This window comes from Miniopterus natalensis, chromosome 17 (genome assembly GCF_054644295.1).
Source record: "Miniopterus natalensis isolate mMinNat1 chromosome 17, mMinNat1.hap1, whole genome shotgun sequence".
NCBI classification, from domain to species: Eukaryota; Metazoa; Chordata; class Mammalia; order Chiroptera; family Miniopteridae; genus Miniopterus; species Miniopterus natalensis.
In genome coordinates, this window is record NC_142097.1 from 9,136,023 (window position 1) to 9,207,139 (window position 71,117).

Here is a 71,117-nt window from a genome sequence, read left to right on the forward strand (position 1 = left end):
CTGAGGCAAGGAGCAGAAATGTGGGTTAGAGGGGAAGTGATGAGCTAGGTGGTACACCCCAAGGTGGACGTGCCTGAGGGCCCTCTGGGTGACAGTGCCCAAGGCGGGGCTGCCTGGTGTGTTTGGAGCCCGGGGGAGAGGTCAGGGCTCCCTGCATCACTGCCCAGTGGGCAGCAGGGGGACCCTATCGAGGTGCCTACTTCCCGCCCAGTCGGAATAAAGAAGCTCTGGCGACCAGGGCTGACCACAGAGCAACCTCGCAGCAGGATGCGTTCTGGGAGGAGCTTTGAGGCCTGTGGGGAAGGGGAAGGAAGGGGAGGGGACAGAGCCCGGCCTCTTCAACACTGGGCTTTTCTCTACAGATCTGTAGACTGCAGCTGAGACTGAAAACACCAGTCTGGGCTCCTCTAAGACATCAGGTTCCCTGGGGCTGGCTGCCTCCCTGGGCCGGACTGTGGAAAGTCAATCAGCTGAAAGAATTTGGGGAGCTGAGCTGCAGCAGCTGAGCCGAGGTAGGTGCTGGCTGGGGTGGGGTCTCCAAGGAGGGAGCAGAAGAGGCAGAGCGGAGCAGAGCAGGGGTGCCTGGAGGAGGGATGCTGGAAGGGGATTCTGTGAAGGGCTGAGACACCCCTGCTCTAGTGAACACCAGGCCCAGCCTTTGTGAGAGGGTTACTCAGATCTGGTGGCTACTAGGACCATGCAACCAAATTAAGATTGTTCGGCTCATTTTCCCAAGAAGAAAGGACACAGGACCCTGTGAGAAGACCTCTGCTTTCTTCTCCAAATCTTGCAAATGCCAATAATAATTTAAGACTAATTCTACATGCTCTGTGCTGTAGAGCACACTCAGCATCCCACTGAATTTTCATGAGCAATTGGAGGTAGACTGGACATGTGTTTTAATGCCCATTTTATAGGTCAGGAGACTAAGGCTTAGAGAGATGAAGCAACTTGCCAAAGATTACAGAATAGGTAAGCAACTCAGAATGGACCTTCTGGGTCCCCCTCTGTACCCCTTCTGGGACCCTTTGTGCCCTTCCCTCTTCTGGGGAATTTGGAGCCAGTGAGGCCAGTGTGGCCTTTCTCTTCACACTCATGGATCGAGCATCTTCTCCATGTGCAGCCAATGCCAGAGTCCAACCAAGGTCGGGTCTCCTTCCTGGAGAAGCTGAGTGGCTGGTGTGGGGGATTGAGACACGGCTCCGAATGACTAACAGAGAAAGTCAAATGCGCCAGAGCCCTGGGGGGTGGGGTGCGAAGGCAGGAAGAGATGCTGGGGGTGGGATCAACAAGGGCTCGGCAGAAAGTGCACCTGACTCTTGAGGGAGGCAGACGGTTTGGGTGCAAACGCGAGGCAAAGTGTGCAAACCCATGGAGCAGGAAAGTGGGCATGAAAGTTGGTATTCAAGGAAAGAACAGCTAGAGATTTGATTTGGCCACTAAGGTGTAGAATTTATGGAAGGCTTATATGCTTGAGCCCATTGGTTTCTTTATTTGGCTCTAAGTGGTTTTTGAATATAAGTAGGTGTTACTAGGTCTCCTTTAAAGTTAGGGAAACTGAGGCACAAAGGTTTTAAACAACTAGGCCAAGCGGCCATAGCAACAAAGAGGGTCGAATGGAGGCAGCCCAGCACCAATGCTACCTGCCAGGGCACTTGCCACACAGCCTGCACGCACCCCCGTTATCTCCTAGAGATGTGTGTCCTGGACTGACACGGTGAACGGGAATGCCAGGCTGCCATCATCACCGTCTCGTCCCATCCCCGAGGCTTCCCGGTCTGCGTGCAAGGCTCCCTACCCTTGGGAACAATGCTCTCCCCTCACCCCCAGACTGCCTTTCCAACATCCAGGTGTTTCCTTCCCAGCTATTGGCAGACACGGAGCAGGAAATGGGCTGCCCCATCCACAGGGGACAGCCACAAGGAGCAGGGCAGTCCCCTCCCTGCCCCCTCAGGATCTGAAAGCCCAAGCTGGCTTCTTGGGGTGAGTGGTGAGGGGCAATGAAACCCTCTCACAGCTCCAAGATCTGCATTTCTGCTTCCTTCTCCCCTGCTGCGAGTCAACTAATCACACTCTCTAAACCAGAGAGCAGGGTGTGTTGTCTGGCGAGCATGCCTGTCTCCACAGGGACAAAGGGCAGAGTTCTGGAAATAGCCTCTGCCCTGAACCCCTGCGGGTGTGGAGCAGCAGCGGTGGGAGGAGAGGAAAGTGGACTGGCATGGGCAGCAGGGAAGTGGCAGGCTCAGGAGGTCGCTTCTCTCTGTGCCAAGAGTGGTGGGCAGAGGACATGGGGAGGCCCAGGGGCAGTCCTGGGAAATGCATGTCTTTTTTCCCAGATTTTAATCCAGAAGGGGTGGCCACAGGGAGGCCTGGGTGGTGGTTCCTCTGTCTGAACAGCCTGCCCTAGGAGCTAGCAATGAGGGTTTGGGGCGCTGGGGTATGCGGGGGACCGTCAGAACCTGGGACCGTCCTTGTGAAGCACTGACCCCAAGCCAGGCCTCTTCACCCTGAACCCGGCTGCTTCAGTCCTTCCTCTAGTCCAGCTGGAAGCCTTCCCATGTTCCCTTGCATGCACTGTGGACAGAGACAGCTGCGAATGCACTGCGGTCGGCTTCTCACTGCTGCGTCCCACAGCCCCGCCTCTGTGGTTCTGTGGACAGTCCTGGGGCCTACTTTACCCTAAGGCACGGACCAGCTGTGTGTTTGCACCTGCCCCGAGGACTGTTCCTTGTGAATGGTCTGTATTTAAGGAGATGTGCCCTCTAAATCTCAGTTCATTCCTTCACTCATTCATTCACTCATTCTCTTGGTCTCTGGTCCCATCCCTCTGTCAAGAACAATGAAGGGTCTAAGATTTTTACCTTACTTGTAACTAACAAGTTAGCTTGCCACAGTTTTAAAGACATTGGCAGAAAACACAAAACTCCAGGGTCAGAGACAAAGGACTTTATTACTCACGGCAGAACCAGAAGCTCGAGTGTCATGTTTTTTGGTTCCCTTGCTTGCCAAGCCCCACAGGGACAGCACGGAGGTGGAGCCAGTGGATGCTGTGTGACAACCAAAGAACCCTGAGCTTAGGAAACCCAGTTTTCACAATGGGCTGCCAGCAAATCTTTGTCTCCGTTACACTGAATGGCAAATAAAGCTGCCTTTTGCCCTGGGGGGAGACACTGTCTCTCTCTTTCCAAAGCTTTTCATGTCACCAACTTTCTTGAAGAGATGATCTGAAACAAAGCTCACAAGATGTGCGGAAACCCTTGGAGAATCATCTGTCAAAACCCCCCTACCGCCCCCTCGCTGTTGCCCCCAGCTGCACCGTCCCTTGAAGACCTCAGGAACCTCCCACCTTAGTGCTTGACTGGCTACTCCTTTCGCCTGGGACATGTTTCCTGCAGCTAGCACCTGGCTTGCTCTCTTCCTCCTGCAGCTTTCTACTCAGATGTCACCTCTTCAGTGAGACCTCCTTGATTGCCCTTTTAAAAACCACACCCCAACTGTGGAACCCCACATTCTCCTTCCCAGTCTCATTCTTACAGCACATTCACCATCTAATATTCAATTTAATTACTGAGCTGTCTGAACCCTCCATTGTCACTATATACCCACTAGAGTACAACCTTTATGAGAACAATTATCTTTGTCTATTTTAAGGTATTGCCATATCCCCAGGGCATAGAACAGTGTCTGAGCTATAGAAAGGGCTCAGTAAATATTCAATGAATGAATGAATCTATCCCTCTATTCATTGATTTGATCTTCAATTGAAGAAAAGTTTTCCTACCTTGTGTCTGTAGGACAGTGTCCATCACATAGTAAGGCTCAATAATTATTGAACAAATGAAACAATGAATGAATGCTGTGGGCAGTGTAGAGCGAGAGGCCACAGTACAGTGACCATGGGGCTTCTCCCAGGTGGCTGGGATTCGCCCCTTGGCCACTTCCCCTGTGCCTATGCCAGGTGCTGGAATCTTCCCGACTGCTGGCAGAGGCTGGTGTGTTTCTTTCCTGTGATGTCACATTCTGGCTGTGACTGGGGGGACAGGGAGACGGCAGGGCCTGTGAGCTGAGCTCTGACGTGCTATTTATTTGGTCAGTGGCCCTAAAGCAGCAGTCGGACGTTGCAGCCAGGTTGTCCAAGATGGGGCCTGAGAGAGATCCCCAAGCGCGGGTGGCAGAGGTGCCCACCATGTGAGTGTGGCAGAGCACAATGTCCTCGCTACTGTGTCTGAGTCTGGGTCCCCTCCTGTGGGACCGCTGGCTCCTTTGCCAGTGTTCTGAGTGTCAACATACTCTCTGTTTCCTGTGCCACCTGTCCTACCAGCCGTGCCCAACAGACTTGGTTCTGCTCCCTAGCCTGAGAGTAGCTTGGGGACAGTGACACTGTCTTGTCTTCATATGAGTGCCTGACAGTTGTTCATTCAACAATGTTTATCAAGGGCCTTCTATGTGGTATAAACCATGTGGGGTAATGGGCACACAGCAGTGGACCTAACAGAGTCCTGCCCTCGTGGAGCTTGCATTTTAGCGGGGCAACCAGACAATTAACAGACTCAACACCACGTGTCAGGCGCTATGGAGAAGTGGAGAGTGCCCCATAATGTATGTCAGATGGCTTGATGGGCACCATGGCACCTGAGCCCAGTTCACATCGGGCATGCTGTAACGAACTCTTGTCTCTGAGAACTAGGGCTTGAGCCACACACAGTATGGCTCGTGGGTTTCAGGCTTGTCTGCCTCCCAGAGCCCAGCAGGGATGGTGGGAAAGGCTACAGGCAAGGTGACAGTGGTGGAGGCAGTGCAAAGGCCCTGGGGGCACGTGGCCCTGCTACAGGGGCAGCAGCAGTTCAGTGCTCGGGATGGTTGCCCTGAGCCTGCTGTTGCCAGATCTTTCAGCAACTCCTTTTAAGTAAAATCTGGGAATCCTGATTTTTATGTGAAATATAATTTTTAAATGGGGAAGGGACTGGCGGACCAGAGGAGGGGTGAGAAGGACACTTGCTTCTCGCTGTAAGTCACTTCTACCTTTTAGATGTCTACCACAGGCATGGGTTTTAATGCAAAAAGTGAATTTTAACAATATACTAAGCAGAGCGCTCTGTGGTTTCCAGGTGTGAATCTGAGAAATGGGTATGTTACCACATGGTGTCTGTGAGAGCCAATGTGCATGTCATGTGCTGGGAGTGTGACTTCGGTCATTAAGAAGTCACAGGCTGATAGCATCCCACCTCCTAAGGGCAAGGACTGTGTCTCAATTATTTATCTCCACACTCTCGGGCCCTGCACAATTTCCGCCATATGGATGGTGTTCCAGGGATGCTCTTTGATTGACTCAGCAACCTCGGTCACTCAAAACTCCACCAGGAACTTGGAAGGGACCCAGAGGGCCTCTGAGCAGCCCAATACATGTTCCAAGTCTGTGGATGGAAGTTGCATGCTCTTTGCATAGATCAGTTTCTCGGGCTTTGTTTTGCACAAGACAAGCCCCTGTGCTCCTCTGGCTTCCCAGCCTCCCACAAATGGGTGACTGGGGGGAATAGCCGACGACTCAGGCAGGGCTGTGGCCAACACAGAGGGGCCTGTGTGCAAATTAGGAAGGAGCATCCCCTCCGAGCAGACAAATTACAGCAAGCACCTCTTTGGACAGATGAATTACAAAACCTCGCCCTTCCTGACTGGGCGAGTTACCAAAAGGCCAGTGAGGGGGCTGGACAGCAGCCCCATTTACAGTGAGGTGAAGGCGCAGCTGAAACAGGGATCATACATGAGACGTCAGAAAGTCGGAGCCACAGTGTAGGATGGAGGCTTCCTTTACCCACCAGCAGCTCCTGAGGCCTTCTCCGTGGTACCCGGTGTTGCCTGCAATCGGCTCCTATAAGCTTCATTGACAGGCACCGTTTGGGTGCGTAAACGGGCAGGCTTTGTTTCCTAAGCACCTCATGTCATGCTGGAGTGAAGACAAATGAGATATTGATGCATTTTGAGAATGACCTGGGTTCTGCTTGTCCCCATTTCCTGCCTGGGTGCAAGCTTGTCCTCGGAGGGCCCTGCCCCACACGGGTGTGTCAGCAGCCCCAAAGGACAGGAAACAGAGGTGCCCTGGGGGGAGCAAAGGGGCTCAACAAAGTATCCCCAGCAGCTGCACAAATATATAAACACTGAATAAATGCTTGGCAAATGGATGAGTGAGCCACAGAATGAAGAGAAGAATGAATAAGGAGTCTTTCCGACAGTGATTATTTAAACTTCTTAAAGTTTTACTTTCAGTGAAAAATCAGCCCAGACAACCCCCAAATTTACACAGTAAATCCAGAAAGTACACTCCCCTTTCAATCTATATCTTTGTGATTTCTTTTCCTTCTAGGCTGTCTGATGTTCATGATTAGCCTATTCTATCTGGACAGCAGTTCGCCGGTGTGTTCATTTTATTTCACTAGGGCAGAGGGTGATCGGAGAGGTTGTGGGGAAGGGGTGCAGACGGCAGGGGAGGTGGCCCTGATTGCACACCCCGGGTTGAGCTCTAGCCCTGGATTCATCATTCATTGGGCATGTGACTTTTGGCAAGACACTTCATGTTCATTCATTCATCACACATTTCTCTAAAATGTATATTTATCATCTACTGGATGTCAACAGTGCCCTCGGTGCAGGGAAGAAGACACGTCAGGACCCAGTGTTTGTGGCGCTCACATTCTAATGAGCAGCCAAGAAAACGGAAACACAGGAAAATTTCTGATGCTGATGCCCGCTATGAATAAACTTGAAGAGCATGCTAGAGTAAGACTGGGAGGGCTGCTTTAGGCAGCTTGTCAGGAAAGTCCTCTCTAAAGGAGTGGCATTAAAAATAAGACCTGCCCGGCCAGGTGTGGCTCAGCGGTTGAGCATCAACCTAGGATCCAGGAGATCGGGGTTCGATTTCCGGTCAGGGCACATGCCCAGGTTGCGGTCTAGGTAGCCGATCAATGACTCTCTCATCATTGATGTTTCTATCTCTCTCCCCCTCCTTTCCTCTCTCTGAAGTCAATAAAGGTATGTTTAAAAAAATAAAAATAAGACCTGAATGTTGAGAAGGAGACAGCTGTGGGGAAGCTGGGGAAAGCTGTTCCAGGCAGAGGTGTGCAAAGGCCCTGAGGTAGGATGGAGCTTGAGAAGTTGGAGCAGCACAAAGAGCCATGAGGTGAGACCCTGGTGAGCCAGAGGGAGAGGGGGGTGGGATGAGGCTGGAGAGGTGCCCTGGGCGAGGCAAGATGTAGGCAGGATGAGGAGTGTGGCGTTTACTATAAGATCTAAGAGAAGCCATTGGAGGGCTTTAATCAGGGCCTGGGTTGTAGGGGGCAGGAGTGGAAGCTGGGAGACGCAGTTGGGACAGTGCCACAGTCTGAGCAAGAGATGACAGTGGCTTGGACCCAGTGGGGGCAGAGGAGTTGGAGCACAGGTTATTAAGATGATTCTTCACAACCACACGGCTAGTAGACGGGACCTGAGAACCGACTTCTGGGTCACACTTGGGAAGGTTCCCTTGGCCTCCCTCCAGCACTGGATTTAGAGTCAGGACCCCGATCTGTCCTGTCACCACTGCCTGGCCCCCTGGGTGCTGGCTCTGACCACACCGTGTTGCCATTTCCCAGCTCCTCTCCCCAGGCTGGGAACACCCCAAGACCAGCCATAATCTTTCACTCACAGTCGAATTTTTATGTTTGAATTTTCATAGTTCATTCAGATTTCAATGTCTACTCTCACCACAAAAACATGCCACAGAGCATTTTTAGAGGAAACAAAAGGCATGAATGTTTGCACATCCCTCTTTAGAGCAGGGCTTGGGGTCCCTGATCTCCGTGCCAAGCCCTTTACCAAACACTGTCATGAAGTAGTCTGACATTCTCTCTGGCGCCTGTGGGCGTCCAGCTCACAAACAAGGCAGAGGCTGCCGCTCAAAGAGGCAAGCGACGGGCCCCACAGCTGAGGGTGGACGAGCCGGACTTGAACCCGGTTCTTCAGACCCCAGTAGGTCAGGGTCAGCCTCACAGCTCAGCATCCCAGGTGCCCAGCAAGGGAGAGAAGAGCATTTATTTTAATGGTTTTATCCGTTTTTCTTTTTTTCATTTTAAATCCTCACCCGAGGACATGTTTTATTGATTTTAGAGACAGAGGAAGGGGGGGCGAGAGAGAGAGAGAGAGAGAGAGAGAAACATGGATCAGTTGCCTCCCACACACACCCCAACCGGGGATCAAACCTGCAACCCAGGTATGTGTCCTGACTAGGAATCGAACCCACAGCCTTTTGGTGCCCGGGACGACACTCCAACCAGCTGAGCCACCGGCCGGGGCAGTGTTATCGGCTTTCCGCCTGATGCTAAGTTACACAGAGCTCAGTGCAACGGCCGAGTTCTTAGGCTGGACAGTGGGCTCCCAGGTGTCCAATTCATTGTTATGTTTCGCAGCTTAATAGGTCAGCTCCCTCTTTTCCCTGCCATCTGTTACATAATAAAACTAAAGTCAAACCTACTTCATATTAAGAAATCAGAAGATGTAGAAATGTATTAAAACAAAAATTACTTGTAACCCCAGTCCCTACAAATAAGTGATGTCACATTTTTTTTTTTTTTTAGTAGTTTAGTGTGTATCACTAAACAATTAGGGACTCTTACACACACACAGATAAGTAGGAGTAAACCTGGGGAAATCGGAATGAAACTGTATTGGTGTCAATATTTTGGTTATGATGATGATTTTTTTACCAGAGTTTCATAAGATGTCACCACTGAGGGGCAGGGCGGAAAGGATACCAGGATCTCTCTGTTGTAGTTCTTATAACTGCCTATGAATCTATAATTATCTCAAAATTTAAAGTTTAATTTTAAAAGATAGCAGCTCTTTTTAAAAAAACGTAACCGCAATACTATGCCCTTCCTTCCCCCACTCCCAAATTTCGGTAGTGTCCGGATTCTCAGTTGCCTCTAATGTAGTAGTTTTTTGCAACGGTTTGAATTGAGATCCAGACAAAGTTCACATTTTCACTCGGTTGGTAATGTCTCTGGTCAGTCCCTGTTCACCTACAGGCCCCTCCTCGATTTTTCTTCCTGTGTCCCCTCACCTCCAACCCCCCATCTTCCTTGCCATTTACGTGGTAAAGAAAACAGGGTGTGTGTGTAGTTTCTGAGACTCTGGATCACACCCTGGTAGTCTGCGTCACCCTGTTCTGTATTTCCTACAAACCGGTCCTTGGGTACAGAGGCTTAAAATGGCAATAAAGGGTGCATGTTGAACTACCAGCCACCCGCCTGCCCTGGCCTCGGGCGTCTTCCCAGAGGCGGCTAGCGCCCTGTGTGTATTTGGTTGTCCAAAGCTTAGAGACCACCATGGAATGAGCTCCCCTTTGTTTCTTTCTTTTCTTTTATCTTTTCGGTAAATTCTAGAGTCTGGTAAAAACTGAACATATAAGCATGTGATGCCATTTACAAAGTAAGGTGTGGGCTTCTCTTTTTAAAAAACACTTTACTTTTTAAATTTTTTAACTCACATACAGTAAAATTGACTACTTTTGTTGTACAGTTCCATGAGTTTAGGCAGATTTCACCACGAGCAGGATACGGAGCAGCCCCATCACCCCAAAAGCTCCCTCTTGCCCCTCTGTAGTCAGCCCCTCTCCTTACCCCAACCCCTTACGACCACTGGTCTATTTCCTGACCCTATAATTTTTCGTTTTCTAGACTGTCATATAAATGGGAACATATAGCAGGGAGACTTTTGAGTCTGGCTTTTTTTACAGTGTCACTGAGACTCACACCTGGCTGCGTGTCCACAGTTCATCTCCTTTTACTGCGAGGGCTGCACCGCGTGGATGTGTCCTGGGTCGCGCACCCACTCGCCCGCTGTTTCCGCGTGGGCAGCTCTGAGTAGAGCTGCTGCACCTACCCGTGAACAGGATCTTGTGCGAACATAAGCTTTTATTTCTCTAGAGGAAACAGTGAAGAGCGGGATTGCAGGATCGTATAGTAAGTGACGTTTAAGTTCAGGAGAAACTGCCAAACTGTTTCCCAGAGTGGCTGTGGCCTCTGGCACTGTCGCCGGCATGTCCAGGAGGTGGAGCCCCCTCCCCGAGCTCTGCCTTGTCTGCTTTTGGTCTCGGTCATTCCATTGGGTGTATTGTGGTATCTCGTGGCTTTAATCTGCGTTTCCCTAATGGCTATTAACATGCATTCATTTTCTTGTGCTTCTTTGCCATTCACATATCGCCTTGCTGTTGTTAATCATCACCTGAGGACATTTTTTCCATTGCTTTTCAGAGAGAGTGGGAGGGAGGGAGGTGGGGGAGAGAAAGAGAGAGAGGGAAACATCAATGTGAGAGACCCATCGACTGGTTGCCTCCAGCACGTGCCCTGACCAGGGGTGTGGGAGTGAACCCACAACCCAGGTACATATCTTTGACCAGGAATTGACCTTGCGACCCTTTGGTCCTCAAGCCGACAGTCTAACCACTTAGCAACACTGCCCAGGGCCACATATCTTTTTTGATGAACAATCTGTTTAAATATTTTGCCATTGGGGGTATTGTTAGCATTCTTACTCTTGGGTTTTCAGAGTTTTTTTAATATATTTTGGATACAAGTTCTTTGTCAGATATGTGATTGGAAAAGATTTTTTTCCAAGTCTGTACTTTTTCTTTTCATTTTCTTAAAGATATCTTTCACAAAGCCAGAGGTTTTCATTTTGGTGCAGTCCAATTTATCAATTTCTCTTTTATGGATCATGTTTTTGGTATTGTATCTAAGAACTCTTTTCCTTACCCAAGGTCACAAAGACTTTTTCCTGTGGTTTCCTCTTCAAGTTTATGGTTTTACATTTTACATTCATCTTCTTGGACATTTACACCATGGAATACTATGGAGCTATAAAAAACAAACAAACAAAGCATCCCCTACTCTTTGGGACAACACGGTGGGACCTGGAGAGGATTATGCTAAGAGAAATAAGCCAGTCAGAGAAAGACAAATATCACATGATCTCACTCATATGCGGAATCTAATAAACAAAATAAACCAATGAACAAAATATATCCAAGGACATAGAAGCATGGGTCAGACTGAGGGATCTCAGAGGGAAGGCGGGGGTGAGGGAGGGGGTGGGAGATTAACCTAAGAAATTATATACATATATGCATAACCCATGGACACAAACAATAGTGTGATGAAGGCCTGGAGAGGAGGGAGGGTGCGGGGTGGAGGGGATCAATGGGGAAAAGGGGGAACACTGGTAATACTTTAAAAAATAAAGATAAATTAAAACTTTTTTTTTAAAGTGTGCAATTCGGTGACATTAAGAACATTCACAGTGTTGTGCAAACATCACCACTATCCATTTCTAGAACGCTTTCATCACAAGCAGAAACTACTCATTCAACAGTAACTGCCCATTTCTCCCTCCCCCAAGGCCCCAGTCACCTCTATTATACTTTCTGTCTCTGTGAGCTGACCTATTCAAGTGCAGTCATATAATATTCGTCACTTCGTGTCTGACCTATTTCACTTACTTTATCTCAAGGTTGCTTTACATTGTAGCCTGATATCAGGATTTCTTCTTTTTTAAGGCCGAATGATTCCTCACTGTGTACATATTCGCACTTTGCTCATTCACTCATCTGTTGACGCGTATTTGCAGTGTTTCCATCCTTTGGCTGTTGTGAATCCTGCTGCTGCGAACATTGGGCACTGACCCGGGAGTGGCATTGCCCGGCCGCGTGCTAACCCGCGCGCAGTTCTTGGAGGCACTGCCAGCCTCGGTCCCAACTGTCCCACCCGCCGGCGCGCCAGGGCTCTAATCTCCCCGCTTCCTCCCAATACTGGCTGTTTCTTACTGCTTTTCTTTTTAAAATAGCTATCCCGAGGGGTATGGAGTGCTTCATCTATTTTGAAAACTATCTTTATTAGATTTGGGTGCCAAGGATGAGCTGGCTTTTTCAGAGAACCTTTCCTTCCTTCTCGATGCTCTGGGACCTGTGTGATACACAACACAGGACATTTCTTCCCTTTGCAGGTGTGAGAGTCTGTACCGGAGGGACTCTGGGGGCCAGACGCCACATCTTAGGAGCTGCCTCCTTGGCACCGCCTGCTGTCTCCTCGGTGGTTACTAACACAAGCGGTCTTCTAACTCTTCCAGAGACTTTTGAATCATATTTATTTTCCTAGAAAACTGTGTGTGATATTGAAGGCTCAGATTTTCTCTTTTTTTTTTTGCTAATATATATATATTAATACTCCTAATATTGTCTCTTTATTTTCTCCCTCTAGATTGGCTTTCCCAGTTGTGTGTGTATATGTTTAAAAATATGTTTTCTTCAAAGAACAAGCTCTGGAATCCATTCAGAGTTCCTCTGCTTCTCAGCTGCAGAGTTTGTTGCTCTCTCTGGGAAGCAGAACTTGGGAGCCCCTCCCACCAGGTCACAGCCGAGCAGCCCGGGTCATGATTGAGGGTCTGGGCCCTAGAGCCAGATGCTCTGAGTTCAAAAGCTCACTCATTTACTTACTAGCTATTTGACCTTGACAAGTTATTTAAGCTCTCTGTGCTTCAATTTCCCCATCTGTAGATAGAGGGAAAACAGTACTTACCACATGAGGTTAATATTAATATTAAAGAGCTGACAGTTCTTAAGTGCTTGGAGGAGTGCCTGGCACAGAGCAAGCACTGCAGACGCGTTTCTTAACTAAATCTCGACTTCCCTCCTGTGTGCTAGAAGCCCAGGTCCCCTGGGAGCCTCTGCGTTCCCCAAATACATGTTCTGCGCCTTCCTACCACTTAACACTCGCTGCCTCTTGTTTTGCAGAATCACCTCTGTGCAGAAAACCCCCACTTTACTTTCCATTCTGCTGCCTGAGACAACCACATCCTCACACACCCGGCCCCCATGGAGAGTTCAGGTCAGTGCGGTCGGGGGACAGGGGTCTGGTGCACCTGCTGCATCATGGGAAAGACCCCCTGGTAGGTGAGACTGCCCAGGGCTGGCAGGACCACCTCCGCCCAGCCGGGCTGTGAGACCCCAACTCAGCTGCCCAAACATGAGAACGTGTTGAGAGACGGACATCCACATGCTTGTAGGAGCCTCAGCTGTTTGCAGGTCACTGAGTTGGACATTGGGAATGATGACAATATTAGCCAAGACTTATTACCAAAAACTTGCATTTATTTAACAAAAACCCCTATAGAGTTTATAGTATGTCAAGTAGTAGTGAAAGCACAACAAATATTAACTCAGTCGTTTTAAAGATAGATATTATCCTTACTCCCATTTTACAGAAGGGGAAAGTGAGACACAGGGAGGACAGGTATTGTTCCCAAGGTGACATAGATACTGTGTGGTTAAACCAGGATTTGAACCCAGAGACCTGGCTCCAGCATCCTGCTCTTAGTGGTTTCACGGTGGATGGCCTCATGCAAACGTCAGAAGGATTCTGTGAGGTAGGGATATCAGTGAGATTTTCCTTATTTTACTGAAAGGGAAACTGATGCTCAAGAGAGGTCAGGTAATTTGATCAAAGCCACATAGCTAGTAAGTGGCAGAGTCAGGACTGGAACCCAGATCTGGCTGATTCCAAAACCCAGACTCTTTTCCTATAACAACCTGGGACAAGGGGAGATGACTCTTCCCCTAAGATATCTATTAACCAGTGGTCACCCAGCAACTCTGAGTATTCCTCAGGTCACCAGGCATGGACTCCAGTGCCCTTGAGGATCCCTGTCTTGGGGAAGGTGAGGGGACACCCCAAGGCAGGCACAGCGACCAAGTTATTATCACCTAAGAAACACACACTTTCCACACCCGCTCACCGCCAGGGAGCATGGCACAGTCACAAGATCCCGCTGAGTCAGGCCAGCCCAGTGAGCCCCGGTGGGCAATATTCTGCATCACCTTCGACCAGAACGGGGTTCGCTAGGAAGGTAGTGGTGGGCCAGCCCTGTGTAAATCTAAATGTTTTAAAACCAGCTTACTTTGTACCCACTTTAATCATAACAGAGAACACATGCTGTGCTGATTTAGGAAGAGAGGTATACCAAAAAGGTTCTTTGGATACAGGCAATAGAAACCCGAGGGTCCCTGTAACCCTTCCATCTGAGGGGACATGCCCCCCCCCTCCACTCCTCAGCTGGAGAAAGCTGGGAAATATGAAGTTCATGATTCCACCGCCTCCCCATCCCGATGCATGGTCCTTTGTGGGTGTGCCAGCGTCCTTCACAGAGACAGAACCGGTAGGATGTGTGCACATACACAGAATGAGATCCATTATAAGGCATTGGCTCGCGTGATTCTGGAGGCTGACGATTCCTAGGATCTGCAGTTGGCAAGCTGGAGGCCCCGGGGGGGAGGGGTGTGGTATAGATCCGTCCAAAGGCCGACAGGCTCGGGACTGAGGAAGAGCCAGTGTTTCGGCTCAAGTCCAAATGCAGGGAAAGTTCTGCGGATAGGTTCTTTGCACACAGGCAATAGAAACCTGAGGGTCCCTGTAACCCTCAGGGACCCTCAGGGGGGCCCCAGCTGGAATGCAGTCGAGCAGAGGGAATTTCCTCAGGCAGCCTTTTGTTCTAGTCTGTCCTTCAACTGATTGGATGAGGCCCACCCACTTGGGGGGGTTCTCAGCTTTGTTCAGCCTGTTGATTAAAATGTTAAACTCATCTGAAACACCCTCACAGACACTCCCACAATGTCTGACCAAATGCCTGAGCATCCTGTGGCCCGATCAAGTGAACACATAAAAATTAACCATCACAAGCGGGTATGGGGTAACTTCCAAACCACAAAAACTAGCCTGGGCTTGAAAAAAATCTTAGATTTTATTAATGTCATGGCTGGGCCCAAGGAGAGTTAGAGCACTGGTGTCTATAAGGGTTACATTTCTGAACAAAGGTTGGATCTTTAGCAAAACAAGCTAATGAGCAACACAAACAAATGAACAAATAAAACAGACTTTCTCCCATCGTATTTTTTATTTATTTTATTTTATTTTTTTGAATTGCTTACTTTTGTCTTTTTTTTTTTTAATTTTGTTTTTGTTTAAAATATTGCAGGGATGGAGGAGGGCGGGTAGGAGGAGGGGGAGAGAGTAACCAAAGAATTTATATGCATATATACACAATCCCATTGTATTTTTTAAAATCACCACCACCGCTGCCACAATAACCAGGAGCATTGCCAGGGAGAAGCTACCCTGGCTCTCTGACATCATTCCTAATTTGGGAACAATTATCCTCCTTGAACTCTGAGCATCTTGTCACCTGATTCCTTCCTTGGCTAACAGATCAGTTATCCAGAACTCCAAGCTTATCACCTAATGCAGTAATTCTCACTTAGCTGTACATTAGCTTCTCCTGGGGAGTTATTTTATTTTATTTTTATTTACTTATGTGTGTTAATCCACACTCAAGGATCTGTTTCTATTGATTTTTTTTTTTTTTTTTTAGAGAGAGTGGAAGGAAGGGAGGAAGGGAGAAAGAGAGAAACATTGATGTGAGAGAGACACATCGATCGGTTCCCTCCCTCATGCAGCCCGCCTGGGGCCAGATATCAAACCTGCAACCCAGGTAATGCCCTTGACTGGGAATCAAACCCATGACACTTTGGTGCTCGGGCTGAAGTTCTAACCACTGAACCACACCAGCCAGGACACCTGGAGAGTTATTTTGAAAGTTGCTTATCAGGCCCCACCCTCAGGGAAGTGATTTAATTAGTTTGGGGCGGGCTGTGCATTGGTATTTTCTTTGAAAGCTTCCCAGGAGATTCTAACAGTGCAGCCAAGGTTTGGAACTAGGAGTGTGGGAAGAGATTTGACCCTGTCTGGGATCGCAAGGCAATGGAGAGCTGGCATTGGCAAGTCCTAGGACAGCTGTGAATGACATGAAATTGAGGACCAGACCCTGAACTATGGGGGTCCTAGCGTGTTTAGGATCCTGTCAGCCTCTCTTCTCCTTCTCTCCCTACTGTCTCTTCAGCAATAATAACACCTACCTTGGTCTGAGAGCTAGGAACTTTTATTCAGGCAACTTTATTGGGGCATTTATTTCTGCGTTCAAACTCCATGCACACATAGATAGACACATGTTCATAGTCTCACCTAGGCACACTTCTCTCTTTCCCCAGCAAGCGGGTGGATGGTCACATGCAAGAGCGCAGCATTAGAGGAAGAGCATTTGACCAAGAAAAAGCTCTGTGGCCTTGTGTAAAATCCCCTCTCCCCTCGGAGCCTCACTTCCCCATTTGTAACATGGGAGGAGAGCCTCCAAGGTCCCCCTGGGTCTGACCCGTGATGGGAGAGGCAGTAAGGGGCTCTCGGCCTGGAATCTACAAAACAGGGAGAGCAGTGTTTGTCCTGCAGAATTCAGAGGGCTCTGCTCGGAATTTAATGAGATAATAGATTAGAAAACACTTTTAAACCATGAGTCAGCCAGAGTGCTAGTTGCTGTAACAAATGACTCCACGTCGGTGGATTAACACAAATGCTTCTTTCTCCCATTGTCATCCAACCTGGGCTCCGAACAGTCTTGCAGGGACTAAGGCTTCTTCCCTCTTGTGGTGCCATCATTTTGAGATTTTTTTTTTTAAATATACCTTTATTGATTTCAGAGAGAAGAAAGGAGAGGGAGAGAGAGAGAGAGATAGAAACAGCAATGATGAGAGAGTCATTGATCGAGCCCGCAACCCGGGCATGTGCCCTGACAGGGAATCGAACCCCGATCGCCTGGATCCCAGGTTGATGCTCAGCCGCTGAGCCATGCCCGGCCGGGTGGTGCCATCATTTTGAACGTGTGTCTTCCAAGGTCACCATGGAATGGGAGAGAGAGCCAGGATAGTGCAGAGGGTTTTATGACCGGGGCTGAAAGTGGCATATGTCACTTTCACCACATTCCCTTGGCCAGAACTCAGTCACATGGCTCCTGTCTAACTCCAGGTCAGTCTATGAAATGCAGTCTTTCCAGCTCCTTGCAACAAAAATAAGATTGGTTTGATGAACCATAACATGGTCTTACCACACCCATGTAAGACTCTGGGTGTATGCTTTTCAAGTGTGATTAAAATATCAGATATTAGTAGTAATATGGACACCTAATAGCAATATCCCACATGCCTGAACGGAGTGGAGACTAATAATCATGTATTTATTGGCAGTTCAGAGTCAAAAACGTCAGACATGTATATCATATATGAACAACTCTAAGGCACTCGAAGTACAAGAAATATCTCGTTTCTTTCTTTTACTTAATCAAATCTAATCCAGCTTAAAGCTCTCATATTCCAAGAGCAGTACAAATTCCAATGTCATTTACTTGAGGGGCCTCCCCTGAACTTAAGATCTTGTGAAAAGACCAGAGCTTACAACGTCTGGGAGGTGGGGGAAGTCTGTGGTCTTTATTTCGCTGTGGCTGCAGGTCCCAGGACAGGTTGGCCAGGTTTGCATGGTCCAGGGGGAGGGAGGGAGGGGGTTCCTTTGGGGACATTCCTATGCTCCCAGGGCAAAGGTGACGCAGGAGAGCATAGCAATGTCATTCAAGGGCACAGAGTTTAGTGCTTTGCTGCCCTCGTCAGAGACCTTTGCCACCACCAGTAAGCTATGTCCCAGCGAGCCCTGCTCTCCTCCATCACCCTGGGTCCCCATCGCCCTTGTGCCCCTTGGGGAGTCCAACCCCACACTCTGGGTTGCCCCTTTCCTCTTTAACTAAAGGCTGCCGGCTTCCTCCCAAACCCTAAGACAATCTGGCTTGACAGTCTCAGTCACATGGCCAGGGCGCTCAGACTCCTGGGCTGGGGGAGGGTGTAGGTGAGTGAACCCAAGAGGGTGGGAACCAGGAGGAACCAGAGAGCCTGCGCCCCCTCACGGAGCAGCTGCTCCCAGCCTGTTGGTTGTCGATTGTCGCATGTGAGAGGAATGCATGCCCGGTGTCCGCAGACTTTCAAGAGATGCCAAAAACTCCAACCGTAATGCAAAGCCTCCTGATTTGTAAATGTTGGCAGCTCATTGAATTTTTTTAAGGCACTCCACGAGCCCAAACAAAACAGGTCTGCAAGCCAGATGTGGACCTAAGCCTACGAGTTTGTTCTGGCTGCCCAGAGACTTTTGAAAACAAAGTTTATTTGGGGCTGTCTCCCAGGGCTACTGGCAACTTCTCTATTTTTCTCTGGAAAAAAAAAAAAAACGAAACAAAAACTTAACTCCCTTTGCAAAGCCTGGGAAACTAAAGCTCTGAAGACAAAGGCTTCTCTGCCCTTCTAGTGAGGGGGCAGGGGGGGAATCACAGGAATCACAGCTGCGAGCTGGGGGGGGGAGGGAGGAAGGGCGGAAGGAGGGAGGGTTAACACCAATTAATTTTTTAATAACTCACCCTGCATAAATCTTCATGCAAGGTAGAGAAGGGTGGATGAAAGGACAGCCTGTGACCAGCCTCGCGCCAGGCTAAACTTCCTTGCCAGTTTGGGGAGACGCTACAGGGCCCGGCAGAGTGACCAGGTGGGCAACTGTGGCTGTGACAGTTGCCTGCTCGCTGCCGGCCCTCAGCCTGAAGGAGACTTAGGATCAGGCCGCGACATGATCTGGGGGACAAGTGAGAGGCAGGAACAAAGTGGAGGTTTCAGAGTTGCCCGGTGGCCCCCGAAGACTTTGCCCAAGCCCCTGCCACGCCGTGGAGGAGCCAGTCTGTGAGCACCAGGGCACAGGTGTCTTGGCCTAAACACATTTTGATTCCTGGACGGAACCTGCTGATTTTTACATTTGTAATCTCTCCTATCTGCTGCCAAGGCCCCCGAGGTATCTTAGGTAATTCATATACTATGCTTTAAGTAGGACATAAAGCAGGCACACCGAAGGGGAGCAAGGAAGAGGGGTTCCTGCCACTTGGGATGAGCTGATTTTTGAGGCTGGGCCCAGGTTGGCTGTGAGTTTCCTGACAGCTAAGGCAAAAGGGGAAGCCCTGAGGCGTTCGGTTTGTATTGTCTGACAACCAGAGACAACACATTAGCCTATGGAGACAAGCTCTTGGTTGGCATTAACCATGAAGGGAAATTTACGTGCAGGGAGTGTCTCCCATCCTTCCTGTGCTGGTGGGATCCTCCAAGAAAGAGACACCAAGGCAGGATTACATACGCAAGGATTTCTGTGGGGACACACCAGTGGGACGGAAAACAGAGGGAGCTGGTGAAGGCTGGGGGAGCAGACTGCCCTGAAGGCAGGGAATGGAGAAAGGCTCAGCAGGCGGCTGGGGAACCCAGCCATCAGTGGAGGCTCGCATCTCCCAGGACCAGCCGCTTTAGAGTCCCTGCTGCTCTCAGCGTGGGCTGGGGACACGGCCTTGGCACAAGACAGTGGATTTCCCAGCAGAGCAGCACAGAGCTCTCCCGCCCTGGTCAGTCAAGCTTCTCGAAGTGGGAGACCAGCAAAGTACACTCTCGCGGCTACCGGACCTCCCAAACGTCAGTTATTTATTCTCCTGCCACCTCCACAGCTTGGCCATGTCAGCAGCGTAGGACTGTTAGAAAACACTATTCTGACACTTGGTAAAACACTAAGGAAGACTTTATTCTAGACTATTGCAATAGGGGAGAGACATCGGCTCAACCCTGAATGAGGTAAAGATAGCTGGGGATTGACAGCCAGCAAACAGAGCGGGGGCCAGTGGCTGGAGCATTACTAAGGAGAGGTGTCAAGGCTGGCGGATTCTTATTAACTGACCTCACAGGATTCGTGCTAGAGGTAGGTATATGTCAAAAGTGGGGGTGTAAAGAAGCTTGGTCAGATATCAAGTGGGGGATTCTCTATAAACCGACAGCAGGATTCTTGCTAAAACAGTGCTAGGCAGGCCACAGACAGGACAGGGCCCAAGGTCAGGGCCTAGTGGAGAGAGGGCTCCGAGGAGCCTGAGTAAAGTTTGGTCAGGGAGGGAGTCTTGGTCACTTCCTGGTATTATCTGGTATGTTTTCTTTAAATTGACTTTAATTTTGGTTTCATGCATTTGTTGAGGAACTAGTTATATCTATTTTTCTAACATAGATTAAATAGAGTACATCATTATTCAAATATTAGCATCCCTTGTGTACCATCTTAAATGTCTTGTGTACCACCAGTGGTACACACACCACATTTTGGGAAATGTTGGTCTTACAAAAACACAGAAACTCTGTTGGAAAGTCTGTATCACAGCCCCAGCCTGGATGCTGGCCACCCGCTCTAGTTGATTGCTTTGCACACCTCCTGAGGTTCATAGAAGGGGCTAAAGTCATTTTCAGGGAGAGTGGAGGTGGGGCAAGGGTAAGACCAGGGAGGCTGAGCTGCAAAGCTCCTGACCTCAAAGCTTCCCCACCCTGTTGCCCAGATGTGGAGCTGGACCTCCAGCGGAGCGTGCAGGCTGTGCTCCGGGAGCTCGGTGCCCAGGCCCCGGCCCTGCGGAGCAACCGAGGTAAGAGCCAGCAGGCATTGCCCCTCTGCTCTCCCCCACCCCACCCCAGCCTGCTCTCCACACATTCTCAACAAACTCTCTCGGGGCCTGGAGCTCTCAGTGCAAGGGGTTTCCCGCAGATCCCTCATCCTGCTGGAAATCCCTGGAGCAAGAGCCCAGAGACTTTTCTGCTTTCTGCTCACCCTGCCAGCGACTGTGGCAGCTCACCTTGAGGATCTGCAGCCTTCTTTCCTAACCACCTGCCCCAACTTCCCTGGCAAATAAAATCCCCAGGCCCTCCACGCCCACATGACTCCCAGGAACATAGCTGGAGGCGAAGATCTGTAATCCTTGCTACTCCATAAGCCACACACACCCCCCACACACTAATGTCCCACCTCCCCCTTCCTGCCCTGGGAGTTCACTGTCCACCAAGGGCAGCAGATCAGAACTCCCCCACATGTGAGAAGCCCACACATGTGCACCTGGAGTCAAGTGCACGGAGTCAGCTCTGTGGCTGGTCAAAGTCATGGCCCTGGGCTCTGGGACTCTGGGTCCTGCTCAGAGGGGTCTCCTCTGAGAGCTGCCGGCCCGCCTGACTGGGCGGGACTCCCCTTTTTCCTGGCCTAGGCATGTGGAGATGGTCCCTGCACAAGAAGATAGACCGAGATCCTGGTAAGAGTCCGGTGCTGGTCCGCATTCTGCTCAGAGAACTGGAAAAGGTGGGTTCCCGAGCTCCAGGGAGGCCAGTAGCTAGGGACTCAGTGCCATCAGCGCTGCGTCCCCCAAACGGTGGTCATTTGTGAACCGGCTACATTTTTGCCACACGTCTCCCTCCTGTACCTTCCTATAAGCAATATTTTCTTTACATTGACTCCCACTGGTTAACATGACTTAACATATTTCAAAAAGAAGCCATAACACGAGCATCAGTGGGAAACCATATTGCTCGGCAGCAGAAAGCACCTGTAGACATAAATGCCTAACTATTTACGTGTTCAAAAATTATCCGTGTCCCACTTACCGTTTTCCCGCACACCACCCAGTGCTCTGGGTGCGACTGCTTGGGAAGTGCTGCACGCGAGGGAGCCTCCAAGTGGGGGACCTTGTTGCCGCTTTGCTGCCAGCTCCTACGCTGAGTCAGTGTGGTCCCTCTCCCACGGAGTTCCCCGCTCGCTTCCCCCAACACCCTCCCGCGTGGACTGCCACACCTGTGGGCTCCCCACCCCCTCCTCCACCAGGGCACACTGTGGCCCCTTTTTCACCGCATCTCCTGCCCAGCCCCCTTCCCCCCAAGCTGCCTCCTGCTAGGATGTAGGGAGCCCCCCTTCAGCGCCAGCCCAATAAATGTTTTCCAGGCAGAGCACGAGGACGGCCGGCGGGTCATCATTCCCCTGCTGCACACGCTAATGTACGTGCTCACCAAGGTGAGCCGGGGCTGAGGGCCGGGGGTTGTGGTCACCCACTTCGACTGGGCACGAGCCTAGAACTCTTGGATTGCCAGCCCCAAACCGGCTTCTTCTCACTGTCTGTGCCCTTTCCCTAGCAGACAAGAGAGGAAACTGGGGAGGCTGGGGGGGAGCGGTGGCCCCACAAGGCACAGGGGTTGGGAGGGGAGATGACTTACTGGGGGAACAGGGTGGGATGAATTTCCCTCTGGGGACATTTGAGTGGAGTGTCACAGCGGCGATGTCCACAGACGCTGGGAGGAGAGGCTGAAGGTATGAGCCCAGGTCCTGCTTTCAGGCCCCGCTGTCCTCTCCCACCCCACCCAGGACCCTCTGTGACCTCGGGTTCCAGGCACCCCAACCCCTCCCTCTGTCCCAGGCCACAGGCATCTCCGAGGAGCTCTACCAGAGGACCTACACCTTCTGCATGCGGCTGCTGACCCTGCCCGCCCCCTACTGCACAGTCGCCCTGGACTGCGCCATAAAGCTGAAAACGGAGACGGCTGCCCCAGGTAGGAGCTGCAGGCTCTGTCTCCCACGCTGTGACTCCGGCTCCACCCAAGGTCTTGCCCTTGTCTCCAGGGCTCTGGGGAGCTCAAAAATCCCAGCACCTTCCATGGGAAGGTGGGCATGGGGTCAGGGACTCGCAGGCTTGCTGAAGTGCCTGCTTTGCAGGGACGCTGTACCAGAGGCTGGTCATTGCCGAGCAGAACTTGAGGAGTGAACTGTATCCCTACCAGGAGAGGTGAGTGGCTCGCACAGGGCGCTGCAGTCCACCCCTCCAGATCTTGGGCCCGTGTGACTGTCGCTGACAGAAGGACAAAGGAGGAGGCTGGATTGAGAGGAGCCCCAGCAGGGCTCCCATCCATGACATTTGTCCAGCAGTGGGTGCGTTGTCAAGGCGTATGTCCCTCTCTGGAGACCCCTATGGGCAGGATAGGTCTTCCTTCTTGGGCCTGAATCAGAGGATCCTGCTCACATGCGAGGGCCGACAAGACCACCGGCTACCCTGGAGTCCTGTGGTTTCACCTCCACCCTGCCCTTGGCCGTAATGCAGCATCAACTCCAGCCCGAGGCAGCTCCAGAACGCCCATGGTGGAGGGGTTCGGGCCACAGTCACACCACGGATCTGCGGGCTTTCATGTGTGTGTGCCTAGCCCTTTAGATAAAGTTGAGGAAATGTCCACTGTTATTGCTGGGGGGAGGAACGGATGGCGTTGGGGGTATGTTGCTTCCTCCCCTGCAGGTACCTCTGCTGAAAGGCGTAGCTTGAGGCTCTGTGTTCTTGGAGGGTACAGGAAGGCGAAGGGCTCCAGAGGGATAAGCACTGGGCAGGCTGGGAGGACATGGCTGGGTGAGGTTGTTTCCTGGTGCAATAGGAATGGTAAGAGAAGGTGGTTCAGAGCCCCAGTTTCAGCAGCAAGGGTTTAGTATCCCTCCTAGAGGGCACGGTGGACACTGGGCCATGATGCTGAAAGGGGAAGCAGGATTTAGGCTAGAACTTATCTAGATATGAGAAACTAGAGAGACCAGCTGCCTCTCTGAAGGGCTGTGCATGCTCCTGCCACAATACCCACCACTCCTTATTGTCGCCCCCGTAGACCTGAATTTAAGGCTCCTGTTTTTGAAAGAGCTAAATAACTTGGGGGGGGGGCTGCAAGATTCTGAGGGCACCCCTCCAGTGGCTCTTCCTCCAGTAGCCATTCTCATCAGCACCACGCCTTCCACCTCTGCCCTTAGAGTGTTCCTCTTCGTGGATCCTGAGCTGGTGTCTCCCTCCGTGTGCAGTGCCCTGCTGCTGGAGATCCAGGCAGCCCAGACACAGCAGACACCCGAGGCCTGCATGCGCCACGTGGTCGCCCACACCCTGCAGGCAGCTCTGGGTGGGGCGTGCCGAGCCGACACCCTGCAGAGGAAGCTGCAGGTAATCGCCCTGCCCCAGCCCTTGTGGGTTCCAGTCCAGGGCCCACACCAGTTGCTTACTGTGCTCATCTTCCCCCATCCTGTTGCCATATTATCTTTTTTCATGAATCAAAAATTAATACACAGGACATATTGGCAATTAACATTCTGGTATGTTTCCTTAATGATAATGACCATGATTGTCCTAACAGCTACTGTTTATTGGATGTTCGTGGTGCTCCAGGCACTGTGTTAAGCACTTCACATGTATCACATTCTAAAACTCTCACCACAACACCGTGAAATGGATATAATTTTCAAAACTAAGGGACAGAAAAGATGATAACCTACTCTTGGTCACACACGCAAAGTGACTGAGTCTGAATTTGAACCCAGATCTGTCTTCAAGCCTGTGTTCAGTCATCTCCAGCCACACGCCCCCACCGCTCCCTTTTACAAACCGAGATATCAAACTCTGTATACTGCCAGAGACCCCATGTATATGTGCTCATATGTAACCTTTATTTTCCCATCCCATTGGGAATATGCCATATGAAAATATTTTCCTTGGGAAATATGTACTTCTAACGGTTGCACAATATTCTCTCTGGTGAATGTGTTGTTATTCTTGTAACTAGTTGCCTGCTGCTGTTGTGAGTATTTAGTTTGTTTCCAACACTTACCCACTCATTTACTGGTTTCTCTCTGACTCAGTCTGGACCCCCCTCCACAGCCGGACTCCAGTAGGTTGGAGATCGTCTGGCCAAAGGCTGCACGAGGGGCCGGATTTCTTGGGTGGGAGAGGATGCTGCCTGGGGCAGTGAGTCCAGCACTGTGGGGACGATCTCTTTTTGGGGAAGGGTTTCGGCCCTCCCAGAAGGCTGGATTGGTTAATGGCAAAGGTTCCCAACTGCCTTCACTCAGGGTTGCGGTGCTGCTGCTGCAAAAGGGGGCAGGTGGAGGGTGCCTGCGAGGGCTCAGCTATCTCCTGCTTTCCTGCCCCAGGAAGTGGGTATCAGTCCTCTTGCCAGGCCATGTTTCAGACCCTGCTTTGCCCATAAATGCATTGGGTGTGTTGCTCTCCCCTCTCCTGTTCTCCACCTGGAGTCCTCCACATTCTGAGCCCCACATCTTGGATTCATCCCTTGATTCTTTTATGCATGCCTGGGTCTCTCCCTAAACCATGCTGATTTCACGAATATCACTCCTTTTCCCTGAAAGTACCATTCACACCTTGAGAACACCATTCCTTTGTGCTTGCCTACCTGCTTGGACCTATCCAGGGCTCTTGACTCTCTCTCCCCAACCCACCACCCTTGATGTCCCTCCTTCTATAACACCTCTTTGGGAGTTCACAGCACACACACACACACACACACCCCTCATACCTAAGCCCCATCTTGGTTCTAGAACAGAGACCTAGGGCCCCTGTATGGGTTACTGTCCCCTCTCCCTGCAGTTGGCCATGGCTCTCAGGATGGCGGGGAGGGGAGGAGCTGTTCTGACCAGAGTTTGTCTGCTGACCCAGCAGCCCTTCACCCCACCCCTCCAGTGGCTCTGGCGACTGTTTCTGACTCACTAAACAGGCCATGGTGAAGGCATCATATTGTCATAACCAAGTCAAACATGCAAGGACATTCAGTTTTCCTCCTCAGTGATGTGGGGGAAAGGCGACCCCAAGCCTAACTCTGTCTCTGAGTTGGCTGCAGCTGGGGTTCAGGGGGAGGCTTAGGGATGAGGCTAGGCTGGGTTTGAGGGTGTCAGGAGTGAAGTGAGGCCCAGGGCTGGAATTAGCAGGCTTGTTGTATACACTATTGCAATAGAAAGAAAGAAATGCTGAAAGTAAAAGTTGTAATTTTTTTAGGCATAGTCAAAATGCTAGGCATTTTATCTAGAGTTCGGGGCTCTGGGTCTCCACTTCTGTATGTGGAAAATTGGGGGGAGAGGTGGAAGAAGAGCAGGGAGAGGCTTGGGGAATGCATCATTGATCTCAACTTAGAGACCCCCAGAAGCTTAGAGTTCAGGGGTCCTTAACGGTCCCCTGGCAGTTGTCCTCCCCTGTTGGGTGCTGGGGCATCAGCCTGGCCTGGGGCTCTCCAGCACAAGTTGACCACCGCTCCCCACCCGTGAGACCTCCGCCCCCTTAGCTGGAATTCTGTCTCGTAAGGGGTGCCATTCCCAGTCATACCTGCTGGCAAGAGGACAGTGGGACCTGGGGGAGGTGGCTCGGGAGGCGTATCTAACCTCCAGCCCACATCCTGTCTGCTGAGGACCTGCTCTGCGGCCTCAGCGTGGGGTAGGTTTGTCTCCCAGTGTGTCCAGGGGGTCAGCTGACAAGGTACTGAGACTGGGAGGTCAGCGTGGGGCAGACAACCGTCTCTCTGGCCCTCTGCACTACGTCTGAGAGCTAGAGACGGGTAGCTAGGGCTGCCCCGGGCTGCACCAGGGAACAAGCACTGAGGGGGGCTTCTTTGCAAAGCCTTGAAAACAGGGATTTCTGGAGGGACTTGGGAGCGAGGCCAAGGAGGGAGTCTAAAGACACAGCCTCGAGAGTCAGCTCTCGGTGGTCTGGCTGCAGAACTGCAGACGAGCCACACCTTCCCAAGGTCTAATTTTCCTCTTTTCATTGTTTCTTCCTTCTTCTGAGCTCCCTAAAGACTCCCCCACGACTAATTCTATGGGAAGCCCTGGAGCTGAGCTGGCCTTCCAGCATTGTCCCGAAATAGGGCAAGTGGGCCAGGCCTTTGTACGGCCACAGCTACTAGTTATCAGATGTGGACTGTCCTCAGGAAGGGGCATGACCTTGGAGGTGGCTTTCTTCAGCTGAGGGAAATTTCGGAGGGAGATGCAGCTGAGAGCTGCCAGCTGCCAGCATTCCCAGCAGCCAGGTTAATGAGAGCCTTGGTCCTGCAAGTGGGAACCTGGGTGGCCACCAGGCATTCATCACAGTGTCCCACTCAGAATCAAAGCCAAAGTCATCAAAATGGCCTACAAGCCCCTCGTGATCTGCCCCACCCCCTCCTTTCCATCGCCTGTCCATCTCCACACTCACCCTCTCTGTGTCAGCACAAACCTTCTTATCGTTCCTCAAACATGCCAGGCACGTTTACACCCCAAGGCCCTTGCGCTTACTGTTCCCGACGCCTGGAATGTTCTCAGGTATCCACGTGGCTCACTCCCTCACTTCCTTTCACTTTCACTCATAAGTCACCTTTCAGTGGGGCTTCCCTGATCACACTATCTAAAATTTCAGCCCCTCCCCAAACTTCACATTCTCCTTTCCTGCTTTATCTTCTCTTTGTCATTTATTGTTATTCACCGTACTGTTTATTTTACTTCTCCTCCCCTCGGCCCCTGACACACTATAGTATAAGCTCCACATGGACAGGGTTTTTTGTCTGTATTGTTCACTGCTGCACCCTACCATCTAGAACAGTACCTGGCACATAGTGGGTGCTCGAGAGATAAACATTTAATTCATTTATTTAGAATTAATTTATAAAATGAAGCAACAGGATGCGATGGTCCCCATGGCTCCTTCCCACTCTGACTCCATATCCCTCTAGCGGCCCTGTTCGTTCAGGTGATCTTTCAAATATTTATTAGAGCCCTAACTGGTCAGAGTGGCCTGCTCTGCCACAGCCCAGGAAGTTGAGGCCTGCATCAGCAGGCCCCTAGCGCAGACGAGAGATGAGAACCAGCCCTGTTGTGCCTGCCCACGTCATTTGTCAGGACCCTGCAACTTCCTTGATGAGAGGATTAATGGGTGGTGGGTGGGGTGAGAGAAAACAGCCAGAGAACAGGATGGAGGGCAGTTCTCGGGTGTCAGAGCTGTACCACCACAGGCAGAAGGACACAGTCTGAAGAGCAAGGAATGGCACCATGAGAAACTCTCTCAAAACCTGTTTCCATTCCGAAGAAAGGCTCAGCTTGGTGCTTTACCTCAAACATCGTTATCGTTTGCCCATTTCCCTTTTTTAAAAGAGAAAGCAAGCTTCAAGCTCTAAAGCTTTGGCTGGCCATAGTACCTGGCTCAATTTAACAATAGTGCTTTGTGATCATTAGTCATTTTCTGTTTATGACAGGTGACGCTAACCCTTTTCTCTAGAGTAGCAATATAAAATTTCCTTTTGAAATTAAAAAAATGGGCTGATTTAAAGAAAAAATTATGAGTACATAATTGTATAGGTGCTATGTCACAGCAGTATAAAAATGACAAGTTTAGGAAACATTCAGCAAAATATTTATTGAGCACCTACTATGTGCCAGGAGATAGTGTATTCTAGGTGCTGGGGATGCAGCTATAAACAAAACAGACAAAGCCACTGCCTTCCTGGAGTTTACATCCTGGTGGGGGCAGAACGTGGATCCAAGTGCTAGGTGGCGCTTCAAGGAGGCTGGGTGCCAGCAGCCATCCCTGCCCATCTGGGTTCCGAGGCTGCAGGGCACCAGCTGCCCCCCACACCAGGGTGCAGGGGCGGGGCGACCCGCAGTGGCAGGCAGCATCTGGGAACAGCTGTAGCAGGGCAGGAGCGGGGCCCTGGATGTGGGCGCAGACGCCTTGGCAGGGAAGCTCTGTCCGGCTCCCCTGGCATAAGGCTGCCCACGCACCTGCGGGCTTGGCATCGGAGCTGGGGTGGTTGGGTGTTGGGCTGAGATAAGGCTCTGACACCCCTCCCCGACAGGCCAGCCCCCGCCACGCCCTGGAGCGCTATTTCCACGACGTGGTGGCCGCCGTGGAGCAGATGGCCGGCGAGCCCAGCTCGAGCCGGGAGGGACACCTGGAGAGGCTGGAGGAGGTTTACAGCTCGCTGCTGGGGCCGCCGAAGGCCGCCAGGGGGCAGTGCAGCGGTAAGTGGAGGGCGGGCGGGCGGGGGCAGCGAGGCGCTGCGGTCCGGGGACCCTGCAGGGGGCGCCAGAGAGCAGGCTGGGCTTGCCTGAAGTCTGCGAGCCCGGTTGAGCAGGGGTTGGACACCTGACTGCAGTTAGGAGCCTGGGGGCTGAGGGTGCCCAGGAAATTGGAAGATTCTGGGTTAAAAAAAGTTGGTTATTTGTTCGTGATAGCAGCTGACACCTGTGCAGGGTACCTATTTTATACCCCAATTGCTATTGTCAGCACTTTATCTGTTTAAGTATATTCTATATATTAAATCAATGTATCCTCTCGGTAAACTTCTGAGATAGAGAAGTATTGTCTCTCTTTTACAGATGAGCAAACTGAGTTAGAAAGAGGCTATGGATCTTGCCTGAGATCACTCAGCTAGTTAAGTGGCAGAGCCAAGATTCAAACCCAGGCGATCTAGTTTTTAACCGCTCTACTATAGCACCCAAAGGATTTAAAGAGCATCTAAGATTGAAGCCTCGTCAACGTCACTTACATTTGGTGTCATCAATTTTTGTTCCACATGCTTTCTTTCTATTTGCATTTTCTAAGACAATGCCATGCACTGATGGGAAGCAGGCCCGTGTAGATTGGGAAACCCTCAGAGCCTCGAGAAGTGTCCTGGAACATGTATATCTGGCTGTCGGAGGGTGGTTCTGATTTGTGTCTTCTTTCATGGTCGCCCAAAGCACCCATGAAATTCCTTAGCCTGCATGTTCCAGAACACACCATGCACCCATAGGCACATGCACCAGCCTAACGACTGGAAGCCACGGCAGAGGTGAGCGTGCCAGCCCTGGGGCTTGACCTTGGCAGCTCAGGGATGGTGCAGGCCGCAGAAGTCAGGGTGAGGCGGGCAGGATGGCCTCCCCTAAAGACACCTTCCATCTTCTCAGTCTTCTGATCTTTTGTTTTGCTTTAAGATTCTTTTTTTAAAATTGATTTTAGAGAGAGAAGAAAGGAGAGAGAGAAACGTCGATTTGTTGTTCCACTTATTGGTTGATTCTCGTATGTGCCCTGCCCGGGGATTGAACCCACAACCTTGGCATATCGGGATGATGTTCCAACCAACTGAGCTAACCGGCCTGGGCTGCTTTAATATTCTATACCTCTGAGTGCCTCTGATAACCACAAGCAAATGTCTGTTCGTGAAGCCTCCCTCCTCCCAAAGCTGGGACAGACCCTGGGGCAAATCTGGCTTTGCTCTCCTTGGGTACCTCTTGGTAGCTCAGCAATAACTTTGCATGGACAGGACGCAACCAGGTCTGGCCACCTCCACCATCACAGCCACATCCAGCACCTGCCTCCTACCTTGACTTGTCCTGCCCATCTTAATGACAAGCCAGCACCCTGTTGAGCCCCTGCCATGACCCAGTCAGCATGGGGCAGTGGTTTTGAGCAGTGTCTTGATTAAGAGCATGCACTCTGAAGCTGAGATACCTGGGCTCAAATTCTAACTCTGCCACTTACTGTGTGGCCTTGGGTCAGTTACTTAACCTCTCTGTGCCCCTGGCGCCTCCTCTGTGAAGTGAGGATAAGAATATCTGTGGCCATGGTCACTGGCAGGATCTGGTGAGGTGTTGGTACTGTCTGCAAGGTGGGGGAACAGTGCCTGGCAGTAATTAGTGTTCTGTGGACATCAGTGGCTCTCCGCTAAGGAAGCTTGCAGCCTTGTTAGGGAGGGAGCCAGAAATTAAATTCCAAGGCTGCACGTTAGGTGTGCCTAAAGCACAGCCTGTAAGGTCTGCTGGGGAGGGAATGACCACTGGGGCTGGAGTGGTCGGGAAGGCTTCCAGAAGGAGGAGGACAGGAGGGGCTGGCCCGGTCTCTCCCCGGGACTGCAGGCTTCCTGCTGCCCTTAGTACATGGCTGATGAGCTCTTCAGCATCACCCACAGGAGCAAACGTTAATTGAGCGCCTACTGCATGCAAGCTGCTGGAAGAGACACTGAGACATCTAGCACCTCTCCCCCTTCCTCTGGATGTAGGCAGGGCGTCTAAGAACAATGGGAGAGGCAGCAAGGCCTCAGTCTTCTCCTCTGTGGTCTCCACAGCCTGCTCCTTCCTTCAGGTGACCCCCTCCCAGACCGGCCACCAAGCATCCCCCTGCCCAGTCCACACATCACGCTCCACCTGTGGACCGACGAGGAGCAGCTCTGTAAGTGCCACACCTTTGACCTCTGTGGGAGCTGGCTGGAGACAGTGGCATAGTGTGTGTCTGTGTGTGTCTCTGTGCATCGTGTTGTGTGTTTGTGTGTCTGTGTATATTTGTATGGGTTTGTATGTGTACCTAGTGTGTCTAGGTATGTCTCTGTGCATCAGTGTTGTGTGTATGTAGGTGTGCTTGTGTGTCTGTGTGTCTATGTGTCTCTGTGTCTTTGTGTCCATGTGTCTGTGTGTGTGTGTCTGTGTATATCTGCATGTTTGTATATGTATCTATTGTGTCTGGGTGTGTGTGTGTATTCTGTGTGACTATGTACCTTATATCTATTGTGTATGTCGATGTCTGTGTCTGTGTATGTCTTTGTTGTGCATCTGTCTGTGTGTAGGTGTATCTGTGTGTGTCTGTATGTGCCTGTGTGTCTGTCTGTGTGTACATCCGTGTTTGTCTCTGTGTGCCGAGCTGTTCTGCATTTTCTTTATGTCAGAAGAGCTCAGTGCATTAGTCACTGGCCTCATATGTCTAGAAAGTGCCACACGCGCATGATGATGCCAACAGACAATGCAGGTCCCCAAGAAAGGGGCAGTCACAAAAGAAGTTATGGTTCCTGGAGCTGGAGGGGGCCTTCCATAAAGACCCGCTCAGCCAGCACTCTCCCCCTCCACACTGTGTCCCCTCCCACTGCCCTAGCTCTTGCCAAGGGAGAGGGGAAGACACAGGCTCAGGCGTAGTGAGCAGTGCTGGACTGGTGAACCGGGTCAAGTCCTAGCACTTCCTTTCACATGCTGGGTCACCCCAGACAGACTCAGTTTTCTCTCGGGGCCTCAGTTTTCTCATGGGAAATAAAATGAAGGTAGGTTAGAAAAGCCTGAAATCTTTCCAGGAGCTGCTGGTCTTTCTCTGTGTCTCAGGGGAAGCTTCAGGAAGTGGGAGAGCGGGAGGATGCTAATGAGCAAATGTGAAAAAGAGGGCTCTAGAGTCCAGGTACTGGGTGAAGCTGATTTCTTTACTGCAGGACTTGTCAGAGCCTTTGAGGTGTACACTAATGAAACTCAATCAGAGGTGGCAGGCCAGTGGGGTTCTCAGTCTGTTGGCCACAGAACCTCTGTTCCTTCGTGGAGCATCTTGTGGGGCTTCTGCCCAGCTAAACAGTGTCTGAGAAACAGAACCCCAGGCCTTGCCAGGGTGAGGCCCTGCCAGCCTCACACACCCTCTCCACCCCAACGGTCCCCTGTTCTCCACATCACAGGGAAGGAACTGGTGCTCTTCCTGTACCCGAAATCCCAAGCACACCTCAGCGCTGACTTGGAGGCCTTGGATCTGCAGGGCCTCCTGCAGGACCGGGAGCAAGCCCGGGTGTCCGTGCTGTCCACTGACAGTGGCATTGAGCGGGACCTTCCTTCGGGATCCGACGAGCTGCCCATACCCAGCAGCCCTGAGACGGAGCACGCCAGGCTGCAGCGCAAAGGGGGAATGAAGAAGCGCGTGTGGCCCCCGGACATCAGCAACTGGGACGGGCCCCCGGGGCTTCACCGGAGCACAGGCAGGCCCAGTGGGGATGGAGAACTGCTACCCGGTGTCTCCCGGCTGCACACGGCCCGGGTGCTGGTGCTGGGGGACGACAGGATGCTGGGGCGCCTGGCCCGGGCCTACCACAACCTCAGGTAGGGCCTCAGAGGCGTGGCTGGGGGCAGGGCGTGTGTTGGTGGCGGATCAAGGAGTGGTTAAGGAGGGTCAGGGACACAGGGTGGAGGAAGATGGTGTAAGGTGCACCCATTATATAGATGAGAAGACAGAGGCTCAGAGAGATTAGGTAAATTGCCCAAAGTCAAGAGATAATAAAGAGCAGAGCCAGAATGTGGAACCAACTTTGTCTGAAGCACAAACCCTGCCCTCACCCCTGTGCCCTGTGCTCTGTTGACCCCTTGCCAGGAAACAAGAGACGAAGACATTCTGCCTCACTCCCAGACTCAGCCTGCAGCTCTACTACATCCCTGTGCTGACACCAGAGGTGGCTGGTCAGGGAGGGCGGGCACGGGGAAGGGGGCGGGGGTGCCCGGAGCTGGCGTCTGGGTTAGGGGCTGGGCAGGGACACACCGGAGCCTTGCAGCCCTGGTCCAGGAACTAGGATCCCCCTTCCTCGGGATGCGCCGCCGGGAGAGGCCTCAGAGGTCTTCTGCTCCAGAAGCCACGGACAGGGCCCCGCGGGCTGGGTGTGGCCAGAGAGACGCTCTCTCCCAGGGGCGCCCTGCCCTTTGCTGGGTTTCCTTTTGCTTTTCTGATGGAACTAATGGCAGGCTCCTCCTCAGACGGTGGCGCACACACGCACACACACTTGCTGGCAATTCAGGCAGTCGCAGCCCATCGACCTCCTGGGGGAGAGGAAGCCCCACTCGAGGCTTTTGGTTTCTGTTGCCCACTCTGCTTCTTACTGGGAAGCATTACGTTCAGAGCAACACTCGCCTCTCTCCTTTAAGGCTGGTGGTCATTTCTCAGTGTCCCCGGCAGCGGCCCTCAGAGAAGGGTGTTCCAGCTTCATCTGAGGCATGGAACAGAACAGTCTACATGGTGCAGAAATGTCCCGAGAGGTTAAGTGATCTGACCACATTCCCAAAGCTGGTTTGCCCAGGACGGTACCTGGGGACCCTCTGGCTGGAAGAGAGTGTCCGAGACAAGGCCCGACGCGTCGGCCTCGTTTTGTCCTCAGAAGCCCCCGTCGTCCAGGCACTTGGAGTTCGGAGAGCTGGCCGCGTTCCTGGGCCGCGCAGACCCGTGGTACGAGAGCACCGTCAACACCCTGTGCCCGGCCATCCAGAAGCTGGCAGAGATGGTAGGGGCAGTGAGGGGAGGCGGGAGGGGGGGAGGCGGGAGGGAGGGAGGCGGGAGGGGGGGGAGGCGGGAGGGAGGGAGGCGGGAGGGGGCCGTTTCCACAGTACTCTTGACCCTTGACCTCAAGAGTCAGTCCAGGGGGCCCAGGGCTGGAGGAGGCAGGGGAGCAGCACAGCGGAGAAGCCCAGCCAGCGAGTAGCTGGAATTTACTCACCGGGCACTGCCGTCCTCCCTACCCACCCATCCGCCGCTGCAGGTTCGACCAACGCGACGGAAAATATTCAGGAGAACAAGTTTCATGGTTGCCGACGTGCACTGTGTCTTTAAGCCTATAGTTTACGTCTGTACAGAACATGTTGACTTTTTTTTTTCTGGTCATTATTCCCTAAATGATACAGTGTGACAACTAGTTACATAGCATTTCCATTGCTTTAGGTATTGTAAGTAACCTAGAGATGGTTTAAAGTATATGGGAGGTTGTGAGTAGGTTACATGCAAATACCAGGCACCGGATGTGAGGGATGTGTGAGCATCTGAAGATGCTGGTATCCACGGGGCCCTGGAACCAATCCCCGCGGGTACTGAGGGATGACTGTACTTTGGACAAAACCATTATGGAAACGATGAAGCAGAACATCCTTTCCTTTGATAACTATGTAGGCCAATTATATTCCTGCTCTTGTGAGTTTCTTGTGATGCTTTGTCCGTGATTAAAATAGCTAATGCTCCCGGAGCACGCCCACGTGCCAGGCACTGTTCTGCGCACTTACACTCGGCATCCCTACCCAGTAGATGCTCCTGTTGGCAGGTGCCATTGTCTCCACATCCCCATTTTACAGATCAAGCAGCTGAGGCACGAAGAGATTAGGTACCTTGCCCAAAGTAACAAAATGAGCGGTAGAGTCCTTGGAATCAGGCAGCTTCATTCCAGAGCATGTTCTCTCTCTTTTTTAAATCCTCACCTGAGGATATTTTTTGCGTTGCTTTTCAGAGAGAGTAGAAGGGGGGGGGCGGGAGAGAGAGGAAGAAGCATCGATGTGAGAGAGACACATCAGTTGGTTGCCTCCCACGTGAGCCCCAGCCGCACCCATCAGGGCTGGGGATCCAGCCTGCATTCAAGGTACGTGCCCTTGGCCGAAATCGAACCCAGGACCCTTCAGTCCGAGGGCTGACGCTGTAACCACTGAGCCAGACGTGCTCCAACCACTGAGCTAAACCAGCTAGGGCCAGAGTATGTTCTCTTAAACCATAGTGACACCCCCAGCCCCCTCGAGCAGTGGGAAGGAAGCTAGACTTTTACTGATGTGAAAAGGCCTTGATGTAATAAGAGAACCGTATCCTTTTTGGGATCATGTGTGTTGCAGACATTTTATTCCAATTGTTATTTGCCTACCAATTATGCCAATAGTGTTTTTGATCTTCAAAAGTTTAATATTTTTATATAAACATACACAACACTTTTATGCTTTGAAAGGACTTCTCTACTAATTAAATTATAGCCAAAATTAAATAAATATTCACGGATAATTTACTCTAATGCTTTTAATATCTCAACTTTTACATTTAAGTAACATAGCCTCAATTAATTTCAGTGTTCATGTGAAGTATGTATTTTTCCCAATGTTTAGCCACTTTTCCTAAGTTATTTACTGCCTAAACCATCTGGCCCCATCAATCTGAAATGCCACTTTTATCATTTACTAAACTCTAACATATGCTTGGATTTATTTCCGGTAGCTCTTCTTTCTCATCAACCTATTCAGTTCCGTATAAATTAGCACTTTGTATTTTAATAGCTGTCAGGGGAAGCATACCCCATTAGTCTTCTTTTTCAAAACTTTTGAGAATGTGCTTATTTATGTTTGTTTCCAGATAAATTTTAGAATTTTGTTTTCATTTTTTAAAAATATTTTTGTTGATTTTTTTTTAGAGAGAGAGGAAGAGAGAGGCACAGAGAGAAACATTGAAGTGAGAGCAAAACATTGATCAGCTGCCTCTTGCACGCCCCCTCCTGGGGATCGAGCCCACAACCCGGGCATGTGCCCTGACCAGGAACTGAACCAGTAATCTCTTGGTGCCTCGGGCGAGGCCCAACCATCGGAGCCACACTGGCCAGGGCTTCATTTTATTTTTATTTCCCTTGGGACTTTTATTGGAATTTGGAGGAGAATTAGCATCTTTAGCATATTAATTGCCCTCTCTGGGACTCAGGTATAACTCTTCATTTACCCCTCAAGATAGTTGTGCAGTTCTCAGCATATAGATTTTACCCATTTCTTGCTTAATTTATCCTCAAGTTTAATAGTTTTTTTCTTGCAGGTGTGGATGGGATCTTTCTCCCATTGATTTTGGACTGTAGTTACTGCTAGTATAAAAGGGACCTACTGGTTTTTACATATTTATTTTCAAACTTGCCACTTTACTGAGCTCTCTATTTTGCTTATTGCCTGATTGATTGGGGTGCCTTCTTATATCTTTTATTTGAATAATGATGTTGCGGGGGAGGCATTTTTTTCTGAATTACTGCTTATCTGAAAATGTCTGCATACACAGGAAGAACTGTTCAGCTGGGTATTAAAATACCTTTTCCTCGAAACTTGGAGGATATTACAGGAGGAGCATGTGATGTCGGTCTCATTTATATGCCTATTGGTAGCTTTTTCCCCGGCCAGGACACATATAAGATTTTGGTTTTTCCCTGTTCTCCTCCCCCTTATAATTAACAATTTGTATGACCTTACACTTACTCCAAAAGCAGTTTCCACAGGAAGAGACTGGAAACAGTGTGAGCAATGCAGCATCATTAAGATAAGTTCATAGTTCTTCAGCATGATCTTTTTGAAGGGAACAGTATTTCAGTAGACCAGATGTGAGAATCAGAGGAGATATTACAGGATCATATACAAGACGGATTAGGTAAACTCTGAGCTTCTTTCCAACTCTGATACTATCAGATTCTATGTAGACATTCTACTCTGTTTACCTAAAAATACCCTATCGTTATGCTTTAGAATTATATGGGTTTGGGGAAGGCCTACAGGACATGGCGCTAGTCCTTTCTCAATAACATGTAAAAATTCATTAGTTTATTAATAAATTCAGATACCACAAGAACTGAAAGAGACATCAGATCATCTGGTTCAATCTCCCATGCCCAAGGTTGAGTAGCTGATTCAAACCTAGAACCCAGTCCCGACTCTCTCATCATTAGTTATATTCTCAAGCATCTTGTCTACCCCAAGCACTGGGCTCAGTGCTTTACACATAGAGGTGCTCAATAGGTCTTTGTGCAATTAAGATCGAGCAGAGACCCAGGGGAGATGGGGCTTTGGGCAGGTGTATTTTGACTTGAGTGGAAATTGGATAGTAGGAAAGGCTTGGACTGTGCTGAAAGACCAGCTGGGTTAGTGCATCGCAGAGGATATGTGGAGGCTTTGGAGTTTCTCTATTAAGAAAGTGGCACCTTCCACAGTAGCATGGAAGGAGGAAGCTGAAAACATTCTCTGTTCCCCTCACAGCCTCCCTCCCTGGACACGTCCCAGACTGTAGACCCCTTCATCCTGGATGTCATCACTTACTATGTCCGCATGGGCACCCAACCCATCTATTTCCAGATCTACACAGTCAAGGTAAGCTTTCCACCTGGGGCTCCAGGGATACCATGGCAGACTGCTGGACCCCAGGACCCCACACCTAAATCCCCTGGCTTTGAGGGAACACAGGTTACCAGGGGGAAAGTCATAAACTCACCCAGAGGCTCTTGGCTGTTGATTTTATCTTCTTAATCTCTGGGTTTCTGTGAGCTCCTGCAGACTAATTTCTAATGACCACCTCTGCCTCTAGCTCCCTACCTTACTGAATTCTTATTTTCATTCTGCTTCCTGTGATAGATCTTTTCTTTATTGCTTTCCTGATTTCGACCTATATGAGAGATTTATGTCTTTGCCTTGATTTTCAAAATGCAAACCAAAACAACACAAAATTGACAAATGGGGGGGAAAAACTTCTCTAAGGTCCCTGGTAAAGGGAGTAAACTTTTCAGCAATGCAAGAGAGACTTAAAATTAAAGATTAGGTAGCTGTCACTACCCTGCAGCCAAAGGCCCCCAGGAGCACACCTGTAACTGAACAGAGTTGGGTTCCTGACTTGCTGCAGTGAGGGGACCACACACCGTGGAGAACCACGAGGCATCTCCGGGAGACTGTTAGAACTTACAGGATTTGGCCTCCTGTTGGGTGGTGAGTCTGGAGAGGGCTCCAAAAAGCAGGACTTTGCTCCGGACCGAATGCTGTCAGGAAGGAGGAATGATTCTACGGTGGGCAATTCAGTAGTTTTCACTGCTATCCTTTCACTCTAAGAAACAGCAGCCACTCGCTGTTTGCTGGAATGGGAGGGTAAGGGATGTGGCCTGCACAGTGTGCCCATTTTTGCCTGCGTTCAGACATGATAGTGGCAGGATCTGACCCATCACAGTCACAGAGTGGCCTTGCCTAACAAGATTGGGATCTGTGAAAGTGTTTATGGTCAACAGAACCAAGACCTCGCTGTGGGTGCCAGGCCAGCTCCCGGATTCTGGTGGCCACTTTCTCCAGCCCTGTTCTTTCGAGAATCCTGGGCCACTCTTCCCTGCTGCTCCGACATCCTCCCTCTTGCGCTGACCACACCTGGCCTCTCCCCTCTTCTCTGTCCCTCCCTCAGGAGCCACTCCTCCCCCCACATTTCCTCTGGGTCTCACTGAGGGCAAATCAGCCCTCACTAGCCCTTCCTCGTGGAGCCCGGGCTTCTCTGTGCACCTCGAGGACTGTCACGCTCTCCTTTCTGGCCCTCACCCTGTCATCCACCCCTACCGGTGTCTACGAGAGATTTTATTACCCTCCCTTATGTGAATTGTGTCCCCTACTGACTGCTGCCGTCCCCGTTAGTAGTGGCCACAGGTCGTTTGGGTTTCAATAACACTCTCTCCACTATTTATAATGCATTATATTGCTGTTCCTGTGACACACGGGCGGCTAGATGGACAGAGTGAGACCCAGGTAATCCCGGGGGCCGCTCAGAACCCAGCACTGGCCGAGGGGCGGGGGGGCCCTGCTTCCTTCTGTCCACTCTTCCAACCACCGCGTCCTCGGATCTGGGGCTGGAGGGGGGGCCGCCTCTGGCAAAGAGCCAGCCTTCCTCCCTCCCTCCGGCCCCCATCTCTCCAGATCTTCTTCCGAGACCTGAGCCAAGACTCTGCAGAGGACATTTTCCTTACCGAGCTGAAGGTGAAGATCCAAGACTCCAAACTCCCCAAAGGTGGGCATCTGCTCCCCTTTTCCACAGCGCACCCTGACTCAGCTTCCCCGAGCCCCATTTTCAGAAAGTCCTCCCACCTCTTTGCTGAATATTGAGGTGACCCTGGCTCCCTCCAGTCTCACCCAGACTGAGGGACACTGGCAGCCCGAGGCTCAGCGAGGTGGGGATGCTGGGGTCCGGGGAGGCCCTCCCCCGCTCAGCCTCCTCTCACCTTCCCTCAGATGGCTTCTCGCCCAGGCGGAGAGGTGCGGCCGAGGCCCCGGGGGCCGAGCTGTCCCTGTGCTACCAGAAGGTCAGTGGCGGGGTGGCCGGGAGGCACAGCTGCTTGGAAGCAGGTCAGGAACACGTGGCGGGCAGGGGGACAGCCAGCCAGAAGGACCTTCTGCCCTTTTCTGGGTGCTGCCCCCAGTTTCCCAGCCTTCAGAGAGTTTTCTAGAATGGGAGGGTTATGAATAGCCTCACATTAGACAAGGAGGGGGTCTGATTAAGGAACAAGGGGCCGTCTCCTTGCTCAAAAATACCTTCTTCACTAGCTCACCAGATGCACTGGAGATGGAGTCCTTTGGGTCTAGAAAGCCACACAGGCTCCCTGCAGCTAAGAAGGCTCCGTGCCCTTTCCCTGTGTCCCCTTGTTGGACACTAATGACACAGACAAGGCTCTTGGGGCAGGGGTGGAAGCGAGACTGTTGATGTGAGGACGTGGGGGGACAAGGTTGTCCTGAGGACCCCCATCTGTGCCCGCCTCTCCCTCCCCAGGCCCTGCTCAGCCACCGGACCCGAGAGGTTACCATTTCCCTGAGGGCCACCGGGCTGGTCCTGAAGGCCCTTCCAGCCAGTGACACTGACGGTGAGGAGTCGGGAAAGCAGAGCAGAGAGAGAGTGAAGGGACAAGGAAGGGGGAGAAGGAGGAGGGTCCAGCGACAGGAGAGGAGGTGAACCTGGGAAGGAGGCCTCCCGCCCCATCCCTGGGTCGCTGAACCTGGTTGAGCTGCTACTCACAGCAGGCCAAGGCTGGGCCCAGGCTGCCAGAGGGAGCAGTCCCCACCCGCAGGTGCTCAACAGTGAGTGACATGCGCTCTAGGGCTGGATTGCGTCCTTGAGGCCTGGTGAAGGTGGGCCCACGAGGGGCTGCAGCGGCCTCCCCCTCTGCGCCGGGCTGCAGAGCCAGGGTTCTGTTTGGAAATGTTTATTTTGAATGCTGTTCCATTGGGCAGGGACTCTCCAGCTCACAAAAGGCACTGCTAATCCAAATTATCTAATTCTGGCTAAGGATATAGTTATAGATATATATTAGATAATACGATAGTTATCTAATTATCTAAAATTGACATAATAAAAGATACCAGTTTATGTGCATATAATTATATGCATAAGGTATAAATATGAGCCATTCCTGTTAGCACCCTGGCCTCTGGAATAATGAAGAGCTTGGAGATGTGGATTACTAACCACTGCACACATCCATCAGAGGCCAGCTGATGGTCTATGTCACCATAAACTCTTTTAAGCATATTAACCCTATGAGATAGGTATTATTAGTATTAGCAACTTTTTACTGGAGAGGAAACTAACGAAAAGAAAATAACTTGCCCAAGGTCACATGTCACACGAGTGCCTGGGTTCCTCGCCAGTGCACCTCACACTTCCTCTGTGATCGCCAAATCTCAACAGGCCAGACTTAAAGGGTGCGATCCACAGATGCTTGTAGATCTTTCCAGAGCAAACAAAGTTTACCCAGGCAGAAATTAATGTTGCTCACTGCTCTACCCCCAGTGCCTAGCACATGTCCTGGCACATAGTAGGTGCTCAATAAATATTTGCTGAATAAATGAAGTGCTACTTTACACCCAAAAATATATAAAAAGAATAAATGAATCTGGAATGTTCCAGAAGAAACACAGAATGAAAATACACATTAGCCAGCCTGGAAGCCTATGAGGAATATGTTTTGGATTCCTCCCTCCTCTCCCATCCAACTATGAGTAATCCCCTCTGTCTCTAAAATCCTCTGTGCTTTGCTAGTATTCCAGGTATGACACCTGTCACAGAAAGCATTTGTGTTTGTACATGGGTATCATTGTTCCTAAATTTTCTTGGCGTCTGGCACAAAGAGGAAACTCAAGAAATAATTACTGATTCGATCACTTCTTGATACAATACTTCCAGGCAGGTCGAATTTGTGGGTGACATGAAACTCTATCACAGCCAGGTATTCTTGGCGTATCAAGACAATGCTCTAACCAACTAAGCTACCCAGCCAGGGCACCAGACATTCTTTACTTGTAGGTCTTGAACACCATGGAGGAACCATGTGATTTTTGGCAATAGCTCTAACCAAGAGGTGACAGAGTAGGCCGAGAGCACAGATTCTAGAACCGGAAGGGCAGATTCAGAGTCGGCTTTGCCATCTACCACCGTGTGACCTGGGGCAAGTTACTTAAGACCTCTCTACCCATTTTCTCATTTCTAAAATGGAGATAAGATACTAATTTATGTGCATATAGTAAATTATAATGTTAACTTACTATTAAAATTGCATTTGTTCTCCTTCCTCCGCAAGACTCCCACTACCCACTCCCACTCTAACTTATGTTTCCTCCAAATTTTCCATCACAAACCTTATCAGAACGGATGCCAGGCCCTCCTCAGAGGCATAGGCCTCTAAGAACACTCCTTAGCAGGGAGAAGGGAGGACCTGGGAGCAGCCACATAATAATGCTTTTTGACATTGTACACCAGTCTGAAAGCCAAGGGAACGCTCTCCACCTGTCGGGAGCCACACACTCCCACGCCTCTGTGCGCCTTTGTTGTACACACATCCTGGGCTGGGTGTCCCTTCCATTTTCAGCATGCCCAGAAGCTCCACAGAACTTTCTCCCATTGAAAAAGGGGTGCAGGAGGAGGTGAAGAAAGGGGACTGGGTTGGCTGCTATGCCTGAGGATGTGGAAACTCTGTGGATTCACCAGGGAAGGGAAATGGATAATATAATCAGGAAGGAACTGAAACTTGGCTAGAACCAAGGTGGAGTCAGGAAGGGGCTAAGCAGGATGTGGGAGGAGGTTAATGTGGGGAGGGGGGGTCTTCTTAGGACCTCGAATCTCAAACTCACCTACTTCCCCGAAGGCCCATTCATGCCGCCCCTCCATCTCAGTCCTTCCCGTTTCAAGGCCACCCACTTCTCCTCCCATCACTGTTGCTCCCCTTACAGACCACACGTGCCTGAGTGTTAACGTGACGGAGGTTGTCAAGTCGTCCAACTTGGCAGGAAGGTCCTTCTCTGTAAGTACCGGGTAGTGTGAGAACTGGGGATATCCAAATAGGGCAGGTGGCTGGGAGCTCGGGGGAAGGGAGTTCAGAGAAGGGACTGTGAGCCTTTCCAAATCTCTGCTTTGGAAACCGGTCTTCCTATGGGAAAGAATCTCCTTTCGAATCAGTTGGTTTGAAATATTGAGCATCCCCTGGCATAAAAAAGGCATTATAAAAGTTACGGCCTTGTCCTCCTGCTGGCTATCTGAAGACCTAAGACATACAGAGAGAACTACAAAATGCACGCATGTTCCGGCAGGAGCCTGCGCTGCACAACAGCCAGGCTCCTAAACACTGTAGCCCAGCCTTTGACCGAGTCAAACCAGCTCTCAGCCTCACTGCGCTACTGCTGCCCTTCGCCCCTTGTCCTTATTGAGACTTATTGACGTGGATTCCCTATTGATACAGACTCACCCATCTTCTCCCGATCTGACGGCCTGTCTGGACTTCACTTCCCTACTCAGCGGGGCCTTGCATTCCATGATCACACCTGAACCATGGTCTCAGATACCATCAACTACCACGCAGACACTCACTTTAGATCAAGCCTCCTCCTCAGTCTGCATGCTCAGGTGGCTGAGTGCTTCTGGAATGAATCCTACATCCATATAGATTAGGGCCACAGCAAACTCACGACCTCCCACCTCAACGGGTCCTTGACATCACTCAACCCTGTTCTCTTCCATCTCCTCTGGGCTCTTCTCCATGTTTTCAATTCTCTTTGAATCTTACCATAATTTTTTTTTACATTTATTTATTCATGGATTAATTTTTAGAGAGAGAGAAACATCTATTTGTTGTTCCATTTATTAAGCATTCATTGGTTGATTCTTGAATGTGCCCTGACTTGGGGATCAAACCCCCAATCTTGGTTTATCAGGATGATGCTCTACCAACTAAGCTGCCTGGCCAGGGCAAGACAGACCATAATTTTACATACCACTAAAGAAAGAAACAATACTTCCTAAATTATGAGCACTGCTTTCTTATCCCATTGGTTGCAAAATACTTCCTAATTTTAGAGATGTTAAAATATGGGGGGGTTGTTTTAGAATCAATGAAAATGACATGCCTGTTTCTTTAATAGTATGTTATTTATTTCTCATGGTTTTTATTTCCTCTCATATTTCTTTACTCATTTTAATATCTATAATTATTGAACGTGTAAACCTTCTGTTTATTGGGTCCACGGACCCCCATAGGAGCTTAAGCCCTGGTATGTTTCCTCAACTGAGAGTTCATATTTGTTGGGGTTTTACTGTGGGAAGCCTGCTTGGAAAGCTTGTCCCTCTAGGGAAATTCTGTATTTACTCTTACCACGTACCCCAGTGACATTATCAGTCCAGGACTATATTCCAAGTTAATTTCTTGGCTCATAAATTCCCAGACCATGCAGACAGTGTAAATGTGGACCCCAAATCCACATAAGAACAGGTCTGTGGCTAAGCATTTCTAGGGGAGGCTTTTCGCCCTCACTCACAGCACACGCCACAGCAGACGAGCTCCCCTGTGATTTCCCTCTGCTGCTCGTGCCGTTTTCCTAATTTAAGCTTTCACTGAGCGTGTAGTCCCCCCGGGTCCTTGAAGGTCCGAGGACCTCAGTTCCAAATCCCATTTTGGTAAGCCTACTTGTCTTCCTCACAGCCCGCCTGTTCAGACTCATGAGTCTATGAGTGATGGCAGAAGGGGCTTGGGCTAGGAGACAGCTGAGGAGTGGGGGCGCCCACAGTGAGTCCCCTTCGCCCCAGAGGCTGTCATTTATGCCTGGCTCCTTCTTGAACAATTATAATTAATAATAATAAACAGCTAACAGGAATACAGTGCTTACTCTGTCCCAGGCACTTAATATATACTGTCTTTTAATCTTTACAACAGTCCTACAAAGGGGTTGCTATTATTACCATATTTTTTCCTAAATAGGTGAGAAACAAAACCACAAAGAGATTAAGAAACATGTCCAAGGTCACACAGCTAATACGTGACCGAGCCCAGATGAGAACCCGGGCGGCGTGGCTGTAGGCTGGGCTTTGACCCTCCCCCTGTGAGACTCTTGCACGCTCTGCCCATGGATTTCTGTCTGGCCAACCCCACCCCCCAAAACTGCAGCAGAAACGCCAGGACATGCTTGGCCCCCATTTAGGCTGCTGCCGGTGCCTCTGCTCGGCGACAATGGAAAGGCAGGTTAGCTCAGGGTTCCCACCATGCCCACAATAGGGAGCTTATTTTAAAGGGCCCGTGCCTAGCCCCAGCTGGGTGGCTCAGCTGATTGGAGTGTCATCTCATGTACCAAAGGGTTGCGGGTTCGATTCCTGGTCAGGGCACATACCTGGGTTGCAGGTCCAATCCCATGTTGGGGTGCATATGATTTCTCTCTCCCCCCCTCCCTTCTTCTCTCTCTAAAAATCAATTAAAAAAACATATCTCTGGGTCAGGATTAAAAGTAAATGCCCATGCGAGGCTGGACTCCAGACCATTTAAATAGGAATCCCTAAATTTATGTTTTGAAAGATGATTCTTCCGAGCGGCCAGGGTTGAGATCACGCCTCCAGCACCTCGAATGTTCTGTGGTGGGGAACCACCCAAAGCTACTGTCCACATGTGGGTAGAGCCAGTGACCTTGGAAGGCCCTCTGAAGCCCCACCTGGAACCCAGGCTGCCCCAATTTTCTGCCCAGTGGGAAAGGTCCTTTCTCAGTGTCCCCTGAGGTTGGAGGTTAGAGGGATGCCTGGGGGCTGCCTTCCTTTGGCCCTGGGTACTTTCTAGAGAAGCCACATAGGGCTTTGGGGTGCAGAAGACTGGAACACCTTGCCTTGGGTTCCCCATGCAGAGGGTGAATTCCTTCCACCCATGTTTGGCCCCAAGACAATTCCATGGTACAAACTGATAAGGCCTGATCTGAGTCTGGAGGGTAGGTGGCCTCTTTCTAGACCCTCTGTCTCTGTCCCAGGTAAATAATTTTGTATGTAATCCAACACGGAACCCGAGTCAGGACTTAGAAAATTCCATTCACAGCACGCTTGTCATATAGGAGGTGCTCGGGTAACTTGAGCCTGGCAAGCACCAGCCAGCATCCCGGGTTGTGTTCAGAATTAGGATGGCAGATTGGGATGAGAGCAGCCGAGAAGCCGTTTCTGCAGGATTGTCAATGCTCTGAGTCACTTGCAGGAAGAGAGCCAGGGACCCTATGTGCTGGACTGAAGAAATGCACCAGAGATCATGGTAGGAGAAATTGGCAGGGCCAACTGTCACAAAGGTGGTGCATGAGCTGTCTCTTTGTTGCAGACAGTGACAAACACCTTCCGCACGGCAAACGTCCAGATCCAGAGCCAGGACCAGAGGCTGCTGACACTGTGGCTGGACAAGGACCATCGGCGCACTTTCAGAGATGTGACCAGGTGAGGCTGGGCCCACCACCTCTTGGGCTGCGTGCCCCATGGGGCAAACCTGAGCAGAAGCCAGCCCCTTCCACCTCCTGAGGCAGATCCTGAGACCAGGCAGGTGTCCCTGATGGGTGTGGCCTTGTGACTTGAATCCAGGAAGAAAGGTAAATGAACTGCCAACTCTGAGTAGCTGAGATTCCTTCATGAACCCTCAGCCTGCAGCCCTCCTGATCCAATGCCCGGTACTGGCACTGCCCTCTTCAACACACACTCACCTACTGTGGCAGCTGTGCCCCAGTCCATGTGACCCTATTGATCTCCCCTGGAGAGGTGTTTGGGTAAGGGAGGCATCCACAGTCACCCATGCAGGCATGCTCTCCTCTCCCAGTGTTCACCGTAGGCCACGGGTGCTCTTTCTTGTTCTGACGCTCTTCCCTCTGGGGAGCCCCCCACCTCTAAAATTCCTGGCAGATTTGACCCGAGATCGGTCTTCTGAGCTGGTCTCTTTCCACTCACAGATTCGAGGTTGCTCCCTGCCCAGAGCCATGTTCCGGGGCTCAGAAGTCCAAGACGCTATGGCTCAGTTCACACCAGCAGAAGGAGATGGAAATGACCAAAGCCATGCCCAAGCCCCTTCTAATGCCCATCAACACGTTCTCCGGCATCGTCCAATGAGCCTGAAGGGGCAGTGGAGGCGCCAAGTCTGAGAGCTGCGGGCCCAAGGGAAGGATACACTACCCGACCAGTCCAAATACTCACACCAATGGCCAGAGCAAGGCCAGGCTGCTCTGGACAGCTTCTGGCCCTGCCTAGGAGCCAGCGAGTGCCCGGAGCACAAGGTGGCTGGCCATGGGGGGTGATGGAGCAGGGCCCACATGAAGGCCCAAGGATGGCCTGGGCAAAGCTGCACACACACAATGCCCAGCTCCTTGCACAGATGTCCGCTCCTTCCCACATCTCCCACTCGAGCTCCCCACCCAGCCCTTAAAAGCAAAGCAAGAGCTGCTGTTTTGGCCAGGGCCCTGTGTCCTGGGGGAAATGGGAAGTAGACAAAGGCAACTACACCTCCTCCCAAGTCTGCTCCCTTCCCTCACTCGAGCCTCTGCCCACCTCACCCATCCCAGATTCAATAAATGCACACTAAAGCACTTCTGCTTAATCGAACACCCAGCAATATTTGTATTCTTATAGCAACTGGGGGCAGGACTTAATCCGTCCTAATGAATCCGCTTGGGCCAGATCAGAGTCTTCTGGTGTGTTGTCTGCCTGACCACAAGCTGACTTAGGGACTCCTGAACAACACTGTCACAAAACAGAGGTGGGAATGCAGGCTAATTTCAGAGAAACCAGAGACTAGATATCAAAATTCTTGGCTTTTGAGTTCAAAAAATTCACACCCAGTGTAAAAATAGGGAAATCAGTGGCACAGAGCCTGTTCCCTCACCCCCAGGACTAGTTGTGGGGGGGTGGGGGGAAGTAATAGAGAACATAAAGGCTTGACTTGAGTCCATCCCTTTCACCAGGGTGGAGTCTCCAGGGATTGTGGGGTGGGGTAAAGGTGGAAGAAGCCCTTTTGCTTTTGGAGATCCAAGAGTAGAGGGGTTGGCTATTCATTTTTGGCCTCATTGCCCTGGGAATGGGGTAAGTCCCAGAGCACACTCTCCATGCCTAGAGGAACAGTGTAAGAAGGGCTACCTGGGGTGTCCAGGTAGATGGGCCCAAGGGCAGCCTTAGAGAGAGTTCCTGTGATGCCATGGGGCGTGGGAAGCAGGTCAGGTTTGCTCAGGTAGTCGAAAGCAATCAAGCCCAAGGAGCCTGACAGTAAAAGGGAAGAGATGCAGCTGTGAGTGGCATCTGATGGACACCAACATGGGGCAGTCTCTGCCCCGCAGTGGAGGTCAGCTCTGAACAGGTGGAGACTGATGAGTAGATGGATGTGAGACCCTCCACGGAACCCAGAGAAGAGCGGGACCAGGGACAGCCCACAATGTAACAGGTGGTTTTAAGCCTGAAGCGACTGATATCACTGAATTTAAGTGAGTTCACCTGGAGTTGGCTAGATTTTTGTTTTGCCATTGGGGTGATGTAAAGTGATTCATATCAATTTGGGCAATCATAGTTTCTAGGTTCTTTAAGCAAACAGTCTTTAGCATTAGGTGGGGCTCTGGGTCTCCCCCCCCCCAATAACCTCTCTACCAACTTGCAATGAAAGCAAGTTGTAGATCAAATTCTGCTATACACACACCACCCCTCAGCTCTTCCCCCAACCGAATTAGAGGCTCTAATCAAACCTGACACAGAAAGTGCACTGAGCCCGGCCGGGCGTGGCTCAGTGGTTGAGCGTCAACCTGGGATCCAGGCGATCAGGGTTCGATTCCCAGTCAGGGCACGTGCCCGGTTGTGGGCTTGATCGATGACTCTCATCGTTGATGTTTCTGTCTCTCTCTCTCCCTCTCCTTTCCTCTCTCTGAAATCAATAAAGATATACTTTAAAAAAAAAAAAGAAAAGAAAGTGCACTGAATCAGTGGCTGGATACTGGACCATCTTGGAGTAAAGCCTATGTCACCGTTCCAAAGCGTGTGGGCCTCAGGAACACCTGGATTCTTACTCTGTTCACCAAGGGATGAAATGCTCCAGAAAAATTATATCCAATCGCTGTAACTTGAACACCACTAACTTCACCAGTGAAAATTTGCCAATATCTATCATGTTAATTAATGAAGTCACTTCTGTTGTTCTAAGATTGTTGAAGTGCTAGTAGTCACTGTCCCTGGAATGTCGCTTTTTAATCAAATGTTAGCTTATCTCCTCTGGATTGTGCACTCCCCAGCTGGACAGCTCAGGTGTAGATTAAAACCCTCCAATACATACACACTGTTTCGGGGTCTAGGATGGATGCCTGGGTGGGGAGTGGATGCCACTCTGAGACAGCCCTCAGTTGTCAAGCCCTCTCTGGGGATCGTCCCAGCTGAAGAAGATTGTGTCACCCAGTCCTGCCCGTTCCAGGGAGCGCTCCCACCCGTTGGGACAGTTCTAAGTCCCGGGATGAAAACAGCTGCCTTCCTGGAACCGTGGTTCTGATGGAGGTGGGCAGTGACCAAGATCAGTGATAAGAAACCCCTGGTGTGTGAGGCAGTAGGAGTGCAATGGGGAAAAATAAAGCAGGCCAGGCGGTTGAGCTTCGACCTAGGATCCAGGCGATCAGGGTTTGATTCCCGGTCAGGGCACATGTCCCGGTTGCAGGCTGGATCCCCAGTCAGGGGCGTAGGAGGCAGCAGATCAATGACTCTCTCAACCCTGATATTTCTATGTCTCTCTCCCTCTCCTTTCCTCTCTCTGAAATCAATAACGATATACTTATAAATAAATAAATAAATAAATAAATAAATAAATAAATAAATAAATAAATAATAAAGCAGGGCAGGGGAGGGCGCGAGTCTGGGGAAGGGGTGGGGTGGGGTATTTCGTTAGGGTGGGCGGGGCCCGTCCCTGACAGTAACGGGGTGGTTCTTGATTCAGGGGCTTTTGAGTCAAGACTTGAAGAGGAGGGAGGGGGCTCAGATCTTGACCTCCATTCTCACTCTCCGCCTCCCCGACAGTTTCAGGGACCTACCTCAGGTTGGCGAGCGACCCGAAACAGCGACGGGGCCCCCGGGGCTCAGCCTGCAGCGCACCCTGCAAGCCACCGGCCGCGCCCCGCGCACCTGTACGGGCGGGCAGGTGCGCCGCGCGGCGCCCGCGCTTCCACCGGCAGAGGAGGGCGCCGGGACCTCGCAGGTGCGGCCCGCAGGTGCGTCGGCCTCGCAGGTGCGCCGGCCCCGCCCCCGCCCCCGCCCCAGGTGCACCGCCCCTCAGGGCGGGGCCACTTCCGGGCCGGAGGCCGGACGTAGGGGCGGGGGGGCGGTTGACCGGGCGACCGGTTGCCGCGGGGGCTGGAGGCGGGGTCCGCTCGCACCTCGGCGCGCGCCCCGCTCCCGGGCCGCGGCCGCGCCCGCCCCGCGCCCGCCCCGCGCCCAGCTCCGCCCTCCGCCGCCGGGTCCGACAGCGCGGGGCAGCCATGAGCGCCAACCCCCAGTGGGACATCAGCAGGGCGCTGGGAGTGGCCAGGCTCTTCCACTTGCTGTGTGGGCTGCGGGATGCCTGCGTGACCCCGTTCCTGACCCTCTACCTGAGGCAGCTGGGCCTGGCCGCGCCCTGGGTGGGCATCCTGGTGGGAACCCAGCACCTGGTCGCCGCCTTCTGGGCGCCCTTCTGCGCCTTCCTGGCCAAAAGCTACCAGAAAAGGAGGGTGCTTCTGATAGGCTCGCTGCTGGGCTCGGTGGGCGCCAGCCTGTCCATGGTGCTGGTGCCGCCGCTGGACAAAGACCTGGGGCACCGCTCCTGTCATGGCAGCCACCGCGGGACCCCCACAGCCCTGCCACCGGAGGCCGCACTGACCGGGAACTTCACCTCGGCCCAAGGGCCGGCCTCAAACCACCCAGCCAAGAGGAGCGCTGGGATCAGGGACACTTCTGGCTTCAGAAAAGAACCAGCGGAAAGTGTCCAAGAACCTTTCAGTCACCTGCCCAGAAACTCTGAGGGCTCTGTTGAAGGAGCCAGGACCACGGCCGAAGTTCTCCATCCTGGCACTTCAGGGGTGAAAGATGCTCCCTGGGAAGGTGCTTTTGGGGTGGTCAGTACTGCCCTCCCTCTGCTTGCTGGGGGCACAGCGCTGGGAAGTCCAGCCAACTTCTCAGCAGCCAAGGGGAGCTCAGGGGCCCTCGGCCTCTCCTTGGAAGGGTTGCGATGGACTTTCATTCCCTGCTTCGTGTCCATGGTGTTCTGGGAGCTGCTGACAGCCCCTCAGGAGCAGGTGGCCGGTGACAGCCTGTTTGAATACCTGGATTTTGTGGACGCCACTGACCGTTACCGAAGCCTTTGGATCTGGAAGCTGCTGGGCACGTCGGCGGGCGTGTGCGGCATCGCAGCCTTGGTGGAGCAGCTGGACTGCTTCCTGAACACGAGTGGCCCCCGGGGCGTGGTGCACTTCTATGGCTACTCGCTGCTCAGCATCCTGGCTTTACTGGTGAGCATTGTTTTCCCCATCCCCATCGGCAGGTGCCGGGAGCCCAGCTACAAAACCAGCAAAGCACTGTCTCTGGTAGAGGGCGACCCCCGACTCATGCTCCTAGCCTTCACTGTCTTTCTGATAGGAGCCACCACCAGCACAGTCCAGAACTTTCTGTTCTGGCACATGGAAGACCATGGGAGCAGCGAGCTGGTTATGGGTTTCTCAGTTGCCCTGGGCTTGCTGGGCGAAGTTCTACTTCATCCATTCAAAGCCACGTTGCTTAGGAAACTGTCCAGAGTGGGAACGGTGGGGCTGGGGCTGGGCTGCCTCTCAGGGCAGCTGCTGTACTACTCTTTCCTCTGGAGCTGGTGGTCTGTCCTCCCTGTTCAGATCCTGAGTGCTCTCAGCAATGGGGCTCTGTGGTGGGCGGTGGGGGCTTCAATAGAAGACCTCGCCACTCCTGGAATGGAGAGGCCTCTGAGTGCCATGTTCCGAGGCCACTTCTATGGAGGGGGAGCCAGCCTGGGCAGCTTTGTGGGGGGCTTCGTGGTGAGGCACTTCAGCCTGGCTGTGCTCTACCAGGCCAGCTGCGTGGTCCTTGTGCTCTGGCTGGCCCTGTTCCTGTCCATCCAGCCAAGACTGCCCCAGGAGCGGAAAATCAACTACTCAAAGCTGCTGATCGTGGAGGCAAGTGACACGAGCGACTCTGAGCAAGGGACGGAACGGGACTGGCTTGTGAAGGCTGGTCTGGAAAGGAGCCAAAGGACTGGACAAAACTCAGCCTGCTGAGGGCAAAATCCACCAGTCCTGCCTAGGGGCCTAGGAAGCCCCAGGGAGAGATAAAGCACGTCTGTGCTGAAGCCCCACAGGTTCATCTCATTGTATGACAGCAGTTCAAGTTTTTAAAAAATAATGGTGGAAAAATACATTTGCTAAGAAACAAGTTCCCTCTGTGTTCACTGTTTTGGTCCATGAGGTTTGCGAGAGCTTTACTAGTACCGATCTGGTGCTGCTGATTTCAGCCCTGGCTGGAGTGCTCAAACTGGCAGTGCCAGGAAGGCCATGGGGACCTGCAGATTCCGGCAGCAGAGGGAGCAGCTGGCTTTGATGAGTCATGTACATTCCTATGGGTCCTAAAGGGCATATGTCTGATCCTATTAAAGCCACGCTTGGGCCTGTAAGAACTGTAATGAAAACCAGAACTTTCCTCTCTCTCCTCACTGATGCACAGGTGCCCACGCTCGAACCCAGGTACTTAAGTTTCCAATAGGAGAATATTATGGAAATGTAATATGTGTCCAGGGAAGAGGGTGGAAGTTAACAGGTTTTCATTCTTACTCTCAAATGTGTGTGTCACCAGGGATAGGACCCTTAGAATTGTCTTCCATGCTTATGTCAGAGCAAAGGCAATTTTGTGTACCTTGGACCCGAGTTTTGCACACTTCACCTCACATCTGCTTTGATTAGGGTGTGGCAGCCTCTGTAGGGTTCAGATGCTGCAGGTCGTCCATGCTGCACCTGTGCCTAGTCATGTGGTGAGGTGCCTTTGCAAACCCTCCCCATATCCCAGGAAACGGTCCTTTATTCCAGGAACCAGCACCCGGAGCCCAATTCTTCTATGTTATAATCAGGCAAGTATAGGACATTAGATTTAGAAGGGGCCTCATTTCACAAATGCAGAATGTCTTATAGCTGGAGAAGGGGGACACACACAGGAATGTCCACTGGGTCAGACATGGTTCTAGCAACTTTATTCTTTTAAAATTCTTCCTAAGTAGCTTTAGGGTACAAATAGCCAACAAAAAATAACTTCTACCTTAAATAATTAGGGATTCATTTGCCTCATATAAGAAGTCTGGAGGTAGGCAGTCCAGAGCTAGTACAGCCACTTAGCGATGCCCCTGGGGACCCAAATCTTTTCATCTCTCTGCTGCATCATCTTCAGCTTATAGGCATCCCTCCCATGAGTGTTCATGCACAACATGATGGCTGCTTCAACTCCAGCCCTCTCTTCCATGTCCCAGGCCAGAAGAAGAGGGCAAAGGGAACAGGGTTGAAAGCCTATATTAGGAAAACAAAAACCTTCCCAGAAATCCTTAGTAGATTTGTATGAACTGCATCCTGTGGCCACCCTGAACTGCAAAAGAGTATGGGAGGTAGACTATTTTCTACTGGGCACATTTATACTCCAAGCAAAATCAGGGTCATACTAGAGAGAAAGGGGGGCTGGCAGTGTCTGGTACAGTATCAGATGTGGCACTCACATCAGGCTTGTCTTATTCCAAAGCCCATGTTCTTTTCTGCGCAGCAAGCCTGCTTCCCACAGAAATGACTTTAGCAATCTAACTTCCCACAGCAACCCTAGGGATAAGTCAAATTTGTTCACTGCATTTTACAAAAAAGAAAATGAAGCCTCAGAAAAGTCACACACTGGGTCATGGGCAAAAACAGCACCAGAGCCCTGATCTCCTTACCCCAAATTTAGTGCACTTTCTCCTTTGCCTGGCTGGCCACCAGCGTCAACTGAGGAGCATATATGAAGAGACAGGTTCCTGGGGTCCATCAGAATCTCTCAGGTAGGGCCAGGAATCTGTATTTTTTATTGCAATCTCCAAGTGCTTCTATCAAGCACAAATCCATTTGGTTACCCTTTCCAGGCCAGCCTGTCTCACCACTCCTTCGCCGAATGCTTCTAGCATGCAGTGAAAAGAATAATAGCTATTGAGTGGTTACTATATGCTAGACACTTTCGTAAACACTCCCCACATACTAGCTCATTTAGTCCTGAATCTTAGGATGCAGCCATTATTACCATCTCCGATTTACAGATGACCAAACTGATGGCTAGGTAACCTGCTTGCAGTCACACAGCAAGTAGGTGTCAGAGCTGGGATTCAGATCCACCTGGTGGCACTGAAACCTGAAACTTTAATCACTATGCTCTATGGCCAAGACATTGAACAAAAGATGAAAAAGTAAATATTAAGACTTAAGACAGCAGTGAAATTTTCTGGATAGTAGATAGTATTTACTATGTAGACAGAACATACAATAATACCAAAATACAAACACGTGAGTCCCCCTAACATAAACAAGGGTATGAGGAAAGGGCTTGACTTAAGAAAAGAGTTAAGTCCAACCCGTGTGGCTCAGTGGCTGAGCATCAACCGAGGATCCAGGAGGTCGAGGTTTGATTCCCAGTCAGGACACATGCCCGGGCTTCGGGCTCGATCCCCAGCAAGGGGCATGCAGGAGGCAGCTGATCAATTACTCTCTCATCATTGATGTTTCTCTCTCTCTCTCCCTCTCCCTTCCTCTCTCTAAAATCAGTAAAAATATTAAAAAAAGAAAAGAGTTAAGAAAGTAAGTGTGTTTTATCATGAAAAAGAGGAGGAGCTGGAGGAAGAGACTGAGCAACATAATGGTTTAAGGATCTAAACAATTTTATGGGAAGGATGCTGAGAAATTTGTGGTTTGGGCAATTTACTATTTAACTATCTTCTATTTGTAAAGAATTAAATGCTACTTGTCATGGAAAACACAAGAATGAATAAAATATATAGCCCCCCGCCCTCAAGAAGCTAATAGTCTAACTGGCAGATTTACTTCTATACATACACATGGACACAGGAAGCACGAGACACTGAAAAATGCCACACAAAGAAGCATTACAGGGGTTTGGGAAAGGCACCGGTCGTTTCTGACTCAAGAACTAAAGGAAGATTTTGTGGAATTATATGGAAACTAAGCTTAAAGGTTAGTAAACCTACTCAGTAGAGAGAGAGTGGTAGCTCAGGGAAGGGCATCTAGGCAGAAGTAAGAGCACAAGCAATGTTACAAAGGAGGGAAGCATGGGATCTACTTGGAAAACAGCAAGAAATATCATTTGGTGGGAGCAAAGGATTTGTGTAGGCAATGCCGAAAGGCAAGGCTGGAAAACTAGCTTAGGACTGGACCATGGAAGGTTTTGATTCGGTAGACTTTGTTTGGGTAGACCATGGAAGGTTCTGGACAGTGTCATGATAGGTGAGGACTGCACTGAGCTTTTTTTAAAAAAATAGTTAGCTTTATTGACATATAATAAATCGCACATATTTAAATTTGTGCAATTTGATAAGTTTTTTTAATAAACACTTTTTTTTTTATTTTAGAGAGAAAGAGGGAAAGGGAGAGAGAAACATCAATTTGTTGTTCCATTTATTTATGCATTCATTGGTTGATTGCTATATGTGCCTGACTGGGGATCAAACCCACAACCTTGGTGTATTGGGACGATGCTTTAACCAACTGAGCTACCCAGCCAGGGGATAAGTTTTTAACATGTTTATACACCTATGAAACCATCACCACAACCAACATAGTGAACATATACATCACCCCCCAGAAATGTCCCCCTGCCCCCTCCTTTCCCCTCCCTCTGCCCAGCAGACAGCCACTGATCTGCTTCCTGTCACTATAAGAAATGAGTGACATTCTTTTGAATAAAGCTATTGTGATCCTCATAATCTGCATGCCTTTTCCATACGAACTGTAAACCTACTTTTGCCTCCCCTGTATATATAGTAGTTTGCATTTTTAAAGACTATACTATGTACTCCTTTATGTCCAACTTCTTTCACTTGGCATGACTGCAATGACTTCTGACACCAACTACCGAGAGTTAGGCCATACTCTACAGCAGAGGTGGGGAACCTTTTTTCCGCCAAGGGCCATTTGGATATTTATAACATCATTCGAGGGACATACAAAATTATCAACTTAAAAATTAGCCTGCTATATATGGTCAAACATGTCACTGAACTTATTAAATTTCGAGTCCTGTTTGCGGTTGCCTTGGCAGGGCCAGATCAAATAATTTCATGGGCCGTATACGGCCCTCGGGCTGGACATTCCCCACTCCTGCCCTACAGGTTAACAGCACACACTGCCCTCAGTTCAGACACCCTCGCTTCTGACTAACTGGCTACAGATTTGAAGGGGCCCACTCCCCACTCAGGTTCAAGAATTCACTAGAACCATTCACATGATTATAGTCAAAGGACACAAATCAGAACCAGCCAAAAAAAGAGATGCAGAGGGGGAGTTGTGGGAGGTCCCAAGTGTGAAGTGTCACATCCTGGTCCTGTGGAATCAGAATGCATCATGACACATGACAAGAGATGGAGTATTACCAACCAGGGAGACTCACCACGCTTTGGTGTCCATGGTTTTTACTGGGCCTTCATTCTATAGGCCTGATTCATTGAATCATTGGCCTGGGACTCAAGCTTCAGGCCTCTTCTCCTCCCCACGAAGCAGCCTGTCAGGATATCCTGCGGCTCCAAGTCCCACATTTCTAACACGTGGTTGACCTTCCTGGTGTGGCCAGCCCCCATGCAGAGTCACCTCGTTCGCACAGTCACAGGTGTGGTCTGAGAGGCCCACCACGAGTAACGAAGACACTCATAACTCGGAAAAATCCCAAGGATTTAGGGGCTACCTCCCAAGAACCGGGGGCAAAGGCCAGCCAGAAGCTCTAACCAAAAACACATACACAAACAACAAGACTGGACAAGCTAAAGGTCACGTGAGAAGTTCAAACAGTGAGAGTTTCATGAGGTCTGGGGCAGGTGCGATGGCCGAGGCTGGGAGTGCAGAGGACGCGCCCTGGGCACGAAGCCGGCGCGGCTGGCCCGCGGAACAAGGACCCGGGTCATGGAGACGGGCTGCGAGTTGTGGCTTTTACTCTGTTCACTAGCCAGCAGGTCAGTTAAGCTCCGTAAAATCAAAACTAAATAAACATTTAGTTCCCAGCCTCATGGCTATCAACAATAACAAGTTCTAATGTCTTGGTTCCAGCTACGAGAAAAGTAAATATTGAACGAGCGATTCACTTTTATTCTCAGGCTTACTTAACCATTGTTTCCCAAATTAGTTTTACACAACACTCAATCCTAGTGGGCTAGGGGTGGGGGCTGTTAAAAGAGGATTCTGTGGCTAATCGGTTTGGAAAATGATGTAAATTATTGTCACTTCCGAGAAAGTTACAATATACATTATCAATTAAAGACCTGTTAGCTGTGTTGGACCCATAATTCCCCTTATATATCCAGTACCACAACTTTCTTCTGGGTAACACCGACCACAAGCCTGCAGAGCTAACATTCCCAAGGGACTTTGGAAACACCAGCATTGGTACTTTTCTGTGTGACCTTGTCAACTCAGCAGTCAGTGCTCAGTGGCAAATCTGGGCTCCCACACCCGACTGGCAGGAGTCCTGAGTGTTCCTGCTGAGAACTTGACAAAGCTTAGCTCACTAAGTCAGCACGGCTCGTTGCACAGGTGAAGTAACTAAGGTTCAGAGAGGTTAGGGTTCAAAACCAGGTCCTTTGAGCCTGCCATCTCTCCCTCCCTCCCTCTCTCTCTGTCTCCCTCTCCCCCCCTCCCCTTCCCCCCTCCAGTGCACAGAAGAAAGGCCACATGAGGACCGGTGGGAAGGGAGATGTCTTAAGCAAGGAAGAGAGGCCTCATCAGAAATTGCATTTGCCACCCATCCGGAGTGGCTCAGCGGCTGAGCATTGACCTAGGATCCAGGAGATCATGTTTTGATTCCCTGTCAGGGCACATGCCCGAGTTTCAGGCTTGATCCCCAGTGGGGGGCGTGCAGGAGGCAGCTGATCGATGACTCTCTCACCATTGATGTTTCTGTCTCTCCCTCTCTCCCTTCCTCTCTCTGAAATCAATTTAAAAAAAAAAAAAGAAAGAAAAGAAATTGCATTTACTGGCACCTTGATCATGGACTTCTGGCCTCCAGAACTGTGAGAAAAATAAACCACCCAGCCTGTGGTGTTTTGTTATGGCAGCTCAAGAAGACTAATACAGTATGCAAAGGAGTTTTAGAGGTGGAATCAATAACATAGGCCCTGTTATTTGAACATAGGCCCTGTTATCCAATTATTTGATTGGATAAAGCAGTAGAGAGTTAAGGAAGGAGATACCAAGGAGATATCAAGGAGATATCAAGGAGATATCAAGAAGATATCAAGGAGATATCAAGGGTCACAGGTGATTTTACAGTTTTGAGTCCATATGATGAGGGAGAAAGTCTGTAGAAATGTCAGAATTCAGAATGGCTGAAAACCAATGCACAGATCATAAAAATGAAAGACAGTACAGCAAAAGCATTACTCCTAATCCTGCTAGCTCCCTTCCTGCAATTGCTGGCTGTCACTAAGACCACAGAAATCACTGTTTGGTGACACTTGTGACGTGGGGAAGAGCAGAAGGTGTTCCCAATATCCAGAGGCTTTTCATAGCCACGTTTATGAAACTTTACTTTCTTTTCAAGCCTGGCTGGGGGATAGCTTGGAGACATGAGTTTGGACCGCACTGAAGTTCTTTTCCATCCTGGAGCCTGTGGTCTGTGACAGGAACATGATGTGGTGAGGTGTCTTCTACTACAGAGTAAGTTTAAGATAAGACCCCTTGAGCAAATCACCTACCCCCTGGGTCTCAGCTTCCAAGTCTGAAAAACAGGGGCCATGGCCTCCATGAGCTTCCCAATTTGTGCTGCTCAGCTGTACCACAATTCCTTTCTTTGAGCAGCCCAGGTGTTTCCTCCTGAGGTGACAGACCACGCTGACGCTGCCATGGCCACTCTGCCTCGGCCCTTCTCACCTGAGAGTAGCACAGCCTCCTGGAAGCCGAGGGATGACAGGGCATTGGATGACTGCTCATTTCCTTCCCTGAACCTGGCACTAAGCCCTGGTCTGGTGTGCAATGTGGCCACATTGAGCCCCAAACCCCAGCCCCACCTACCCTCAAAGCCAGGGCCCAGGGGCTGGTGGGAGGAACCAGGGGGTCAATCTGTGGGGACTGAAATTGCAGGCCTATGGGTGGGGGCTCCAGCGTGGGGTCTGTGGTGGAAGGGGGAGGTCTGGGTAGGCACCATCTGTATGGGGAACTCATTCCTGGTGGCATCCAACTTTCCACTCCTTCCCCACAGTTAGCTCCTGTCAACCATCACAGGCCGCAGCCTTGGATCCTGCATCCCCTCTGCCCTTTGCAAGGAGTGAGGGTTCCCTCTTGGGCCTGAAAAGCCATTGTCTACCTCTACATGGGGCCATAAAGTGGGACTGAAGAGGACTTCAGAGAGCAAACGAAGACAAGAAGGGAGGGGAGGGAGTTGTTCCACCAGCAGTTCAGAAACTTTCCACTAGGAGGTGCCAAACACACTGGGAAAACTCCCCAGTGGCTTCTTTGGGCTAATGGGGCCTGGGGCCTTTCCCAAAGCTCCAGGTCAGGCTGAGGCTGGCCGGCTCCCTGAAGACGCTTTAGCTCTTGGAACTTGGAACTACAGAAAAACCCAGGGATCGGGTGCCAATTGCTGAGCTGGCTTTGTGTGAGAGGAGGTGTGTCCAGGAGAGGGGCCGGGATAAAGGGGAGAGTTGCAAGGGTCTGCATTGGTCTCAGTAAAAAACAGGTGCCAACAGCTGTCCCAGCCCAGAGCAGCCCCAGGCATTTCTTCCTGAGGAGACGGGCTACCCTAATGCTGTCTTAGCCTTGGTCAGGGTAGGAAGGAGTTGGTGTAAGTGTGAAAGAAACAGGAGAAATGACTACATATTCCACTTGAGTCTCCTAGAACCGATGAGGGGCCACGTGGGGTCAGAGCCACAATAACATCCGTTTCACAGTCTTCACCTCCTGGTCCTCACCTCCCACCCCCTTCCAACACTGGCTGCACACGTCTCACTAATTTATACCTGGGTGCCTGCAGGGAGGGCCCCTGAGTGTTTGCAAATAAGTCTGATCTCACCAGGCCTTCACCGGGCCCCCATTCCCAATGAAAAAGGATGGGAGGACTTGTCATGGGAGACCTGCAAAAGTATCCTGAGACCCTCTGATGTCACCATGTTACAATCTCTTCCTTTTTCGGGAGGCAGGTGGCATCAACAGACAGTCCTATTTTTCTTGGCAAGAAAAAAGGGTGTCCTTTTCCAAGAAAAAGGGGCTATCCTTCCAGAAGGAGAGACTCTAACACGTGCTTTTGCTTAGAGGTGGCCCCGACTGGCTTCGAGGTTTCTGCTGGAGCCCAGCAAGAAGCTCGCCCTCCGTGGGACAGATCAGGTAAGAGGTCCACTGAGCCTGCCTTAGCCGAGGCCCGAGGGCTGTGAGCAGGGCCGCCAGGGGCCGCCACTCCCAGGAAAGCTGCGAGAAAGATCTGCACCCCACGGCCGCCTTGCCTCTGAGCCCCTCTGTGAACTGAAGCACCCCTGGCTGGGTCTGTCCCTGGGACCAGTGAGCCAAACCAACTCAGGGACTCAGAATGCTTGCACATTTGAAGAAATCTTTCCTTCCATGGAGGGCCAGAGGTAGTGTGGTAATGTCTAAATTTTGCTTAGCATTGTCTTGGATAGGTACTAAAAAAGCATTTAGAAAACAAAATATTTTTTTAATAACCCTGTTAATTGGTGCCCAGAAATCTTTGTCTCATTGCAACCAAAGGAATCTAAGTAAGAACAAGTTGGGAGAGAAGAGCCACCAGGTGCCACTACTTACTATATTCACACTGGGGCCCACCACCCCCGTCATGACCACCACCAATGGAAATGAGTGATGGGGCTCACAGGCACAGGACAGACTGCAAAGGGACAGGTCTAGCATCAAAGGAAACAAGAGAGCAAAAGGAAACCTATAGAATAGGAGAAAATATTTGCAAACCATACATCTGACAAGGGGTTAATATCCAGAATATATAAAGAACTCCTACAACTTAACAACAAAAAACAAACAAGCCAGTTTTTACAACAGGCAAAGCATTTGAATAGACTTTTCTCCAAAAAAGACGTACCAGTGGCCAACAAACACATAAAAAGATACTTCACATTCCTAATTATTAGGGAAATGCAAACCAAAACCACAATGAGATACCAACTCACACACATCAGGGTGGCTAATATTAAAAAGAAAAAAGAACAAGGGTTGACAAAGATGTGGAGAAATTGGGAACTTGAGAACTGTTTGGAGGGAATGAAAAATGGTGCAGCCATTGTGGAAAAACAGTACAATGGTACCTAAAAAAATTGAAAATAGAACTACCATATGACCCAGTAATGCCACTTCTGGGTATATACCCCCCAAAATTGAAAGCAGGGGCTGGAAGAGATATTTGTAAGCCCTTGTTCATAGCAGCATCATTCACAATAAGTAAAAGGTAGAAGCAAGCCAAGTGTCCATTGACAGATGAATGGATAAACAGGTGGGATATATACATAGAATGGAATATTATTAAACCTTAAAAAGGAAGGAAATGGTGACACATGCTCCAACGTGGATGAACCTTGCAAACATTATGCTAAGCAAAAACAGCCAGTTTCAAAAAGACCAACACTGCATGATTTCACTTGTATGAATGTGGCGCCTAGAGTAGTAAGCACAGAGACGGAAAGGAGGATGGTGGTTGCCAGGGGCTAGAGGGAGGGGGAATGGGAAGCTATTTAATAAGTATAGGCTTTTATTTTTACAAGACAAAAAAGAATTCTGGAGATTGGTTGCATAAGAATGTGAATGTACTTAACACTACTGCACCATACACTTTAAAATGTGTTAAGATGGTAAATTTTTGTGTATCTTACCACAATTAAATATTTTTTTTACAATAAAAGAGGCAGGCCTAACGGAGGAAGGCCCCGGCTTTGCCTGTTTGGCTCTTGGAGCTGAGGGTTCTGGGATTCCCAGCCCTGAACTGTTAGCGCTAAGAAAGGTGGCGATCCCACCGGCGGAGGGGAGGGCACGGTTCACTCAGCAAAGCAGCTGCTCCTCTCCAGCTACCAAAGCCTTAGCAAGGCCCGAGCTGGCAGGGCCAGGAGAGCCCGCCTCCCTCACCCCTCACCCCTCACCCCTCACCCCTCACCCCTCACCCCTCACCCCTCACCCCTCACCCCTCACCCCTCACCCCTCACCCGAGGGGTTCAAAGTGTTCAGAAAACGAAGGAATTGCAGCCCTGCTAGATGTATCTCCAGGCCTGTGAGCAAGGATAATGCCTTGCATTTTCAACAGTGTTTTCCTCCCAAGGTTTTCTAGTTGTGATTTGTGACCTTTGCTCCCAACTAGTTTTAACCAAAGTATTTCCACAATATCCTTCGTCCGGTTTTCCATCAGGTTTCCTGTTTTTTTCCTTGTCATTCTGCAGGAATATCGTACGTATTCTAAATATTAATCCTTGGTTGATTTTCATGCTGGAAAAATCTTTGTCCAGTCTGTTACCCATCTGCTAACTTTGCCTCTGGTATCCTTTTTTGAATAGGAGTCCTAGATTTTAATGTAATTAAACCTTACCATTTTTCCCCTCAAAATTTGTTTCAAGGATCTTATTTATGAATCTTTCTTACTACACCCCACTCCCAGGTTACAAAGATGTTCTGCATTTTTCAATAATAGTTTCATAGTTTTAACCTCTCACATTTAAGCCTTTAATCTATTTGGGGTTTCTTCCACATATGCTTAAGATAGAGATCCACCTTTATATTTCTCCAGTTAGCCAATTTCTAAAATACCATAGCCGGAATAACCCACCCTTTCCTCCACTGACTTGTGGTATGCCTCTGTATACCGAGGTCTGCTTTTGAGTTCTCTACTTGGTGTCATTAATCTATTTGTTCCTGCACTAATGTCATGCTGTTGTTAGCACTTGGCTTTTAATAGGTCTCGATAGTTAGTAAGGTGAGTCCCTTCTTTGTTCTTCTTCAAGCTTCATTCTTCATTGTAAATTTTAGAATAATTTTGTCACCATTCCCTGAAAAAAACCTGGAATTATTGGAATTGCATAGAATGTGTGCATTGATTTGGAGGAATTTGGCATCTTTACACTGTTCAGTCACCTTATGTATGAGTATGGTGCATCGCTCCATTTATTCAGGTCTTCTTTATGTCCTTTAATAGAGTTTTAAATTATACTCCATAACGATCACATGTTGTTTTCGTTATATAAGGTCCGAAATGCTTGATAGCTTTTAATGCTACCGAGAAAGGCTATTTTACTTTCTCTTATATTTTTTAATTGGTTATTGACTATTGCTAGTCAAAACAAACCCTATTGGTTTCAGTATGCTGGGCACAATCTCCAGCTATCTTGTTAAACCCTTTTTTAGTTTTATGTCTCTTGACTATGTAAATGAGCACATTATCTGCAAATAATAACAGTTTTGTCTTTACCCTCCTGGCACTTGAATCTTTTGCTGGGATTGGTGTTGGTGATGCTCATCATCTTAGTGTGTTAGCGAGTATTTCTAATACCATATTCAACAGTAGTGGAAAGTAGCCATTTTTGTTTTGTTCCAAGCCTTAAAAAGATGCATTTGAAGTTTTAAATATATTGTTGGCTGAAAGTTTTATTAAGCAAAAGAAGTTCTCTTGTCTTCCTAGTTTTCATGACATTTTCATCTTAAACTTTATTAAGAATTTCCTGCATCTATTGAGGTCCTGTGATTTTCTTCTCTAGTCCATTTACATGGTGTTATAGAAATAGATTTGTGTGTGTATTAGAGTCAGGAATATAAGTTTGATGTATGTATTAGATTTGAAATAAGTAACTTCATCTTGTGTGACCGAGTGTAATTGTGAGGCCTGCGTGCCACGATAAGATTAACACTTTGTAGCCCTGGCTTCCAAGCAGGCCCGCGCTCTGTAGGACCCTGATAAGACACACTGAAGACGCACCACACCTTCAACCCAGCTGTTAAAAGCAGCGGCTTTTCAGCCACATCTTTGGATGCTTGTCTGCCCTCCACAGACTTCATCCCCAGCTCCGGGAAAGCTGACCCTGCCTTGCTCTGCCCTGCACCTCTCTAGGAGAACTTCCAGAGGGCTGCAGTGACCGACGCCATCGCGGCCGCACCCCCAGACCTCGTGTGTGTCTTTCAGCGGATCCTCTGGGTGGCCTGCTGGTGCCAAGAGCCATTGGGAACTGGTAAATAAACCCTGTGTGATTTGCTTCATGTTTGTCTCTGTCTCCCTTCTTGAAACTTGAATTATTGGCTCGGTCTTATTGAATTAAAGTGTCTCTCGACCCTCACGGTGGTATAGCCACGTATTGGGAGTTAGACCACCTGCGTTTATGTCTCCAGAGAAACTGGGACACATGGAGAATTTTATATTCATATGCTTTTGATTTTTAAATAACATGAATCCTAAGATAAACCCTACTTAATCCTGATAAACTATATTTTTTAAAATATACTTTTGGATTTGGCTGGCCAATATTTTTTTAAAGATTTTTTTCATTAATGTCCACTTTGTTTTCTTTCCTTTCATTTTCTTAACAAGTATGGTCATTATGGTTATACTAATACTTTAATATTGACTATTTTATGGAAAAACATATGTAAAATAAGGCTTACTTGTTCAACAAATTGTAACACTGGTTGTGCCTGGAGGCTAATAGAACATGTTTTCTCGTATATAAGAAAACTTAGTCTATGAGTGTTTATACTGTTTTCTATTTATTCATGACATTTTACATTTTTTTCTGAAAATTTATGCTCTTTACCTAAGTTTTCCAATGCACTGGGTATATAGTTGTTGAGGCAAAAACCGCTGCTTGCCTACCCAATATCCATTCTTCTCTCTTTACCCAAATTGTGTTCCTAACCATTATATTCAAGTAAAAAGCTTGGTTACCTTCCCAGATCCCTTGCAGGTGGGAATCTGCATTTTACCACTACCATTACCACTATTACTCAAAGCAAAAACTTTCCCAGAGATAGGCTCCACCTCCTACAGAGGCTCATCCCCTCCTCTCCCCCTTTCCTTAAGGAAAAACAGCCCTCTTGAAACCCTAAGTTGATGAGCATGAACGAGAAAAGCCCATAGTTAACTGAAGAGTCTTTTTTGCTTAGGTATGCTCATCAGAAGTTTGTAGAGTATCTTCAAAGGGCCTATTTTTAGTTTTGTTCATTTATCATTTGTAGTTCTCTCCTTTCACTTCTGCCTTTACGCTACTTACTTCCTCATTTTTTGTGAGCTCGCTCTATTGCTCCTTTTCTTTTCTTATCTTTTTTGCTTCTTGAGTTACACACTTGGTTCTTCTGTTCTCAGGATTTCTAATTTTCCAATAAATGTAGTCAAAATTTTTAATTTCCCTTATGTATTGCTTTAGCGCACATCTTGACATTGTAACTCAGCACAAACTTTGGCATTGTAATTCCGTCCTAAGTACCTCGTAATTTCCTTTGTCATTTCTTCTTTAGCCCAAAGGTAATTTAATTTTTTCCCAAGAATATGGGATTTTTAAGTGTTCTCTTTTTATTGAATTCTAACTTTATTTCATTATGGTTTGAAATTGTTCTTTGTGATTTGTGAATATTTCCTGTGCTAGTTAAAAAGAGGTATGTGTGTGTGCACATATTTTAGTTCAAGACTATTAATTGGGTTAGTCAAACATTCTATTCTGCTATTTTTGTTCTGCTTGATGTATCACATTCTGGAAAAGTCGTGTTAAATCTCCAAATATAATTTGGGATATATCCATTTCCCCCATTTCAGCTGCTTGTTGTTTTATATATTTTGAGTCTACATTGCCGAGTCCATGTATATTTATGGTTACATCTTTTTTATTTATTATTCCTTATAGTATATAGCATTTCTATTTGTTGCTTATGTTATTTTTCACCCTAAATTTATTTTTTCTTCTAATACTAAACTTGTTAAAACTAAAGTTTAAAAGTAAGCCCTGGAGAACTAGAAAACCATAGGGAACTTTGAACTTTGAACTTCTTTCTTTTATAATATGGTTAATAAAATAATATTAAATAAAATATTAAGTAAACATATTTAATATTAAATATTTAATATTAAAGTAATTTAAATAATAAGGTTTTTTTAGCCTTCTATTTTCCAGTTTTGCTTAAATGAGCTCTTGCTATCAATATATTATTGCATTTTGTTTTTTATAGCCAATCAAAGAGTATCTGCATTTTTATTTATGGTTTAATTCATCTCGTTTAATTAGTGTTATTTCAGGAATTCTTTCCGCTACCTCATTTTGTATTTTCCATTTACTCTACTTTCTTTCTTCTCTTTTACATCTTTGGAATAGTCCAAAATGTCCTTTTTCTCTTGAAAAGTTTGGATTTTCTACTTTCCATTGACGAGATCAAATTATTCTTTCAGAAACAATACATCCCATCTATACTCTTCTCGTGGTTAACCTAACTTATTGTGACCCTTACATACATCTATTCTTTACCCTGTCAGTTTCTTAAGCTTAACAAATCTATATTTTCCCTTCAACAGGACAAGTACTCCAGCATACTTCCATAACCCTCCAGCCTTTCCTCTTTTCATCAGCTCCCCATGCTCCTTCCTAGCCATGCTTCTACTCTTTGACTTTTTTCCTGAATCAGCTATAATATATATATTTCTTCCATGATAGAAGCATTGCTAAATGAGGTAACATCACACTTTTCTAAGCTATGTTCTGCACTTGACTTTGTGTGCTTCATTGCTTCTTCCTGGATGGACTTCCCACTTACTGAGGTACTTCTCTTCTTAAAATGCTTTCAAGGGAGATCAACTTTTGAATGGTGAAGTGAGGATCTTGGTGAACCACTCTACCATAAAAACAACAAAAGCACTGGCAAAACAACTTAAATCAACCGTTTCAGAACTCTGGACATGTATCAAAGCCACTGAATGAACTGCAAACCATCTATCAAAGAGAAACTACTAAGCATCAATAAGACAGTGGTGTTTGTGGAATTGAAACGTGGGCCTATTCCCGTCCTCTTCTCCCTCCCCATATTGGTGGCCTAATAGCTAAGAAAAGTCAGCAGTCTCAAAGCTAATGGAGAACATTGACCTCTTTTGGTGTTATGTTAAAAGCCCCATCCCTAGAGTACAAGTCAATATTTGTCTAAATTAGCAGCTACCAGGAAAATATCCATTCCCAAGGTGTTGTGGCTATGTGATTTGACTCACAGTGGGAGGGGGTGGGGTGAGTGAAGGAACCTTCCCTAGGGCATTACAAAAACAATTGCAATCTGCTGGCAATCCTTAATCTGCCTAAGGCTGTGATTTTGGTTGGAGCAAACAAGAGCAAAAGTTTAAAAGTAAGCCCTGGAGAACTAGAAAACCACAGGGAACTTTGAAAAGCTCCAACATATTCTTGGGGATCTAGAAGGCTGTACACATATGCATGCTTGGAAAAGACCTTGGAAAGAAGGGGCCAGTCACTCACCTCTGGCTGACCTTCAGTCCCTGTGCACTTAGCAATTGAAAGCTAAGGCTCTTCAGGTATTCAAACTGCCTGAAGTTTGAATGTGTACCTTCAGACATAGCTCCCCTTGTCAAAGAGTAGAAGACACAAAGACATTTTAAAAAGACTTGAGACCAATCATTGCCTCACCACTAAATTATACTGAACTATGAGTGAACCTTAGAAACCAGACTTAAAAATAAGGACTTAAAAAAAAGAAGCTAGCAGAGAACTCAAGGGTTTCACACTGCAGAGAATATAGAATATAGAGAATTAATTCAGGAAAGTCATTAAACAAATAAGCAGCAACAAGAAACACAATAACAAAATGCAGCAACAACAACAAACCTGGGGAGAGAGAATCTGATTTCAAGTTGTTACAATATATTATGTTAAGCATTTAATTTGGACAAAATTTACAAGATCTGTAAAGAAACAGAAAAGTTTGCTGCATACCCTGTAAAATAAGTAGCCAACAGAAAATATTTCTGAGAGGGCAAGGATGTTTAAGTTAGTAGACAAAGACTTTAAATCAGTTGTTAGAAATAAGTTTTTAAAAACTAAAGGATACCATGTCTAAAAATTAAAGGAGCCCAGCCAGTGTGGCTCAGTGGTTGAGTATCGACTCATGAACCAGAATGTCACTGTTTGATTCCCGGTCAGGGCACATGCCTGGAGGGGGCACTTTAGGAAACAGCCGATCAATGATTCTCTCTCATTATTGATGTTTCTATCTCTCTCTCCCTCTCCCTTCCTCTCTGAAAGCAATAAAAACATATTAATAAAATAAAAATGAAAGGAAATTATGATAACAATGTCTCACCAAGTAGAGAAAATATTAACAAACAATAGAAACCACAAAAAAGAATCAACTAGAAATTCTGGAATTAAAAAGTACAACTGCTAAAATGAAAAATCCACTAAAGGGGCTCAACAACAAAATTAGATTATCAGAAGAAAGAATCAACAAACTTGAAGATAGATTAATAGAGAGATTATCCAGTGTAAGGAAAAAGATAAAGAAAAATGAACAGAGCCTCAGATACCTATAGAATACCATAAAGAATACCAATATACACCTAACAAAAGCCCCAGAAGAAGAAAAAAATAGGGAGAATAAAGAATATTTGAAAAAAATGTGACTAAGAACTTCCCAAACTTGATGAAAACAATGTATTCATCCAGGAAGCTTAACAAACTCCAAGTAGAGTAATTTAAAATAACATCACAGTCCAACTGGTAAAAGTCAAAGACAGAGAAAATCTTGAAAGCAGCAAGAAGAAAACAATTTGCATTGGACCAGGAAGCCTCAATAAGATTAACAGCTGACTGCTTAGCAGAAATGATAAAAGCAGAAGACAGTGAAATGACATCTTCAAAGTGTTGAAAGACACGGACTATCAATCAAGAACTCTATACCTAGTGCCCCGGCTGGCATAGCTCAATAGTTAGAGCATCGGCCTGTGGACCAAAGTGTGGCAGGTTCGTTCCCCAGCCCCAGTCAGGGTGCATGCAGGAGGCAACCAATTGATGTCTCTCTCTCACGTTGATGTTTCTCTCTCCCTCTCTCTCCCCCCTCCCTTCCACTCTCTAAAAAAATCAATGGAAAAAATATCCTCAGGTGAGGATTGACAAAAATTTTAAAAAAACAAAAAACTCCATACCTACCAAAACTCTCCTTCAAAAATGAAGGCAAAATTAAGACATTTCTAGATAAACAAAAACAGAGAACTTGCCACTAATAGACCTGCCCAGAAATATTAATGGGAGTCCTTCAGGCTGAAATAAAAGGACATTAGATAGTAACTTGAACCCACATGAAGAAATAAAGAACACTAGTAAAGGTAACTATATAGGTAAATATAAAAGACAGTATAAATATATTTGTTATAATTATTTTTCTCCTATCTGATTTAATAACAACTGCATAAGGCAATAATTATAAAACTATACTGTAATAAGAACTTTTAAAAAGGCTAGCAGAGGGCTTATAATGTATCAAGATATAACATGTATGACAATAATAGCACAAAGAAGGAGGAATGGAAAGGAGGTGTATTGGAGCAAAGTTTTGTAGATTATTGAAATTAAGTTAATATCTACCCAAACCAGATTGTTTTAAATTAAAATGCTAATTGTAATACCAAGGTTAACCACTAAGAAAATAGTTTGTTAAATGGTTTCCCAGAAGATCCTGATATGGTAAGCTTTTTGAGAATTTATGTGCCTAACAATATTTTTAATTCATGGTCACATTTTAATAGTAGGTAAGATGCATTAAAAATTCTAGAATTTGAGAAGTCTTTGTCCTTAAGTTTTTGGGGTTTTTTAAATGTTTTTATTGATTTTAGAGAGGGGAAGGAAGAGGGAGAGAAAGAGAGAAACATCAATGATGAGAGAGAATCATCGATCGGCTGTCTCTTGCACGCCTCTCTGCTGGGAATCGAGCCCGCAACCTAGGCATGTGTCCTGACCGGGAATTGAACTGTGACCTCTTGGTTCATAGGTCAGTGCTCTAAGCCATGCCAGCGGGCTGTCCTTAAGTCTTTTGAAAATACTACTCTATTATTATACTGCATCCAGTTTCACATTAAGAAGTCTCATATCAACATATTTCTTGTTACTTGTAGGTGATCTGCTTTTTCTCTGGAAGGTTTTAGAATTTTTTCTTTCAATAAGAACAACAACGAATAACAATAAAATGCCTAGGAATAAACTTAGCAACAAATGTACATGACCCATATAAAGAAAACTTTAAGATTTTGTTGAAGGACAAACATGAAAAGACTAACAAATGAAAAAGCATATCATGTTTTTTGATTGGTAAATTCAACATCACGAAGATGTCAATTTTCTCTACATTAATTTATACATTTAATGCAATCTCAATAAAAGTACTAACTAGGTCTTATTGTTTCATTGATTGTTTTATTTGGAACTAGAAAATCTGATTCTAAAGTTTATATGTGAGAATAAACAATAACTATGAAGACTGAAAAAGTAGCACAATGGGAGGATGCCAGCTCTAAAAGATGTAAACACATTTAAAGTCTCAATATAAAGACATGTGAATGGACAGACCAATTGAACAGAAAATGTTCATGAAGAAAAGTTGGACTAGTCAATAAATGGTTTGGACAACTATCAGAAGGGGGGGAAAAGCTAGATTTTACCTCATACCTACCTCACAAGATAAATTCCAATTGGCTTAAAGATAAAACTGTAAAAATTAAAACCACAAAAGTAGAATTCCTTAATAGCCTTGCAATAGGAAGTCTCTATAACTACGACTCAAAATCCAGAAGCCATAAAAATATTAATGTATTTGATAAAAATAAAAATAAATTTTATGAAAAAACCCATCATAAATCAAAAGACCAAAGACAAACTAGAAACAATATTTGCAACTCCTTTCATGTACAAAAAGGTTTTCTCCCTACAAATCTACAAACCTATAAGGAAAAGACCCACAAATCCAATAGATGAATAGGAAAACGTTAACACAGGCAGTTCATAGAAAAGGAAATACAAAGAGATTGGCCCTGCAACCCCACTTCTTAGAAATTATCCTACAGATACACTATGTGAAATTATACTTATACTGTTTTTTACTGCAAAAAAATGGAAATAACCCAAATGTCCATCGATGAGAGACCAGTTAAGGTATGGTATATAAAATTAAACATCATACAATTAAAGGCAGCCCTTTATATATTGATATGGAAAATACCTAATATATATTCAATTAAAAATTCAAAGGGGCAGAAGTGTCTATGTGCCACCTTTTGTATAAAAAAAGAATGTATTCATGTCTGCTTGTATTTGCATAAAGAAACTGAAAAATACACAAAAAGTAATGAAAGTGATGATATTCCGGGAAGGAGTGAGAATTGAGTGGATGAAAGAAGAAATGGAAGTTGGACTTTTCACTGTACACCTCTTTTTTTGGATTTTTTTGAACCATGACAATGAATTATCTGTTTAAAATTAAAAATTAAATTAAAAATACTTTTGTATTTTTTCTATATTCTTAAATTTCACTGTAACATATCAAGGTATGGTTGGGTTTTTTTCTCAGATAAGAACTTATTTCAATTAGAGGTCTCTTCTAGAAATTCTTGGTCATTTTTCTCTTCAAATATTTCATTTTCTCCATTTTTTCTCCTTATGAAATTTCTATTGTTACTTAGATGTCCTAATTTTTACTTCAGTCTTCTGTACCTTACCT

At 48.5% G+C, this 71,117-nt stretch overlaps 2 protein-coding genes across 2 annotated transcripts; both read left to right on the plus strand.

Annotated features, from left to right (window-relative positions):
• Positions 1-356: 356 nt before the first annotated feature.
• On the plus strand, positions 357-46,281 carry PIK3R6 (phosphoinositide-3-kinase regulatory subunit 6). The gene is made up of 20 exons (XM_087826516.1): positions 357-512; positions 12,818-12,911; positions 20,344-20,427; positions 21,037-21,128; positions 21,765-21,833; positions 22,234-22,366; positions 22,530-22,599; positions 23,595-23,778; positions 28,442-28,607; positions 30,709-30,795; positions 32,048-32,462; positions 32,731-32,809; positions 33,506-33,628; positions 37,146-37,256; positions 38,829-38,919; positions 39,141-39,211; positions 39,676-39,766; positions 42,129-42,199; positions 45,509-45,621; positions 46,125-46,281. The coding sequence occupies exons 2-20, from the start codon at positions 12,899-12,901 to the stop codon at positions 46,279-46,281; spliced, it is 2,220 nt and encodes a 739-aa protein (XP_087682642.1). The 5' UTR covers positions 357-512; positions 12,818-12,898.
• A 3,383-nt stretch (positions 46,282-49,664) lies between these two features.
• MFSD6L (major facilitator superfamily domain containing 6 like) lies at positions 49,665-51,600 on the plus strand. Its single transcript, XM_016222455.2, has one exon. The coding sequence runs from the start codon at positions 49,665-49,667 to the stop codon at positions 51,444-51,446; it is 1,782 nt and encodes a 593-aa protein (XP_016077941.2). The 3' UTR covers positions 51,447-51,600.
• Positions 51,601-71,117: the final 19,517 nt, after the last annotated feature.

What these genes read in the sequence shown, in the direction of transcription:
- PIK3R6 (XM_087826516.1), top strand. An exon ending in TGCTCAGAGAACTGGAAAAG is followed by an intron (nt 21,129 to 21,764) that starts GTGGGTTCCCGA and finishes AATGTTTTCCAG; the next exon opens with GCAGAGCACGAGGACGGCCG. An exon ending in AACGGAGACGGCTGCCCCAG is followed by an intron (nt 22,367 to 22,529) that starts GTAGGAGCTGCA and finishes CCTGCTTTGCAG; the next exon opens with GGACGCTGTACCAGAGGCTG.
- MFSD6L (XM_016222455.2), top strand. Translation starts at nt 49,665, where the DNA reads ATGAGCGCCAACCCCCAGTGGGACATCAGCAGGGCGCTGGGAGTGGCC.